At 37.6% G+C, this 72,089-nt stretch overlaps 1 long non-coding RNA gene across 2 annotated transcripts; it reads left to right on the top strand.

Moving 5' to 3' along the window:
* Window positions 1-29,324: 29,324 nt before the first annotated feature.
* LOC139437576 (uncharacterized) lies at window positions 29,325-68,551 on the top strand. Of its 2 annotated transcripts, XR_011647404.1 has the most exons (6): window positions 29,325-29,950; window positions 39,334-39,471; window positions 42,345-42,423; window positions 58,735-58,790; window positions 63,238-63,316; window positions 66,408-68,551. It is a non-coding gene; the product is annotated as an uncharacterized lncRNA (long non-coding RNA). The 2 variants fall into 2 exon arrangements; XR_011647405.1 differs by lacking the exons at window positions 39,334-39,471; window positions 42,345-42,423; window positions 58,735-58,790; window positions 63,238-63,316; window positions 66,408-68,551 and adding an exon at window positions 34,388-34,584.
* The last annotated feature ends 3,538 nt before the right edge of the window (window positions 68,552-72,089 follow it).

Raw genomic sequence — 72,089 nt, 5'->3', positions numbered from 1 at the left:
CTAAGAGATCTCATGTATTCCAGGTATACCCTTCCTTGCCTCCATTGTATAGTAGGAGCCCTATTTCCTCTTGATATTCAGGATCATTTACTCCAGTCAGAATAGTAACACAGAGTCATGAGGAGCTCAAAGTGGATGGGTAGCAGTCTTACATTCCAAATCAATGAAATGATTGTTGTGTCTTCTAGTGGAAGCACTCCTTAATTTGGAACTAAGACCTCTAGACCATAAGATTGTGGGAACAGGAAGCAAATATTTCTCTAGTGCATCACTAAGGGAAATTGTGAGTGCCACTCCTATTTCCATCCATTAACCCTGGAACCATGAGTCTTAGCCATGGGAAATGCAGCACTGTAGATTGCAGGCTGATTTAGAGCATATACAGCCTCTTGGAGAACATTTCTCCAGCTCTGCAAGGTATTGCCATCCAAGTTGACACCATAATTGAGTCTTCAAAAATTCATTCCAATGTTTATTGAATCTAGCTGCTTTAGGATGATGGAGGAAATGGTAAGACCAATGACTTCCATAAGCATGAGCTGCCATAGCTCATAGCTATCCATAGCTGCCTTTCATTTGCTGTGAAGTGGGTTCCTTGCTCAGAAGCAATGCTGTATGGAATACCATTACAATGGATAAGACATTCTATAAGTCCATGGATGGTAGTTTTAGAAGAAACACTGAACACAGGGAAGGCAAATCTATATACAAAGTAAGTGTCTATATCAGTAAGATGAAAATTTTGCCCCTTTCAGAATGGAAAGGATCCATTATAATCAATCTGCTAATTGATTCTCATGGGAAGTGATAACATATTAAGGACTGAGTTTTAGTCTCCAATGCCAGCAGATTGGACACTCAGCAGTGGCCGTAGCCAGGTTGACCTCGGTGAGGGGAAGTCCATGTTGCTGAGTCCATGCATAACCTCTATCCCTAACACTATGGCCACTTTGTTCATGAGCCCATTGGACAATGACAGGAGTCACTATGGAAAGAGGCTAACTGATATCCACAGAACAGAACATCCTCTCCCTAATTGTTAAAATCCTCCTCTGCTGAAGTAACTTTTCAGTTAGTATTCACGTGGGACCCAAACTATCTTCATGTTTTTCACCCATTTAGAAAGTTCTATCCACATAGCTTTATCTCCAATTTTCATACCTTTATCACTCCTTTATAACCAATTTTCTAATCATGTTCTTTCTAAGTCCCTGACCACCCAGCCAAACCACTGGCCACAGCTCATTGTTAGGTACACAAACACACCTCTGGGCATTTCTCCTTCTAAGCAAAATGAACAACCAGGTGCACTACCCAAAGTTTTGCCCACTGGGGGGGATTTCCCTTCAACACTGTCCTTCTGGGATGTACCAAAGAGGCTTTAATGCTGTGAGGCACTAAAACTTATAAGTTTTACTGAAGAATTAATATTTATGGAAAAGACACTTCTGGAAAAAAATGATAAAACAAAGAAAGGGGCATATTTTACCAGACATGAAAATATACTACAAAGCTATTGTGATTAAAAAAATATATATATATATATATATATGACTGCTAGAGAAAAATAGACCCAAAGAATATTCTTTGTTTTTAACATTATGCTAATTGTCTTTTTTTTTAATGTTGCATTCAAAAAATATGAGGTCCCCATATACTCCCCACCCTCCTCACCCTACTCCTTCCATAACAACAACCTCCTCCATCATCATGGGACATTCATTACACTTGGTGAGTACATCTCTGAGCACTGCTGCATCACATGATCAATGGTCCACATTATAGTTTACACTCTCCCCCAGTCCACCCAGCGGGCCATGGGAGGACATACAATGTCCAGTAACTGTTCCTGCAGTACCACCTAGGACAACTCCAAGTCTTGAAAATGCCCCCACATCACATCTCTTCTTCCCACTCCCTACCCTCAGCAGCTACCGTGGCCACTTTCTACACATCAATGTTACATTTACTTTCATTACTAATCATAATAGTTCCAGAATAGAATACCAGTAAGTCCACTCTAATCCATACTCTATTTCCCCATTCTGTAGACCCTGGGATGGTATGTCCATTCCACCTCTGCATCAAGGGGGTGCCTAGATTCCACTTGGATGATGGATGCCATTCTCCTGCTTGCAGTTATAGGCCCTCTTGGCTCCCTGGTGAGATGGTTGACCTTCTTCACCTCCCTGTTAGCTGGCTGGGGTAAGTCCAATAAACCAGAGAGTAGGAGTTGCAAGTCTATTGAGGCTCAGGGCCTGGCTATCACATGGACAGTGCAGAGATTCAGGTCCCCTGAGTATACACTAAACCCCAGCATCAACCACAGGTTCGGTAAAAGTAGCAGGAGAGGCTTGTGAACTCTTAAGAATACCTTTGTATCAAAACCTGGTTAGCATGACATCACAAAGCAAAGAGAACAGATGCATTGTTTAATAGATATTTCTAGGAAAATTGGCTCATTTTATGACAAATAAGAGAACAATATCACTCCCCTAAAACAAATACAAAGATATGTCTCAAAGGATTAAATTTTAAAGGAAAAGTATAAAGTTAATGGAAGGAAATGATTGCAAGCATCTTTATAACATAAGGATGAGATGGATTTCATAAATAAGACCCCCAAAATCATGAATCATAAAATTCTAACAGATGACTATATCAAGATTTGGGGAAGATATAGGAAATTCAACAGATAAATGAATAGAGAATATTAATAGGCAATTCAAATAACTGTCAACCTCTTTTGATAATTTTCTTGGTCACTATTTTTCTCACCACATTATTTATTTTTTGAATAGTTAGTCATTTTTTTCTTGCTATCCTTGTCCTTGTCGGGTAATGTTGGAAATACTTCTCTGTGAAATGTGTTCTTGCATTTCTACTTCCAGTTATGGTAGAGCAGTATTTTGCTGACCAATTCTCATACCAAGAACAAGAAAAGTTGGACAAAAAGGAAAATCTTCTAGAAGCCATCATAGAGCTCCCTAAGCAGAGCTGGGGCTCTGGAGAGTAGGGCAGCCGATTGAAGAAAACTACATTTTGTGGTGGTTTCCCTTTTGAGACATTTGCTAATGCATAATGGGGAGTCTAAGACACTGATCATAAGAAATGGGTGTGAGCCTGAAGTCACTGATGCTGAACTCTCAATGGGTCCCAAGGCTGTAGGTTAAATAAGGTCAGCCTTCTAAAGGAGCCAGGACCTCAGGATTCTGACAGAAGGGAGGCACAGTAAGGTCCTGTGCAGCTTTTCCCCTTGAAACATTTACCAGTGTGTAAGTGACTAAGGACTGAGAGGCCAAGAAAGAGCAGAGCATGGTGGTTAAGAGACTGGGAAACCAAGCAGAGATTTTGGCTGTGGATTTAAAATTGGAAGTTCAGGCCTCACTGAAGCAGAGGTACCCATGTAAACACGTCCGACATTCAGAAGAACTACACCAGGGATTGGGTTGAATCTGAAATTCACACAAAAGATGAAACCCAGCTTCATCCCAGCACAAAGCTGAACACATGTAAGGTGGCTTGACCTTATCCAATAACCTGCATGAAATGAAAAGTAAATGCTCGCTGGAAGGAGCTGGTATTATCCAGAAGCTCAAATTATCCCTTTGATTTGTCATATGCAATATCGAGTGTTTAGTCAAAACTCATCAGACAAATCAGGAGGGAGGACCAAAGTATTAAAAATGGAAAAAAAGAAAAAAAGAGTAAGAATAAGCAGACCCAACAGTGATACAGACATTATGATTATTAGACACATATTTAAAATAAAGATGATTAATTCATTCATGAAAAAGGTGATTAAATGGAGAATGTAATTATCCAGGTTTTTTTAAGGCAACAAATGGAAATTCTATAACTGAAAAGCAAATTTACTGACATTCGAATTTTATGTGGGATTAAGAAGAGATTAAATACAGCACAAAATAGGATCAGTAAGTCAGGTGGTACATAAACAGAAAAATATATAAATAAGACATAGCAGGAAAAAAAAAAGAAAAGTAATTTTAAAATTTAAATTAAAAAAGGAGATAACAGGAACAAAATCAGGCAATGAGCCTGAGGAGCCCCAGACCCCTAGAGGCCTTTCAGCTCTGAAAATATGGGTTGGATTATTTTCCGAGTTCTTTGTCATTTGATTTTTAGTACCTTGTAAAAAAATGTTCTATTTTGTTATGTTGCTTACCAGGCTTCCCACCAACAAGACCCAAACATTCATGCTAGAGAAATCACAGTATAGTAGAGCATCTCCTTTTGGTCTGGGTCACAGTCTAATTTTTGTTTAAAAAACTTTTTTAATTCTTCTGTTTCTTAATTTCCTGACTTTTAAGTGAAGGGTTAGAAAATCTTCCAGCTTTTAAATTCTTGGACATTATAGAGTATCGCAAATCCATTTACTACGTATACCATATATTTTCTTTCCTTCCCTGCACCCTGAAAGTACAAATCATGATGCTTATTTAGCATAATCCATGTGTTAAAATTAACCACTATGTTTGTTATAAATATTTTTTCCCTAAAAGGATATTTTGCCATTCCAGAAATAGCCTTTTAAAACCAATAATAAATTTCAAAATGAAAAATGTCTTTAAAGAATTTGATATATTAGGTATTAAATTTGTATGTCATTATATATAGTGTCATCATTATGTAGTCATTAATAACCACTTTTAAAATTTAATGTAATTATAAAATTCGATATTTTATAACAAAAATATCAATAGCTTAATGTTATTTGATTGTATATATCTGAAGAATATTATCATGATTTATTTATTTATTTATTTTTCAGTGAAAAATATTAATGGTAAACTGCATCTCCAGAGAAATTCAATTTCCCAAAATCTTCTATTACAAACATCTTGACAAAGGCCATTTACAATATTTTAAATAACACAAATTTATTTTTAATAGATTTAACTATTTTAATGACCATTTTCAAGAGTGGTCCAGCTTTGAGAATAATTATTTACCTACGCATAGAAGGCTTTGAACTTTAAAAAGGGAAATAGTCAAGTGATTTTGCATTTTTGCAAAGCTTATAGGAGAATGTAGACATTATTGGTGATTCAAATCCCCGGTTGATGATGCTATTCAAGATTTCAATTGACTAAGAACAAATGCGAAAATGTGCGGTGGGACTTCTGGGCCATTTCCCAAAACCGTTGAAAAGATACCACCTCAAGAGAAGAACTGGAGGAAAGGCCTTCGAGCACAGGACAGGAGCGGCGTCTTGCCAGGTGAGTGGCTATCGGGCTGTGGACAGGTGTGACAAGATGCTGACGTCTACACTTCTGGAACACACTAAATAGAGAGGAGGTCTGTGAGCCAGGCAAACGGCGGGAAGCGAGTATCAGTGAAGGGAAAGAAAAGGTGCAGCCTCTCCCGGATTCTGGGGCTAGTGTGTGGAGCTTTTCAAATAATTTCCCACAGGTTATATTGCCTTTGTGAGAACATGTTCTGAAAACGCCTTCTTGACTGAGAAAAGTCCATGCTTCGTACACAAAGGATCACCTCCTGACAGGTTCATAGACCTCTTCACTATCCTGAGGTCTAGGAATCTTCAGGAGGTATCCTGGGATTTTTGATAACTTAAAATATTTTATTTTAGCTGATACCATGTTTCACAAGACTACTAAAAACAGTATTCTTAATTATTATGTCGTATCCCTCACACAAGTTTTACTAGCTAGAAGGAAAGACAATCTAAGCAAGCAAACAACCCCTTTCTAAGTGTACAGTGAAAAAAGAAAAAATGGGCACAATAGGTAGGAAGGGATAGTTCCCCGAAGAGAGCCCCTGGAATTTTTGCAGAACAATTGACCACATAGTACTACTTTAAAAAAAATGAATTTTAATTTCATCAAGCAGGGTAATTCATAGCTCTTCAACTCCACTGCCAAGTACTTCAGAGAGGCTCTTCATTTGTCTACTGACTAAATATTATAGAGGGAAGAAGGAACATGCCAAACAAAGCACCAGTTTTTACTTGAAACTGAGTACGGACCTGGGTGCTTGACTGCTGTCTAATATAAGCACATGCAACCATAGAAGAATAAAGTCGAATGTCAGTACTCAACCTGCGACAGAGTTGAGCAAATGTCACGAGGTGTCGCTGTCTTTCAACGCAGTGCCTACATGGACATGTAGCAAAGCTTCCAGAAACAAGTAAAACTCAATCCGCTCTCCTGGGTGAAAGTGGCATCTGGTTTTAAAAATAATAATTCACATCACCTTAGTAAGCAAGCCCAGGAAAGTATTAGGCTTAAGTGATGGGTGGAAATACACCTGTTGCTCCTGGGAAAGACTCACTAGCAGAATATAAATGACCTGATTTGAAGAAATCTTCCCTCTCCTGAATTCAAGGCCCTGGTTTCTGGGTGACGTCTGAACCTTCTTTGACAACATCCTGGAGCAGGTGACCTCTGTTGATTAAATCCTTCCCTTTGGCCTGAAGCACCCTCAGACTCTCGGCTACAGGCTTATCCCTGAGCTCCTTCTCACGTGCTCCTGGAAGCAGCCTTTGCTCTGTGCATATCATCCCAGCCTGAGTCCTGCTGGGTTTAAGAACTTCCTCCTATGCTTTTTCTCCTTTGGAACCTGCCCAGGCCAGAGAAACCTGACGGACATTATTGTCAATAATAATGGACACTCTGATGGACATTATTGTCAATAATACCAAGGAATCATAAAAAAGCTGAAAGTGAAGAAACAACTGTGGGAAAATGCTAATTTCATTTACTCATTTGTTCGTGCCATAAACATTCCATGGGTATTTGGCATGTGTCAGCTGCTAGGAGCGGGATTTCAGTCTTACATTTGATACTGAATTTTGTAGGACTGTAGTCATATTGTTCTACCCTAAATGGAGTGATGGAGTACAACTGCACAATCTTTATTCCACTTTGCCTAGAATATGAAAAAAGTTTCCTTTTTTTTTTTTTTTAAGGAAAACCAAGCTACAGAGTCACACAATCCCTTTAGAAGCAGTCCAGTGCTCCTAGCCATTGCTGAGACAGTAACTGATAAAAACATTAACAGTTTTCTCCAGAAGAAGTTGTATTTTATCTGTGAATTGGTATGCGAGAGTATTTACTTGGCTTTACTGGAAGCTGGCTGTCGGGGTGTTTGTCCTAATACTGCCCCATGCTAACTGTGAGTCGGGCATGCTATGATCACAGCTGCGTCACTTCCTTCTGGCCAGTTCTCTCCCTGAATAGTTGGTGTCTCGGCCATCCTAGTTTTTAAATATAGGATGGCAGATTTTTCTACTAGGAAAGTTGTAGGCTTATGGAAAAATTATATATAAAATAGAGTTCCCCTATACCACCATACTACTGACACTTTGCATTAGTGTGGTACATTCGTTACAATTCATGAAAGAACATTCTTGCAATTGTACTATTACTATAGATCCTTCTTTACAATAGGTTCTTAAAAAAACAGTTTTCTTTAAGACTGTTCTTAAAAATCTGAACCATGAGGTAATATTCAAAATCAGAATTCTTTTAAAATGTTTAAATGCATTTGAATATATTTAATTGTTATAAAATTCAGAAGCCAAAAATAAAAGGTATAAATAAAAACTATTCAATCCGATCATTTTCTTTCTACCAAACAACCTAACTCCCTCACTGAAATTAACTCCTTTTCTTATAAACATTCCAGAAATATTCTGTGCCTATGTAACAAATAATATACAGAATGCATATATAGGCAAATATGTATATCTTACTGTATAAACTGAATGCTGTGTATTATATATTATATATATAATATGTGGTATACACTATATTATATATATTGATAAGTATATAACATGATATGTATTATGCATTGCATATTATACATTGCATATATTATTTATACAGTATTATATTATTGTTTTGCTTCATTTCAACTCTTGCAAAAATAGAAATACACTAATTCACAGTCAAAAACCTAGTTTTCTTTTCTTATTTAACAGTAGTATCTTGACAATCACTCCTTATTTGTACAGAACTGCTCATTATTTTAAAATGAAACATTCTAGGGGAGCGGATGTAGCTCAGTAGTTGAGCACCAGCTTCCCATGTATGAGGTCCCAGGCTCAATCCCCAGTACCTCCTAAAAAAAAAAAAATAGGAAAGAAACATTCTATTCAATTTTACGGATACAAGATTGTTCTTTTAAGTAATGACTTACTGAAGTATGCATAAGTTATTTCCATTCTCTTGTTCTTATAATACACCAATCTATATATTTTCTTTGAACATATGCGATTACTTCTATATAATTACTGTAAGATATTGAATAATTTATTTGAGAGTATGAATACTTTATATTTAGTGTATATTTCTCAATCACCTTCATAAAAACTAAGTTCACAATTTCACCAACCATGTGAGAGGGCATGTCTTGCCACTTTCTACTAACTACTATAATCATTCCAAATCTAAGAAGAAAAAAAATCATATTTATTTCAAACTTTGTAGTCCTTATTTTTAATGAAGTTATGCATCCTTTAAGGCATTTCTTTTCTTTTATTGGAGAAATATTTATGCATATCTTTGTCCATTTTTTCAGTTGAATCAGATATTTTATAGAATTGTAGAATCTCTCTAAACATTATAAAAATTAGTCTTTTATGATATTAATATATTTCCTGGTTTGTTCATTTTCTTTGAGCCATGCAACATTCAAATTATTAATCAGATTATAATTTTTAAATTTTTGCACTCTATTTTTAGTTATACTTAGGAGCATTCTCCATTCAGATAACGTAAGAAAATGATTCCATGTTTTCTTCCAGTACTTTTATAGTTTTGTATTTAACATTTAAATCTTCAGTCCAAATAGAATTTATTATGTTAAAAAAGTTATAAGGATGCAAATTAGATTTTTTGTTTTATTACAACATATGGAGCTTTTGTAATACTATGCTTGTCTTTGATAGAAATTCCAACCCTTGACTGTCAAGAACCATTGCTTGTATTTCGTCTATTGTTGATATTTTTTGTTATTCATGTTTTCACAGCCACCTCAATCTTACTAAAAAGTAAAGAAAAGGAAGTATGCTGAAAGTTAAAACATTTTATTTTGCTATTAATTCTTCCACATTATTTAGTTGGGTGGAATTGTTTAATAAATTTTAATTAACAAAAGTTTTTTTTTTAAAGTGTGTTGTCTCTAAATACAATTTCCCACTGAAATGATCATTAGTCCTTGGAAATACTGCTGATTCTATATTTAGGAAAACAAATGACAAGATGAACTTTGCACATCTTGTTATACCAGGAAATAGAGATCTATCCAGGACTGCTGCTCTTAATTTAGAAGTACTGAAGACATATACTAGAAATTCATACAGTACTATGACTTATGACCAAAAAAGGAAACTACACAAATTCCCATTAAGAGTAGAATGGTTAATATTGTTGTATAGTCTCACTATGGAATAATCTAAAGCAACAAGACTGAATAATCTATAACTACACATAATAATGTAGATGAATTTCACAAACATAATGCTGAGCAAAAGAAGCTAGGCATAAAGAATTGCATACCTTATGACAACATTGATATAAACAACAAAATTAGGCAGAACTAATCTATGCTGTTAACGGGCCGAAGTGATGACCAGAAGCGGGCAAAAGAAGGATTTCTGGAATGCCGATCAAGTTCTGCTTGTGCTTCTCATTGCTGGTACAACAGTATGTTCAGTTTATAAAAATTCAATGAACTGTAAACTTATGATATATGCACATATCTGCATGATTTTCACACATACTAGAATTTCTTAAAAAGTACTTAGGAAGCAACAGAATCTTAAGGGATAGATTATCCAATAGTAACATATGGAACTTGTTTGGATTCCATTTCAAATACACGAGCTATTTTTTAAAACATTTTAAATATACTAAGACTATTATAGAAATATGAAGACTGAAGGATATTTGATGATATTAAGAAATCATTGCTGATACATTTCAAGTTTGATAATGTATTGTTATATTTATAAATTATTGGTATGTGTTTTAGAGATACATGTGGAAATATTTAGAGATGTGTACAGAACTATACCTTAGAGAAATGTTAGAACATTTGAATAAGGAAACATATCCAATATTGACTGCAGCATTATGTAATTCAATGAAAAGCTGGAAAGAACCTAAATATCTAAATAGTAAGAAATAGAAAAATACTGATATGGTGATAAAAATAAGACCAGCTATTAAGGTAGGGGATTTGACTACAAAGGAACATGACGAACAAAATAATCTATATTGGAGGGGAAGAAGGGCACGAATAGAGGAAACCACAGAAACTATGTATTTATAAACACTAAAGAAGGGTAATGTAAATTGGAGTTGATTAAATTATATTCTCTAATGTACATATGTTACAAAAGTTGCATAATACAAAGTATCTAAAATTATAAAAATTAAACTTTTTTCAAACAAACTACTAAGAGCTTCAATGCTCATCTGAAATAAAATTTAAAAGTCCATTTCAACCAGAAAGAAATTTGACCTGGAGAAAAGTGGTAAGATCCCACAAAGAGTGGTGAGTACAGTAACTGGTAACAAAATAAGATATTGCTGATTTAATTCTATTTTTAGTGAAAAAATAATTTTATTTTTAAAAGACAGAATGGAACAATAAGCATTGCTCAACCCTATTTATATATTTATATAATATACCTAGCTGTGTATAAACGAACATAAATACATCTTGAATAAGTAACATTTATCTCTGGAATACAGAGATTATCCAAGAGCTGAAAAGTCTATCACTTAATACATTAATTATATTGAAAACTTCAAAAATAACAAAAATTTTAGTAGAGGCAAAAAAAACCACATTTGACAGAATTCAAATATCAATTATAATAAAATCCTTTATAAAACCAGGACTTCCCAAATTTGATTTAAGCTGAAAGTTCTACTCAAACCTTCTATCAACCCTTTGATAGTAAAAATTCACTGTCTTTACACCTTAAGTCAGGTATAACATTTTGCACTGTTCATTAAAATTGTAATGTGCCTATCCTATAATTTAGCAATTCTAAATCTAGGAATATACCTTAGAGAAATTCTAGCAAAATTGCTTAAGAAAATATTTACAGAATGTTCACTGCATCCTTATTTATTGCAGTGAAAAACTGGAGAATATCAAAATATGCAAATTATAAGAATTGGGCAAGTAAATTAATATGGTGATAGAAATAAAATTAGCTGTTGGGGCAGAGGATTTGACTACACAGGAGCAGGATGGACTCTCTGAGAAGAGAGTGATAATTTGGGTCTAGATTGGGGTGTTTACACAGCTGTACACATTTGTCAAAGCTCATCACCATACACTTAAAACTGCCACCCTTCACTGTGCGTGTATTTTAACTGAATATTGTACATTATAAAGTAGATTGCCAAAAATGTACTCAGTCTTCATACTCTTTGCAGTAGGGTTGGCTCATCAGAACACCCATATGAATTGTGGGACAAAATTAATGAGTAATGAGGATGGTTTATTTACAACTGGGATTTTTGGCATGGAGAAAGATGAGACACATGTAATAGTGGTGAGGTCACATATTACTCTTTAGAAATTATTTCTTTTAAAAACGTATTCTTTTCACAGGGCATTATCATACTTCTCAAAATCTTTTCAAACAGTGGTTTATTTGCCAGCATGTGATACAGCATGGCTTTATAAGGGATTCTAGTTGTGTTGGGGAGTCTCAAGTTGTGTCTCTCTCATCTTCCTAACAATAAATTATAAACCTCTCCCCTGAGCATCTCGGTGCAATTTGTGCAGGGAAAGACCCCTGAGTGGACTTTTATTGGCCGTCAAAAATGACACACGTGTCTTGTTGTTATGAACTTGTATCTCATAATTCACCCTGAGCTGGTCTGCCACAGTCTCCATATATCATATATTTATCATGAAATAACTGTAGACCTTCACAATAGTGAGGTTCCCTGTCCTCAGATGAACAGTGAAGCACGTTTTTCATTTGTTCACTGACAAATCCTAGGAACCAGAATACATCAATACTGCCATCGGGGTCTGGAATTTTCTTCATGATTGGGTTCTATTTAACCATTCATGTTTCAATCAATAAGGATTTTGTTTTCTTGTGTCAGTTTTGTAATGAAATATTTTTATTTCATCTAGGTGGTTGGTCATCATATTTCCTTATAATAGTAAAATCTAGAATCTCTAGAGATGCCTGCTTTTGCACAATGACTTTTGATAATTTAGGTTTCTTAAGCTACATACAGGCTTATCAATTTACTAATCCTTTCAAAGTACAAACTTTTGAAAAAAATGACTTTATCCACTGTATACCTATTTATATTTCATTTATTACTGTTCTTTATTATTTCCTTCCTTCTTCATTATTTTATTTGCTCCTCTCTCTACCTTCTTAATGAGGAAGCTTAGATCACTGATTTTATACCTTTGTTCTTGTCTAAAACTGGCATTTAAAGTTATAGTTTCCTCTAAGCACTTCTGCACTGGTCTTCTCTAGACTTTGGTATGTTTTCATTATCATTCAGTTTGAAATATTTTCATTTCTCTTTATGATTTCTTTTGTCCCATGAGTGATTTAGAAATATGTTACTAAATCATATCAGTAACCTATTTGGTGTATTATAGATAAATTATTTATATTGTTCTTTAATTAAATTCAAATATGACCAAACCATATGATTCCAATAGTTTGAAATTGGGACCGATGTTTTTAAAAATAACTCAGCATATCATCTATCCTATCAACGTTCCATCTGCACATTTATAAAACCCTCTTTATTCATTAGTTGTGGGAAATAGTTTCTATGGATGTCAATTAGGGCAAGTTGGTTGGTAGATCAAATTATATCTATACTGATTTTTTGTCTATGTGTTAGACTGTTACAATCTTCAGTTATGATTGTAGATTTGTCTATTTTTCCTTTAGTCCTAAGAATTTTTTTTTCTTCAAATATTTTGGAGCTCTGTTATTAGAATTGTACACATTTAAGACTTTTTGTTTGTCATGATGAGCACACAATTTTATCAACAAGGAGTTACTCCTTCTCTGATATACACTGTCTTAAATTCTGATTGTCTGATAGTCATATAGGCATACCAGCATTCTTATTCTTAGTGTTTTTATGGCATATCTTTTTCTGTCTTTTCACTTTCAATCTAAATATAACACTTTTAAACAGATATAACTAATTCTTATTTAGTCTGGCATCTACAGTTTATCAATGGAATATTTAATCTATTTACATCTAATTTACTTTATGGTTGATTTTAAGTCTACCATCTTTCTATTCATTTTCAATTTGTCCTCATTTTTGGTTGTTTTTCTTTCTCCTTTCATATTTTATTTTGGCTTAAAGGAGTAAATTCACCCCTCTCCATGACTCCCTCATCTGTGGGCTCATTTATTATTTTGCCCATTGTTTGAGCTCATTGTTTGCTTGTTGTCTGCACATTGTCTGTTTGTTTGTTTTTTTTAGGAGCCACCAGGAACTGAACTTCCCATGTGTGAGGCCAGTGCTCACCTGCTTGGGCCACATCCTCTCCCTGCTCATTTTTTGTTTTCTTTTGCTTTTGTTTGTTGTCTGCTCATCTGCTTGTTGTCTTGCGCATTGTATTGTTGTTATCTGCTTTTTGTTTTTGCTTGATGTCTCCTTGTTGTCTGCTCATTGTTTGTCTGTCTTCTTAAGGAGGCACCAGACACTGCCCTACCATGTTGGAGGCAGGCACTCAACTGATTGAGCCATATTCACTCCCAGGAGTAAATTTTTAGAATCCATTCTGTCCCCCTGGTAACTTTTGTTTTTATTATTTATTTAAGTGATTGCTGTTGGAATCATAATATTAATTCTTATCTTTTTACAGTCTACCCTGGTGTAATATTATACTACTTTATCTACAATCTAAGAATCATCAAATACTATAATTTCACTTATACTATCTACTTCCCATATGCTTTAGTCTTATATTGTAATTTTTATGTTATAACCATCACTATATTTTGTTGCTATTTCTTTAAAGTCAATTAACTTATTTAACAAAATAAAAGAAAATAATTGTTTTTATATATCCTATATAAATATTATTGCTAGTATTTCTAGTATTTCTTTACTTTCTGTGCCATCAAATAGTCATTTTTCTTTGGCCTGAAGAATTTCTTGAACATTACTTCAAGTATGGCAACAATTTCTTTCAGCCTTAGTTACCCTTCACTTCTAAAAGATATTTTTGCTAGATATAAAGTTCTAAGTTGACAGGTTTTTCTTCAGTGACATTTTCTTCGTGATTCCATTATTTTTGTGACATACCATCATCTGTCAATTTTATTGTGCTCTCTATATAATTTTTTTTTTCATCTGCTGCTTTTAAAATTTCAGCTTATCTTTGGTTTTCAGCAGTTTTACCGTGGCACACCTAAGATAGTGAAACTCTTGATAGTAACCTGCTTTGGGTTTGCTGTATTTTCTGGTTCTGAGTTGCTGTTTTGATAAATCTGGGTAATTTTATACTAATATATTGTACATTTTTTTTTGCCGCCCCATTTTCTTTATTATCTCCTTTATTGTATTTGTATTTGAGTATTTGATACTATTCTACAGGCCATCAATAAGTTCTTTTGTTTCCCTTTCACTTTACCTAAATTTGGATGATGTCTTTTGAAATGTCTTGAATGTTACTGATCTTTTCTTCTCTTGTGTTCAACCTGCTTCATTTCATCCAATTAAGCTTTGGTACCTCATACTTTAATTTTTACTTCTAGAAATTCAGTTTGGTTCTTCCATATGTCATCTGGAATTTCCCATCTTTTCACCCATTTTCTTGTTGCTTCTTTAATACATTTGTTGTGGTTATTTTAAATTTCTTGTCTGATAGTTCCGAAATATCATCTGTGGATCTGTACACATTTAATGTTTTCTTATTTTTCTATTTTATAAAAGTCATAGTAACATGCTTCTCCCTATGTCCTTTAATTTTATTATATGCCACATTCTTTGAATGAAAGGTATAAACATACTTATATAAAAATATGTGCCATAAAACTCATCAATAGGGAATGTCCTTTTCTTTGTTAAGTAGTTGGGGGAAGGGCTAAATATTATAATTCAATCAGTTGAAGTAATTTGTGTGGATATAATTGTGATTTTAATCTCTCTAATAGGGACTTGATATTTAAGTACCAGAATTCTAAGGATATTACTCTGCTTTTTAGCCCAGCCTTCAAGTTTCTGTGCTGATATAGGACTGCCTGATAATTTGTGTTTGTGTATGTGTGTTTAATTATCTTTTTTTTTAAGATACATAAACCACACAAAATATTACATTAAAAAAATATGGGTTCCCATATACACCACTCCCCTCATCCCCCACTCCTCTCACATCAACAACTTCTTTCATTAGTGTTGTACATTCATTGCAATTGATAAATACATTTTGGAGCACTGCTACATAGCACGTCTTATAGTTTACATTATAATTTACACTCTCTTCCAGTCCATTCAGTAGGTTATGGCAGGATATATAATGTTATGTATCTGTCCCTGCAATATCATTGAGGACAGTTCCAAGTCCTAAAAATGCCCCCATATCACACCTCTTATTCCCTCTCCCTGCCTTCAGCAACTTCCATGGCCACTGTCTCCACATCAATGATAAAATTTTTTCCATTGCTAGAGTCGCAATAATTCTACAGTAGAATAACTGTAAGTCCACTCTAATCCATATTTTATTCCTCCATCCTGAGGACCCTGGGATGGCGATGTCCACTCCACCTCTAAATCAAGAGAGGGCTTAGATCCCACACGGCTGATGGATGGGATTCTCTGGCTTGCAATTGTAGGCTCTCTCAGTTCCTTGGTGTGGTGGTTGACCATCCTCACCTCCCTGTTAGCTGACCTGGGTAAGTCCAAAGAACCAGAGAGCAGGTGTTGCAACTCTGCTGAGGCTCAGGGCCCAGCTGGTATAGGATAGTCCAGAGATTCAAGTCTCCTGGGCATACACTAACCCCAGCACCAGCCACAGGTTCAGTAAAAGTGACAGAAGAGGCATGTGTAGAGAAGTGACTTCTGAGTCCAACTCCTTCACACTCAGGATGCCTGATATTTTTTATCACACAAGAAACAAAATTGATTAGAGGTTTACTTACAGATTTAGTTAGTATATTAGTCTTTTATTTCTTATGTAAAAAAATTACCAAAACCTTAGTGACTTTAAATGATACAAAATGGTTATCTTACAGTTCTGGAAGTCAGAAGTCTGACATGGGTCTCAGGCACAGGGCTCAGAGCAAGGTTATGGAAAAGCATTCCTTTCTGGCAACTCTCAGGGAAAACTGATTTTCTTGCCTTTTCCAGTTTCTAGAAGTCACCTGCATTCCTTGGTATGGGGCTTTCTTCCTCCATCTTCAAAGCCAGCAACAGGGAGCCAGATCCTTTTCACTTTTCTTTCTGACCCTCTTCTTCTGCCTCCCTCTTCCACATTTAAGGGTTCATGTCAGGATAATCTCCCCGTGTCAAGTCAGCTGATTAGCAACCTTAATTGCATCAACAACCTTAATTCTCTTTTTGCCTTGTTCTAGGGATTTAGATTTGGCTATCTTTGAGGGCCATTATTCTGCTTACCAAAATTGGACTCAATTCTCTTCTGTTTTAAAATTCAGAAACAAAATATGAATATAAATTTCGACCACAATCTCCAAGAAAACCCAGAGACCAAACCCCACCCTCTTGGTTTCAAGACTGTAATACTAACAGACCACAAACCTGACGTCTTTAAAATTGGGAAACTACATCCTGGCAGACAAAGGACCCTATAAGTGCAAGTCTGAGGTTGCAAGATTACCAGACTGTGAGAATGCAGAAATGTGAGACTGCGATGTTTCCATATCCCAAGATTTCAAAAGAGCTTGACTGTGGGATCACAAGATCATTTTCTTCTTTTAAGTCAAACCCTAAACTTTCTTCAGTCAGACAAATCCCCTTGTAAAAGAATTACTTGGGGAAAATGATTACCAATAAGTTTAGGGCTCCTTCAAACTCAATTCTGGAACTTCTCAAATGGTCAACTGTTTTTTTCCTCATCAGAGCAAAGACTGGCTTACTCTGGCTTTCTCTGACCACATCTTATCCCTCACCCTAACAACGGTGCCAAATATAAGACAATCTACTGACCGTCATTCATCCAGCAGAGTTAGCTCTTTTAGACATTCTGGTGTCCACAGCTTTTTGATGGCATTAAAGAACAGTACAATATTTAAATTTGTCCATCTATTTCTGGTTGTTTTGGTGAGCATGAAGGTCTTTCATTTCCTTTTTAAATTTCTTCCATACCAGTAGTGGAACTCTAAGATTTTTTTTTGACAGCTCCTTTTCCATGTATTTTATCTCACCAAGACTGCACAATGAAAGTTTCAGTGTTGCATGTTTTCTTGAAGTTACTCCACTCGCTGTGATGAATTGTACCAATGGTATACAATGATAAGTTTCTTTTTGTTGTTGTTGTTTAGTGTTTTTTATGTGAATTGTTAAAATAATTTTATTTAAATTTGATTTGATGTATTTTTAATTCCAAAATCAAATCTACAAAACAAGATACATTGAAAAAATAGTAACTTCTATTTTATAGATAACCATTATTAATGACAAGCTTTATTTTTCCTTTTTAAAAAGAGGCATACAGTAATAAGTATATATATTTATATCCCATTTCTGTTTTTAGGAAAAGGTATCATGGCAACATATGCTTTACTCCATCTTTCATGTAACAAAAATATCCTGCAAATTACTGTATAGTAGTACTAAAGATCTTCCTCACTCCGTTTTTCAGCTGCTACTATTCATATGTGACTATACCAGCATTTATTCAACCAATCCCCTGTTGATTAACATTTGATTGTTCCCAGTTTTTCATTAATAATTTTTTTAAAAACTTTTTATCTTGTTTCTTTCTGACATCTACTTATTCTTGTTCTATTTCCTCCTGGTTTTGTTTCATGCATTCTTGATTTTATTTATGGAGGTTAAGCTTCCCATTATCACATTAAGTAATTTACAAATACTTATTTAAAACCATATTTAGATTTCCCAGTTGTTTGCATTTTATCAGGAAGAATGTTGGTTCTTTTTCTGTTTCATTTTCTTTCTTAAAATCTGTGTATTTCAAGCGATTTTGAATTTTGATATTGACGCTGTTCTTTAGTGGTAGCTATATTTTATCTTTTAATCTCCATAGGTTTACCCTTACCTGTCTAGCAGTTGTGGTTACTTGCACCAAGTTATCTGAATTCACTTCTAAAACAAATTTTACATTAGGATATTTTGACCTCCAATGTCATGTGATTCTTTTTTTTCTAAAGATTTATTTATTTATTTATTTATTTATCTCCCCTCCTCCCCCCCCACTCCGGTTGTCTGTCCTGTGTCTATTTGCTGTGTCTTCTTTGTCCACTTCTGCTGCTGTCAGTGGCACAGGAATCTGTGTTTCTTTTAGTTGCGTCATCTTGTTGTGTCAGCTCTCCGTGTGGGCGGCACCATTTCTGGGCAGGCTGCACTTTCTTTAGCACTGGGCAGCTCTCCTTGTACGTGCACGCCTTGTGTGTGGGTCTCCCCTACGCGAGGGACCCCCCTGCGTGCATCAGCACTGTGCATGGGCCAGCTCCACACAGGTCAGGGAAGCCTGGGGTTTGAGCCACAGACCTCCCATGTGGTAGACGACCACCCTAACCACTGGGCCAAGTCCGCCGCCTGTCATGTGATTCTGAAGATATAACAGATCTTTTCAGATATGGCTCCAGTCCTCATTGCCAGGTTGTTGGCTTATGGACACTCCCACCCAATGAGTAAGAAGACCCTTTTACATTCCCTTTTCACATGAAGGAAAACCCAACTGCAGCCTTGATGTACTATAAGAAAATTATTAAAAATTGTGTAGTCATAAGCTTTCTAATCAATAGTGTCCGCTGATTTAGCCTAGAATTGTGAATGATTAACTTGTCCATTGTCCTTTGGAATGTTGTAATACTGCTATGCAGGCACCCCCTCACCTGGTAACCAAAAACCAAATGTTTACCAGACATGGCATTTGCATGTCCTGTTTGTATCCCCTGTAAAACTAAAACCTAAAATCCTTTATGTTCTTGTTCAGTCTACCATGTATAGAATAGAGCACTTGGGGGTACGATCTCCCTCCTTGGGGGAACTGGCCATTGCCCTGGAGACAGGCATTGTTGTTCCAGGGGGAGCTGACAAATCACAAGTTGCATAACCACCCTGAGATCATAGATTTGGTCTCTTATAAAAGTGGGACCCCTTTTGACTGCCAGTTGGTCTCACCCAGGAGGGGATGCTCTGCCTGGAAACGTTTTTCCAATTGGGACTATGATGGGCTGTCAAAGGGATTTCCCGGCATCATGAAAGATAAGATTTTGTGTTTTCCCGCAATTTGGTGAGTGTTTGTACATACTTTCATTCTTTCCTATATCTCTAATCAATTATTTTCTACTGTAATTACTCAGTTATTACAATCATTTGTTATAACCTTAAATACATTTAATTGAATAAACCTGCTCTTATACAGCATTTAGAGTTTCTGCCTTTTTCTTAAGAAAACATTTTGGCATAGTCAGCAGGATTCATTAGAGATTAAGCTTCCATTATTGCTAACCCTTATTTAGCAGAACATTTTGGCATAGTTGGCAAGATGCCTGTGTTTAACCATGCCTGTTCAGCTAAGGTTGAATAAACTTATAGAGTCCATCCCTGGATGGGAGGACCTCTCTTTTTCTAATTTGGCTGTGGAATAGGCAAAACACTCAGGATTGTGTGAGAGACTGGGATATGTGGGCAGGATTCAGGTACAGCTACATTATCAGAATGCCTCGGATGTGTCTATGGGCTCATGAGTTCTCATGCTCCCTGATAATGGAGAGAACAGCAATGATGTTGTTGTGGGCTGATAGAATTAAACTCCCAGAGGAGTTGAAAAACTTAACAACTGTAGCAGTTTGATATAATTGATGAATTCCAAAAAGAAATATTGGATTATGCTAGTAATCTGATCTGTACCTGGGCATGATTGAGTTATGATTAGGGTGTTGCATCCCCATCAATTGGTGATAAAAGGCATGGCAAAGAACAGAGTTGGGGATTTCTGATGTTAGAGTTTGATGCTGAAGACATAGGAAGTCAGCACCCAGAGGAAAGAGAAGCCAGCCCCAGGAAGGAAGGAACCTTGAACCCAGAGAAAAGCAAGCCCCAGGAACATAGTGTAAGAAATGAAGATTAGTTTAGTTTTCACATAAAGGAAGAAAATATTGATTAATATAACCTGGCAGCCTACTGCCTCAATCTCCCACTCCCGGGTTAAACAGCAACAAAGGAAACCAGTTTAAGCCAGTCCTATAGGCAGTAAGAAAGATGCCCAAGAAAGAGCTAAGTCAATACCAATTCAGCACTAAACTCCATTCTTTATTTGACAAAGGGGAGCAGGTAAAAACTAAAATGATTGGAATGTGATGGGGAAAGCGGTTAATCACAAACTTTTGCATGGGAAATTTAGATCTTCTCGGATAGACTCGGATAGACTGTAACTTCTGAAGTGTCCATTCTATGGAGAAACAGAGGGAGGGCTTGTGTGCTAGGCTTAGGGGTATAAATTGTGTCATTTTTCTTTGTTCAGGGCACCAGCCACGTTTTTTGTGCCCCTTTGTGTGCCCCTTCTTGCAAGATTGAGAATAAATTCTTTTCTTCTCCACAATTGGGTGAGCCTTATTTTCTTCCAGAAGAAGATTTCTTTCTAACAGCTTTGGGGGCTCACCCGGGATCCTGAAGCTTCAGAGAGCAGACCCTGGAGTGGACAACAGGGAGGCACACCCCGCTCTTTAAGGGGTCTTGGACTCCACCGGTGGGGGCCTCACCTCTGACAACCAGGAGGCCTGAGAACAAATGCTTAGATCTGCTGATTGTGGACAAGAAAAAGGGAAGGGAAAATCTGCCTATGGTTGACCAGGTGACTCCATGCATGGACCAAGGTAAGAACAAAGGCTATTAAGTATTACCTTGGTGGTCAGGAATTCTGATGAGTCTGAGGCTCACTGTGTGTGCATGAGACACATGACATATGGCGTGAATTGAGTGCGGAGTCCCAATTCATATTTCCCTTCTCCCGTGAGGGAAAGGGCCGGATACAGACAAAGCAAAAGATTCAAAAGGAAGAGACCCAGACAAGATTCAGAATGGGAAATAGAGGCAGACAGTCAACTGGGAAAAAGGGGAAGGCGGTATCTGTAGGATCCCCTGGAGACATTCCTCCAGATAGTCCCCTAGGGGGCATGTTAAGGCATTGGACTGATAGAGATGGGACCAAGGGAAAAGACAAGCAGAAAATGATTAAATACTGCTGTTGTATCTGGACCAAGGGAAGTATTTTACTGCCTGATGTATTCTGGCCAAAATATGGGGCAAATGAGGATTGGCTTTGTGCTGACCTTGTACTGTACGGTAATGGAAAAACACCCTTCTCCAAAGAAGAGTCTGCCTATGCCACATGCTGGCTAAAGGGAAAGGAGGCCACTTTCTATCCTATGAAAGCTGGAAACCCAGGCCCCAAGACTAAGCTTGCAGAAACTAAGGCTGCAGAAACAAAAGCTGTAGAAACTAAACCCTGGCACCTCCTATCTAATCTCCGTCCCCCCTATGTTCCCCCTCCCCTCCCAGGAGAAGGGCTATTAAACTTGGAGGGCCCAATAGAACCCATTGTAAACCCTGGGGAACTGGAGAATCAAGCGGGGCCAACAGCCCCACCGGTTACAACCCACCAACAGCCGAGGAAAGAATTGGAACAGTGTAAGAAAGATATACAAAACTTTCCATTCCCCAGAGCATCTGAGGAAAAGAAAGTGAAAGAACAAAACTGCATTGAGCATTTGTATCGGCTGAGAGACGTACAAATGGGGCCAGGGGAGATTGGCTATGTAAATGCCCCACTGACCAGTACTGAGGTAAGGAACTTCAAAAAGGAGATGAAATCTCTAATGGAAGATCCAATGGGGCTGGCTGAACAAGTAGATCAATTCCTAGGTCCTAATTTATATACTTGGCCTGAACTTCTGTCCATACTGAATGTCCTCTTTACAGGAAAAGAAAGAGGAATGGTGCGGAGGGCAGCTATGAAGGAGTGGGAAAGCAGCATCCACCCGGACAAGGGGTAATGGCAGCAGAACAGAAGTTCCCAAACACAGACCCTAATTGGGAAAATAATGACCTGGGGGACAGAGCACAAATGAAAGATCTTAGAGACCTCATTATACAGGGGATCAAATTGGCTGTACCCAAATCTCGAAACTTGAGTAAAGCCTTTGAAGTAGCCTAGGAGAAGGATGAAACTCCCTCTGCTAACCTGCAATGATTGAGGGGCCAAGAGAGGAAATATTCAGGGATGAACCCTGATGATCCTGCAGCTCAGGGAATGTTAAAAGTCAGCTATGTGAAAGGGTCTTGGCCTGACATTCAGAAGAAGATTCAGAAAATAGAAGGATGGATGGATAAGCCATTGGAAGAGTTATTGAGAGAGTCCCAGAAAGTGTTTGTAAGGAGAGAGGAGGAAAAGCAGAAACAGAAAGCAAAGGTTATGATTAGCACAGTTGATCAAATGGTTAGGAGAAGACTGGAGATGAGTCAGGATGGGAACAGGCAGAGGCAAGATAAAGATGCAAAATGGGCTTATTTAGATAAGGGGACAAGGAGAATGCAAGGCTCTGCAGGGTGCTATCACTGTGGGACGCCTGGTCATTTCAAAAGGGAATGCCCAAGTTTAAAGAGAGTCAGGTAATTCCCCTCATGAATTTTGAGGATTATGGGGTCTGAGGCTCCTCACTTCTAAAGCCCACTGGGAGGCTTTAGTAAATCTAAGGGTGGGCCCATACCAGGAAGAAATTACATTTCTAGTGGACACTGGTGCAGCCAATCCTCTGTGACTCATCTCCCCAGAGGAACCAAATTCTCTGGAAGTTCCCTTACAGTCTCAGGGGTAAAAGGAGGAGGTTTTGTGGTCCCCTTTCTTTCTCCCACTAATATTTATTGGGTAGACAATCAAATTGTAAGCCCTTTGTTGTACATCCCAGAAGCCGGGAGTAATTTGTTGGGAAGGGACTTAATAGTATTCATGGGTTTGGATTTGGAAGTAAGGGATGGGCAGAAAGAATTAGTCTTAGCCATGCTCACTGAAGAAGATGAAAAAGATATCAGAGAGGAAGTGTGGGTAAGAGAAGGGAATAGAGGGGGTTTGCAGGTACCCCCTATTAAAATCAAATTGAAAAAGGAAAGGGAAATTATTTGTCAAAGACAATATCCCATTCCCCTTAAGGGGAGGCAGGGTCTTAACCCATCATTGAAGGCCTCCTTCAGGATGGGCTCTTGGAGCCCTGCATGTCTCTCTTCAATTCTCCTATCTTGCCTGTTCAGAAATCAGATGGTGGTTGGAGGTTGGTACAGGATCTAAGGGCCATTAATCAAATCATTCAGGTTGGACACCCAGTAGTCCCAAATCCATACACTCTCCTTAGTAAGATCCCCTGCCTTCATAAATGGTTTAGTGTAATAGATCTAAAGGATGCCTTTTGGGCCTCTGCCCTTAACCCAGAGAGTAGAGACTTGTTTGCCTTTGAGTGGGAGGATTCCTCTACAGGAAGAAAACAGCTGTATAGGTGGACAGTTTTACCCCAAGGCGTCACAGAATCCCCCAACCTCTTTGGGCAGGAACTCCTCAAGTATTGGAGAAATTTGCAGTCCCACCTGAAATTTCCCTTTCACAATATGTAGATGATATGCTATTATCAGGTGAAGAAAGGCAGATAGTGGTCCAAACTACAGAGCTTATTGAATTTCCTGGGGGATCAAGGGCTAAGAGTGTCAAAAAGTAAGCTACAATTTGTAGAAAAGGAAGTCAAATACCTGGGTCATCTCATTAGTGAGGGAAGGCCATTACTGAATTACCTCTTCCCCAGACAAAAAGAGAACTAAGAAGATTTGGGGGATTGGTGGGATATTGCAGATTATGGATAGATTTTTATGCATCCCAAACCAAAGGGTTATACCAAAAACTGTTGGAGGAGGAGCCTGACAAATTAGAATGGAAGGAGGAGGAAGTAAAGGCCCTAGAGGGGCTCAAACAGGCACTGGTGCAAGCCCCCGTTCTAGCCCTCCCCTCCCTCGAGAAGCCTTTCCATCTGTTTGTGACAGTGGATAAGGGGACAGCCTCGGGAGTCCTAACCCAGATCTGGGGAGGCCAAAGGAAGCCTGTGGCCTTCCTTTCCAGAATCCTGGACCCTGTCTCCAGGGGATGGCCAGGCTGTGTACAGGCCATGGCAGCAACTGCTCTCTTAGTAGAAGAAAGCAGGAAACTGACCTTTGGAGGGGCCTTAGTTGTTAGCACCCCTCATCAAGTCAGGACTATTTTGTCTCAAAAAGCAGGAAGATGGTTAACAGATTCCTGAATTCTGAAATATGAGGCGATTCTAATGGAAAAAAATGATTTAATACTGACAATTGATCGTAGTCTGAACCCAGCTTCTTTCCTTTGGAAAGGTCCCAACCAAGTAGAAAATCCTGAACATGATTGTTTAGACCTAATTGAAAACCAAACCTTGAATCCGGCCTGACCTAGGGGATCTTCCCTTACATTTGGAGAAAAAGATTTTTTATAGATGGGTCTTCTAGGGTCCTAGAAGGAAAAAAGGCACAATGGCTATGCTGTTGTTGATGGACTAACTTGTAAGGTGAAAGAAGCTGGCCGACTGCCCAATGATTGGTCAGCTCAAACTTGTGAGCTGTATGCATTAAATCAAGCCCTTAAATTGTTAGAGGAAAAAGATGGTACAGTCAACAAAGATTCTAAATATGCCTTTGGCATGGTCCACATCTTTGAAAAAATTTGGGAAGAAAGGGATTGATCAGTAGCAGAGGGAAGGAATTCGTCCATGTGGAACTGGTAAAACAAGTGGTAGCCAGTCTGCTCTTACCAAGGGAAATATTTGTGGTACATATAAATGGGCATCAGAAGTATCACACTTTTGAAGCAAAAGGCAACAGATTGGCAGATGAAAAGGCCAAGAGGCTTCCCTCTGTTCCCCTCTGGAACTAATGGTCCTGATACCCTCCATCCCACAGGTCAAAAATGGAAATATCAAGGCCATATCTGCCTCCCATCTGGGCCCAGGGAATCACTCTTCTTGTCTCTCTAGACAGGGGAAAGGATTCCAGGATCTTGGAACTATGGACTCGTGTACACAAGTGTGGAATGTAAGCAGTGATCATACTGACAATTTCTCCAGTTTGGTCAGCCCTCAAGCAGACCTGTGGTGGTACTGTGGAAAGGATGTTCTCCAGCCAACACTGCCTGAGAGGTGGAACCTGTGCTCTGGTCCAATTGGCTATCCCATTCACCTTGGCATTTGAAAAAGAAGCAAGAATATCATCCCAGGGAGGGAGAGAGAAAAGAAGTTTACTTGGTTCTTTTGATGAGCGGATCTAGTTAGACAATATAGGAGTTCCCCAAGGAGTCCCAGATGAGTTTAAGGCTAGAAATCAGGTAGCAGCTGGGTTTGAGTCATTCTTGTTCTGGTGGGTCACCATTAAGAAACATGTAGACTGGATTAATTATATCTATTATAATCAACAGAGATTTATTAATTACACCAGGAATGCAGTTAAGGGAATTGCAGAGCGATTAGATGCTACTAGCAGAATGGCATGGGAAAATAGAATGGCCTTAGATATGATGCTAGCTGAGAAAGGGGGAGTCTGTGTTATGATTGGAGGTAGTTGCTGTACATTCATCCCCAATAACACTGCCCCTGACGGAACTCTCACTAAAGCTTTACAAGGTCTAACAGCCCCATCTGCGGAATTAGCAGAGAATTCTGGCATTAGTAATTCACTCACAGGATGGCTTGAAAATTGGTTTGGAAAATGGAAAGGGGTTGCACTGTCCATCTTAACTTCCCTCATTATCTCAGCTGGGGTGCTTACCACAGTCAGATGCTGTATCATTCCATGTGCCCGAGGGCTAGTTCAAAGACTCATTGAAACTGCCCTAACCAAACAAATGCCCATACAGTGTAGGCAAAACAATCTGTACCCCCTTAAAGAAGGAGATTCTTATGAAGAAGAGTGTGAGATAGCACTTAGAAAATTTAAAGAATGGAAATGTGAAAACTAAAAAGAATTTAAAAGAAAGAGGGGCAATTGTAAGAAACAAAGATTAGTTTTCACACAAGAAGAAACTATTGATTACTGTAACCTGGCAGCCTACTGCCTCAGTCTCCCACTCCCGAGTTAAACAGCAACAAAGGAAACCAGTTTAAGCCAGTCCTATAGGCAGTAAGAAAGATGCCCAAGAAAGAGTTAAGTCAATACCAGTTCAGCACTAAATTCCATTCCTTATTGGCAAAGGGGAGCAGGTAAAAACTAAAATGGTTGGAATGTGATGGGGGAAGCCGTTAATCACGAACTTTTGCGCGGGAAAGTTAGATCTTCTCGGATAGGCTGTAACCCCTGAAGTATCCAGTCTATGGAGAAACAGAGGAAGGGCTTGCCTGCTAGGCTTAGGGGTGTAAATTGTGTCATTTTTCTTTATTCCGGGTGCCAGCCATGTTTTCTGGTTGTGTGCCCCTTGCTGCAAGATTGAGAATAAATTCTTTTCTTCTCCACAATTGGGTGAGCCTTATTTTCTTCCAGAAGAAGATTTCTTTCTAACAATACTGCTCAAATATTCCTAACTGTAGCTGATTACTAATAAAAGTGTTTCCAAGAACAAGCTTTCTTGTTATAGGCAACATAGATTCCAGAAGAGATCTTAAAAGCAGTAAAATCAGAGATGTGAAATGATGGAGGGCTTGGAAACAGCCATACCAAAGGAGAAAGAGTTATGAGTCAAATTATGAGCTTTATGCTTCTGTTAGTGTGTCTCAACTCTTTTTATGTTTGTCTGTTTATTTAGTGTCAGTGTATAATTTGATACCTCTGGATGGTAATATTAAATTGATAAATACAAATTCTTAAAAGATCTCTATTCACATGACCAGGAAAAAATTTTTTATCTAAATTTAAACAAATAGTTTATTTTTCTTCACAGAATGGGATGAGGAAGGTGAAAGTTAAATGGATATTATTTCTGGACATTTAATAATATTTTGGCAAAATAGTAGATAAAAGTATAATGCTGTTAATTATGGTTTTAATTTTTTTTTAATGTTTTACAGAAACAACCTCTTCACCTAGACATCAAAAGGCAGATGCTTTGGCTTATACTCATCTGATTTGCCTCACCTCTGCTAAAGAAGCAGCTCTATGGCTGCAGAAAGAGAGTGGCCATTGAGGGTTGCTAGGGGTGGAGCATAATAGTAAATTATCATAGATTAAAGTAACACCACTGCTGTATGCAGCAGTCCCAGGTATCGCTAGTTTGTTGCAAGAAGTTAATATCCAATTTTGTCACTACCACTTTGTTTTAGAACTTGCTAAGGCTTTCTTTAGCATCTGCTTCAGCAAGTCAAACCAGCCTGCATTCACCTTCATGTGAGAAGGCAATGGTGGATTTTGTAGTGCTTCCCCAAGGCTGTGTGCATAACCCAACCATCTGTCCTGGCCTGGTGGCAAAAGAATCTAGCAGCATGGAAGAAATCTGTAACTGTAACCCTACTGATGATATTATGTTCGAGAGTAATTCTTTTTCTGAATTAAAAGAAGCATCAAAAACAATGGTATCTTGTCTTAAGAGCCTAGGATGGGCAAACAATTGGGACAAGATACAAAGTCCTAGCTATCTATCAACTTCTTAAATATTGTTTAGTTGAGTGAAACAAGGACTACACACTCCTCTGCAATTGGTAAAGTACAATGTTTTTTGTAATATTGTTGGGGTACTGAAAACCCTTCATCCCTCATTCAGCTGAAATATTAAAATCATTTTATGTGTTAACCACCCCCCCCCCCAAAAGTGCATGGAACTAAGAAAACCCCCAAGTAGGCTGCTTTTAAAACAATGGCACAAGTTTAAGCAGTAAGGGAGGGTGGACCCTGACTTACCCTGTAAATTGGATGTGGCCAGCACCAATATTGGCTTTGGGTGGGGTTTTTAGCAGAGGCAACATTCTCAAAAATACCCCTTGGGTTCTGGTTACAATTGTGGGAAGGAGTCAAAGTACAATATAGCCCCTTAGGAAAGCACCTACATCCCACCCCTATCCAGGGGTGGACTGTAGATACTAAAAGCAAGACTGGAACAATGAACTGTTGTGGGTTGCCCTCTGTGAGGGAAAGATCTGTGGAAGAACATTTGGGATGCCTGCCAGTGGTGACAGGTAACTGTCCTGTCCCTGCCTGCTTCTCTAACATCTCTCTCAGGACTATTGAGGCAGATGCCCTCGTGAAGATCCAGAGCCTTACCACTGAAATCCTAGAAGCAACAGAGTGGCCCCACAGGAAAAAGGACATCATGACCACTTTCAGTTGTCTATTAATTGCCAACAGCTCATGAACATCATCCACGAGTGTCCCTTGTGCTCACTCCAACATCTGTGACATTGGTTTCCTCTTGCTCTCAGCAGGGGGCAAAGTATGCTTTCAGTGCTGCAGATACTGCAACTGGATTCTTGTAACCAGATCCTTACAACAATGGACTAAGTTTAAATTCAGTGCTCAGGGCTTGTGGCTGCAGCTCCAGTTAAGATACTAACAGCAGGACCAAAGCAAGCATGGAGTTTATGAGCTAAAGTGCTAGCCACCCCGCATCCCAAAGGGGAAGGAATAATAATTTGTTGTTGCCTATGCCTCAAACTATACAAAATGGGGGGAAATGAGGTCATTTTGATCATGGTACTGGTCCTTGCAGTCTTACTGGTTGAGAATCTTAAGTCCATGAAAATAAAAGCATCCAAAACTGTCAAAATGTCACCCAAGCGCTGCAGCATAGGGCATCTCAGATTACAGCTATTGGAACTTTAGCCCATGACCCTGTTAATAACTGGTTTTCCACTTTAAGCTGAACCTGGAAGAAGGCATTAATAGGTATTGCTATTGCATTTTGCTGTATTATACTAAGCTGTTCGTTGATCACTTGGTGTTAATCATCCTGCTTACAATCTATTACTAATATTACTGATGTTAGAGTAGGATTTGTCCAAAATGGATATGTAGAATAAATAAACTCGTATGCCCCTGTTGTGAGTATGGTGCCTTCTGACAACCATCTTAAATGTGAGGGGTACCTGTTGTGAGTGCGGTACCTTACAAGTTAGGGTTGTTTACCTTTTCTTCTTTCCTTTTCCTGGGAAAAGTATCCGTTGTTTGTCTTTTGTATCTATAAATTCCCAGTTCTTGGGACCGAATGATATACTATAAGAAAATTATTAAGAATTGTGAATTCATAAGCTTTCTAATCAATAGTGTCTGCTGTTTTAGCCTAGAATTGTGAATGATTAACTTGTCCATTGTCCATTGTCCTTTGGAATGTTGTAATGCTGCTGTGCAGGCACCCTACCCACCTGGTAATAATCAAAAATCAAATGTTTACGAGAGGTGGCATTTGCATGTCCTGTTCATATCCCCTGTAAAACTAAAAGCTAAAAACTTTCAGGTTCCTGTGCAATGTACCATGTATAGAACAGAGCACTTTGGGGCACGATGTCCCTCCTCAGGGGAACTGGCCATTCCCCTAGAGATGGGCATTGTTGTTTCAGGGGGAGCTGACAAATCACAAGTTGCATGACCACCCTGAGATCATAGATTTGGTCTCTTATAAAAGTGGGACCCCTTTTGGCTGCGGGTTGAAGTCTCACCCTGGAAGGGACACTGCCTGGGACTGTTTTTTCCATTTGGGACTCTGATCAGCTGCCAAAGGGACTTTCCGGTGTTGTAAAAGATCAGATGCTTTTTCCCCCAATTTGGTGAGTGTTTATATATATTTTCATTCTTTCCTTTATCTCTAATCAATTATTTTATACTGTGGTTACCCAATTATTACAATCATTTAATATAACCTGAAACATTTAATTGAATAAAGCTGCTTTTATATAGCATTTAGAGATTTTGCCTTTTTCTTAAGAAAACATTTTGGCATGGTCAGCAGGATTCATTAACTATTAAGCTTCCATTATTGTTAACCCTTATTTAGCAAAACAAGCCTTAGTATCAAGTCTACCTTTTCTTGTTCCCTACAACTGGAGTGCTTTTAGTTTCCATTTTCCCCAGGTGAAGAACTGCAGTAGTTTCTAATTCAAGACCATAAGTCCAGCAGGTCACATTTTCACCACATTATTGCAGTAATTTCTATTTTATGTCTTGCCTTCTCAGAGACATTCTATTGTTCATGTTATGTGGTGTCAATAGTACCATCTTGAATTGAAGGTTCTTGATCTCTTCCCCCAAAAAAAACAGTTTGAGGAAAAATGATTTTTCCATGTTATAGAAAAGCAATAAATATATTTCTCTACCTTAGTCAGATAGAAATACTGTCTTTAAAATAATGAAAAAAAATAAAAATTAAAAATTAAAACAAATTTAAAAATTTAAAAAAATCTAATCAAATCAATGTTTTTTAAAAATTCCATCCTTCATAGTTCCAGTCACTTTAAATGAGAGAAAAATAAACCCTAGAGATTTTAAGTGCTTTGGTAAAGAATACACACCTAGCTGGGCTCCAGAGTTCTCAACTGAATCCAAGTCTTCTGAACATCAGGGCATTGCCAGGTCATTTTTATCTCTTTAAGTTTTCCAATTACATGTTTAAAAGGCAGTGATTTATTGAGTCTCTATTACATACTAAATTACGTGGTCCCTGATTTTAAGTTTGTAAATTTTCTAAGGAAAACAAATATTTAAATGAGAACAGAAAGATTCAATAGAAGTTGGAAGGAGGGAGGCAGGCACAGGATGATGCCAATGTCTTTATCTGAACATGAGGGATAAGGAGAAAATAACTAGAGATGGCAGTATCTTTAGGAAGAATAAAAGACCCAGATAAATAGGTTTAATAAGTATATGACATATAGGTTTGCTCATTGCAGTTTTTTAATACTTTCTTGAATATGCCAACTGACTACTTGGATGTTTCTGGTTGAAACTAATACTAAGGAGCAGTTTATCAGATCCTCAAACCTCTCGGTTGAAAAGATGATGTCTCATTGTGAAATGATTTTAATCCATACCCATTTTCAGAAAGACTACACAGGGGCTGAGTACAGTATTGCTGGGAAAAAAGTTACTCTCCTTTTGGGAGAACAAGGGCACCAAATCAAAGCCACAACCTTAACCACAAGCTGTAAAACAGATCAGGAGCAAGGGGGTGGTAATTAGTCTCCCTTATTTAAATACAAGCTTCATTATTGATTCCTGAACACTCAGTTAATGTGTCAGACACACAAAGAAGCAGTTCATTTCAGAGCCAGCTACAGCTGCCAACTGCCTAAACAAAACCAGCCCAACTACTCACTCTACTACAATCCCTGCAGGAACACTTTTATATTTAAAGTCGGCAACAAAGAGAAACTCTTTAATAGTCCAAGCAGTTTCATTTTTCAACCTTGGTATTCTCTAGAAGAATCTTATATTTTAGTCAGATTTAGTTTACCTCTTTCTATAAAAATTAATAGTTGCTATAGCTTTGCTTCAGCATGTGGTAAAATTCATATGCTGAAAAAACTTGTGAAAATTGTACACCCTTGTCTTCTAAAATAGCAGCACTTATCATTGTAGAACTCAGAAAAAAAGTTGGAATATTATAATTTTTTAAGGATTTATTTATTTATATTTTTAATTTCTCTCCCCTTCCGCCCCCCCCCCCCCCCCACCTCCAGTTGTCTGCTCTCTGTGTCCATTTGCTGTGTGTTCTGTGCCCGCTTGTATTCTTGTAAGTGGCACTGGGAATCTGAGTCTCTTTTTGTTGCATCATCTTGCTGTGTCAGCTCTCCTCATGTGTGGCCCCACTCCTTTCTTCGCATGGGGTGGCTCTCCTTACGGGGCACAGTCCTTGCGTGTGGGGCTCCCTCACGCGGGGGACACCCCTGCATGGCATGGCACTTGCACACATCAGCACTGCATGTGAGCCAGCTCACCACATGGGTCAAGAGGCCCCGGGTTTGAACCCTGGACCTTCCATGTGGTAGGCAGGCGCTCTATCAGCTGAGCCAAATCCGCTTCCCAGTTATAATTTATAGTCAGAGTTTATCTCCAATTTCCAACCTTCTGGGTTCTTAGGATACAGCTGTGAACAAAATAAACAAAACTGCTTGGTCTCATGAAGTTAGTAATCTAGCAGAAGAGAACTAAAGAAACAATATAAGTAAGCAAAATACATAGTGTGCTTTATAGTAATAAATGTTCTGGAGGAAAATATAAAGAAGAGGAAAGATAGGAAGTGACTAGAGGGAAGTTGCAATATTAAACTTTAGATTTTAAATAAGGAACTTTTGAGTAAAGAAATTACGATAGTTAATGGATTGGACTTAACTGATATCTGAAGAAAGAACATTCAGACTAACTGATGAGGCAGTGCAGAGACTGTCAGGCAGGAATATGGTTGTTGGAGAAGAAGGAGGCCAATATGCCTGGAGCACAGAAGTCAGGTCATGAAAAATCTTCCAGGAAATGTTTAGGATTTTGGCTTTATTCAGAATGAAATGAGAAGGTATAAGAGTTTTCAGCCAAAGAGTCACATGATCTGACTTCCATTTAACAAGATTACTCTGATTATACTGTTGAATATAAATTTTAGGGAGGTAGAGGGATAGCAGGGGAAAATATATGAATTGTTACATATACCAATTTACTGGAGCCATATCTGAAAGATATAAACTGAGGCTGTAGCCAGATGAGGTATTGAAGTGAAGAGGAGATTATTTGTTTTGTTTTGCTTGTAAAGATGAGAAAGATAACAGAATGTTTATATGCTAATAGAAAAGATGAATTAGGAAAGGGAATTTGATAATTGTTATACTAACCAAGTTAAGACATATTGATGGCGTGAAGAGTCAGTTTTTGGTTATGTAGTAGCAGAATCAATAGGATATGCAGATGGATTTGATGTAAAAAAATGAAAGAGTAAAGTCATAGATATCTTTACATTTTTTGGCCTCAAAAACTAGAAGGGTGATATGATTACTAACTGTAGTAGAGAAGAGATTTGGGGATTAAAAAGCAAAAGATACGATATAGAAAGATTAATTTTGAAATGAATGTAAAACATCAGGGTGATATGTCAGGAATGAGGGTGAATTTGCAAATCTGAGTATAAGGGGAGAAGACTGACCTGATGATAGAAATTCAGGAGTCATAACTACATGTCCCTATGGTTTTTAAAGCTGTGAGACTAAATAAAACCATAAAAGAAACAAGTATAGGAAAAAAGTGATGAGATCCAAGTACAGAGCACTGGGGCACTCCAGTGTTTAGAGGTCAGAAAGATGGAGGATGGTGGGGAATCTCTCAAAGTAGGCTGAGAAAGAGAAGCCAGGGCAATAGCAGTATAAAGACCAGATTGTGGTGTCCTTGAAGGACAAAGGCTAATGGTAAGGAAAGTAAACTTACCATTGAGTTCAGGATCTTGGAGGTCATTGATGACTTTCAGAAAAGCAGTTACAGTTGACCTTTTGACTATCTGATTGGAATGGGATTTAAGAAAGACTGGGAAAATTGGAGATGTAGAGTTTACTCAACTTTTTTTTTTTTAGAAGGTATTGAGATTGAATCCGGAACCTCTTATATGTGTAGCAGGTGCTCAACTACTGAGCTACACCAGCTCCCTGACTCAACTATTTGGGAACGTTTTTGTAAAAGGAAAGGTATAACCTAAGGCTATAGCCAGATGAAGTGTTGAAGTGAAGAGGAAGTTATTTGTTTTGTTTTGCTTTTAAAGATGAGAGATATAACAGAATGCTTATATGCTGATAGAAATGATAAAATAAGAAAGGGAAACTGATAATGCAGGAGCAGTAAGGAAGATCTGAACATAAATGAGAGGAGGGGAGTTCTAGTGAAATGGTAGAAGTGTTGGTCTTATAAAGGAGCAAAAATAATTTGTCTGTATTTACAAGAGAGAAGGCAGAGCACAAGGGCACAGTTTCATCTATTTGGGTAGTTGCAAGTGTAAGGAGGTTGTATGTAAATGCTGTTTTCATTGTATCAATTTTCTTAGTGAAGCAGGAAGCAGGATCATCTAAAAAGTAGCACTGGGAGAAGGTAAAGAGGTTTAAAGAAACTATATGGAAGAGTATAAGCATTAGGGAAATATGGTATAATTCAGGAGAGAATCAGGGTCCAGTTGAGGTTATTGAGCATGAATTTAATGAAGACCACTCAGTATTTTTTGTTTTCTTTCCTCCACACAGATTCATGGATACAAGCATGGAACAAGAGCAAACTGGGATTGAGTCAGTGTTTTTGTTTGGCAAAAAAATGAATATCTAAACATGATCACAAAATTATTTGACATCTACAGTTGGGATCTATGTCATCTCCCTTTAAATTTGGGTTGATCTTCTTGTCTTGCTTTCACAAAAATAATAAAGCAGATATCACCATGTGACTTCTAAGGCTGGGCCATGAAAGACATGACTACCTTGCCTTGTGCACTAGAACACTTGTGCTTATAGCCCACAGACACATTGAAAAAGTGTAATTTTAAGGTCTCCATGCTGTGAAGACTGGACATATTAGACGTCTTCCTAACTCAAACAACATACACATGAGAGAATGAGCTTGCCAATGTCCCCAAACGCAGCCACTGATTCTTCCCAGCTGAGGCTCCCGATATGGTGGAGCAGCGATACCATCTCCACTATGCCCTGTTTGAAGTTCTGACCCACAAAATCCATGAGCATGGTTAAATGACTGTTTTATCCTCTAAATTTTAAGACTCGGTGATGCAGAGATTGTACTGTTACCCCCTGAGGAAGAGCTCTTACAAGGTGGCATTTAAGATGAACTCTTGTAAGAGGAGATAGGAATGCAAACGGGTGCCCTATATAGGAGAGGAGAGGCTTGTTTTGGAGAGGGAAAGCACGCTCGTTTTAGGAAATCAAACACGACTGCTTCACCTGCGGCCCAGAAGCAAGAGAGAGAGAGAGCGTATGACATGAGATTGGCCTAGGCAGTAACCAGACCATGTAATACCTTACAGGCCACTGTAAGACATCGAATTTTCTCTAAGTAAATGGCAAACCATAAAAGCTGAATTTTGTTCAGAAGGAAGGGTTGGAGGTTAGTGAAATGATATAATAAACTAATACATGTTTTAAGAAGTGTAATTTTCCTGTAATATTGAAATCAATCAAAAGGGAGAAAAGTAAATGCAGGGAAGTTATTTCAGGGCTGCCACAGTAGCCCACAAGGCCAGGCTAGGATAAAATCTGCACAGCTGGAGATAATAATTTGATGGTAATATTAACCAAAATTATGAATGGATTATATTTGAGAATTGAGGAGGAAAGGACAAATCAGGAATTATTCCTAATCTTACTGCTTAACCACTTGGTGGAAGCTAGGGTTACTATTCTTTATTTTTCTCTCTTATATTTTTATATAGATTATTTTAAATAACTTTATTCTTCACTTATCAGCTTCTCTTATACACTACATTTCTAACATAGCACAATAGTAGGACCTTAGAACAATTTGATCCTATTTATTCCTCTCCTAACCTTTTGCTTGAATATTCTCTTTAGTATTTCTCCTTGGGAAAGTCCACTGGTAATAAAATTTCTCAGAATATTTGTCTGAAAAGTCTTTATTTTTCTTTTTTAAGATTTATTTATTTATTTATTTCTCTCCCCTCCCCCCCCATTGTCTGTTCTCTGTGTCTATTTGCTGTGTCTTCTTTGTCTGCTTTTGTTGTTGTCAGAGGCATAGCAATCTGTGTTTCTTTTTGTTGTTGTTGTTGTTGCATCATCTTGTTATTTCAGCTCTCCATGTGTGCGGCACCGTTCCTGGGCAGGCTGTACTTTCTTTCACGCTGGGGGGCTCTCCTTACGGGGCGCACTCCTTGCACATGGGGCTCCCCTAGGCGGGGGACACCCCTGCGTGGCAGGGCACTCTTTGCGTGCATCAGCACTGCGCATGGGCCAGCTCCACATGGGTCAAGGAGGCCCGGGGTTTGAACCGCGGACCTCCCATGTGGTAAACGGACGCCCCAACCACTGGGCCAAGTCCACCGCTTCTATTTTTCCTTTTGAGGTATTTCCTTCTTCATAAAGAGTGTTAGGTAGGCAGTGATTTTATTTCAGCACTTTGGTGATGTCATTCTGTTGTCTTCTGGTATCCACTTTACAATTATTGTCTTTTTGTAGCCCCTTTGATGTTCATGTGTCATTTATGTCTGGTTGTGTTTATGATTTTCCTTGTCTTTGGCTTTTAGACATTTGACCCTGGTGTAACTAAGTGTGGTCGTCACTGTGTTTAAACACTGGGGTTTACTGAGCTTTCAGAATCTATACCTTGCCTTTTATTTTTTTTCAGTTTTGCCATCGTATTTTCAAATATTGCCTCTACATTATTCTCTCTTGCCTTTCCTTCTTCAATTCTTATTTGATTGACACTTTACCAAGTTTACTATATCTCTTACATTAATCCATCTCATCATCTATTTCTTAAAAATAGTTATTTAAGAGACCAACTGGTAACTCTAATACCTAGGCCAGATATCCAAAAAGAATGTGGGAATATCACCTTAATTCAATCAGACACTGAGTTAATTTGAGTGCGATTTGCAATATGTGTAAGGCTCTGTCTAAATGTAATTTATCCCCATTCTTAGAATGTAGACTACCAGGGTTCCAACTAAGAGCATAACAGGACTACTAGAACATTTTACTATTCACAAATTCAGAATTCCAATGTTCACCTTCTCAGCCTTGTTGGGAAGTTATTATGATTTATAGCAGCTCTTTGTTTGGCTTCTTAGTTACTTGTTTTTCAGAATTTACAAATTTTGAAAATGCCTCTAGAGAGAACAAGAGTATCATCCTCATGTTCTTGAACTTCATTTATAGGCTCTTGAACTGTAAATCCTGCTTAATTTGGCAGCTTTCCTATACATATAGATTTTTTTCTATTTTATCCAAATTTTGCTAGTTATCTTAAGAGAAGTATTGAAATTCCTAAGGACATTCCATCATAACTGGATATAGACTTTCCTGCATTTATATACAGAAGTTTTTAGACAAAGTGAAATTTAAGTGGGGTAAAAGTGATTATGAATTGTTCCATTTTGATACATCTAGAAGGTATCCAAGTGGATATGTCATTAAAACAGTTGACTATGGGCCTCAAACTGTGAAGAGGTCCCTATTGGAGACATATATTTAGGAGTTAACATATTTAGGTGATTTTAAAATGAGAGATACAGATCAGATCACTAGGGTAGAGAAAAGAATGTTGAGGGACACCATCATTTGTGGGTCATGGAGAAGAGGAACTTGAAAAACAAACTGCATATAAACAGATAGCGAATTAGAAAGAAATTAGAAAAGTTCGTCCAGAGAGCAAAGTGTTTTAAAAAGTAAAGAATGGCTATTTGTATTGAATTTTGACACTAAGTATTTAAACATCAGTTAAGGTAAGGACAGAGGCAAATCCCTTGTACACTTAGACCTGAGGCCATTCCAGCAGGTCCCTTCTCACCTGTCTTTGGTCCATTCTAAAATTTCTAAATAATGCCAGGAGAAAAGGCTTCCTCCCCTACAGAGCTTGAAAGAATGATCTTGGAACGTGATCTTCAACTTCCTTCTCCTAAGGATCCTCTAGGAACTTCTGAGCAGGTGCGGCCAAGTTAGATAGTTGATTTTACCCCAGGTACTTTTGGGGTATTAAATATCATTCCCCTAAACTATTGCTAGGTAAATACTACTTTTCTATGCCTAGCTTTATGAAGTCTTCAAAATCAAATATCTGGAAGCTTCTTTAAATTGCTGTGCCGTGTGTACTCTGTGTAAAGTGAACTGAAGGGTACTATGGAGGAAGTTTTGCCACTTTCATATGTGTGAACATAGTTCACAAGTTCTGCCAAGTGAATGCCAAAGAGAACTCTGGGACCTTGTTTCTGGTAATTGAATTGAGATAATTTACTTTGGTCACTTACTAAACTGCCCCCAGAATGTTCTGGAAGTAATTTGTGTAATTGTCATTCGAATACAGTTGTGTAGTTTTTTGTTTTTTTCTCTCTCTCAGTAATTTTTAAAAAATGTGTTCAATAGCTAAAAGCTGTGGACATGCTCTCCAATTAAAAAGTAGGCATTCAGTGGCCCCAGAATCACTTGAATAGTAATGGCAAAACAATCTTCTTAGTTATTCATCATGAAGAGCAATTACAAATTGAATGCTCTGATGTGGAAATTGGAACATATTTAAAAACTGTGTGTTGCTGAAAGCATTCTTCATCAGGAAATAAAAATCCTTTGCACCCTTTGCATAAAATGAAGCCAGGCAGTCTCTGATATTGTAGACATACTTTGAATCTTTCCTTACTAGAATATATCTTAAGCATTTTTTTCTTCATATTTCAGTTTGATCCTTTTTTCTCTTGTAATATAAAATAATCTCTGAATTTTCATTCAAATTATGTGTTCTATTTATAGGATCCCATAACCATTTCTAATTTTAAAAATTAACCAGTTAATTGTATGATATGGATAAGTAAGTTCTCAAACGCCAAGTGGGGAAGAATTAAATATTCATAATTCATGCATATATTTTGTTGACATACGTAAAATAAATATTTGGCTTTTTATGTTTAAATGTTACTTGTGACTACTTTGAATTGCAAAGCTTTTATTTATCACATATTATTAAATTAAATTATTATAACCGATAAACCTCATTCTTAATTTTACAAAGGCAGTCATTTCAGGCTTCCCTTCATTTTGGCTGTTTTTGATATATATCACAGCTCAGTTATGACTTTGTCAAAGAGTTAGATTAAAGAGAGAAGTAACTCCAATTTTCTATTTCATGTATTGATTGCAAAGTTGAATGAGGTAATGTTTAAACTTACATAGATCAAAGAGAAGTCTTTATGCACAAAACTGGGGTTGTCTTTATTCTATCATTCTTAATTTCCCCAGGGCTAAGTGGTCTAAAGTTTGGACTCCAAACTATAATATATATATATGTTAACTTACCCATTTCAATTAGAATATAGCTTTTAATCATATTTCTGTCTATTGTCTCAATTCTTGGATAGAAGTTAATTACTGTTTCTATCTTGAATATAGAGGGTGTCATAGATTTTAAGGATTTAGAACTAGGAGTGAACTTAGATAATTTACTTTCTCATTTTCAGGCAAGGAAGCTGAAATTTTATTGACGTTTTGACTTGCCTGTGGCAGAGAAAGTCCAGAACTCAGACCTCTCCTCATGCAGACTAGCAGGCTTTCTCTTGAACGTGAACACACAGAACCAAAATGCGATCAGACTACAGGTTTGTTTATGCCCTATTTTTGTGAATTAGTTGTTACATTAAACTAGAAAGTCCCTTTTACTGATGGCCAGGTGACCATATCCTCGGCATTTGGTTTTCAGTTACTAGAACAATTGTCAGGTTTCAGAGGAACTCCTTAGACGCTCTAATCCCAAAGGAGCTACCATCACCCTCTATCATTTTTCTCTATAACTTTCTGCATTATACTTACTATTATCTAATTTGTTGGATTTTTAATGCTTTTTTTCTTTGTTTTTATTGAGCTATTTCTCTCATCCAGGCTGAAGCTACATCAGAATGAGGACCTTGCCAGTGTTTTCTCTGTTGTAGCCAAGGCACTTAGTATAGTGTCTGGTATATAGCAGGTATTCTATAAATGTTCATTGAATGAATCAGTGAATGGCATGCATCAGTCCTTAAATACAGGAAGAATAGGAAAGGACATTTTGAGCCTCATGTCCATCCCTAATATCTGTATATTGCTTATGGCTCACAAAAAAAAATCATATTTATCTTGGGTGTGACCAGGAGCCACTCAATCAATTAAGTGTTGATACGTCCTACAGCTGAGCTGAGGAAATGGAGGCACAAGGAACTGAAGTTGCAGAGCTGGGGTGTGCTTTCAGTTCTGTAGATGTCAAAGTTCTTGTTCTTTCCTCAGTACCACAGCTGCTTCCTTTGCTGAAATTCTCAGTAAGTTTAAACTGTTTCAAACTACTGCCTCAAGGCACCTCACTTTTTAAAGTTGACTTCATAATTTTGAATAAAACTATCATTACAAAAAAGAAAACTCTAGTGGCCTTACTATCTTCTTTGTAGCAACTCTACTTAACAGAAAACAAATCTTGTAATAAAGGAGGCTAAGACTTGTTTGTAGCTGACCTCTGACCTTTACTGGAGAATGTGGAGGAGTTTTTAAACTATTAAGAATATCTAGAATTCTGGGATGCAGTCTGTGCTGTGTAGCTCTAGGTTGTCACAGAGGGCACATATGTGAGGCATTACCTCAGTGTCCAGCACAGTAGGTGGACAAGGTTGTCCCAATTGTTTAGACTCGACCGGTGTACCTTAAAAGGTTTCAAAAGCCCACTCTCACTTTTATCTCCAAAAATAAAATTTTCCCCAATAATCTAATCAAGGTTAATCACTTCAGATGTCTTTTAAAACATGTCCATTTGTACCATGCTTATTCACTTCATCTTGACTGCTGTGTTTAGCATCCCAAGTGAAGTTCTCAGGACATTTTTTTCCAGATAAAATACCAAATATCAAGGGGACATGTTAATTAAATAGTGCAAAAACTGGTTACTATTAGCTCATTGAATACTTATACAACTAGTGGCTCTTACTTGGTTCTTCTTCACAAAGTCGTCAAAAAATTCAGTAGCATGCTTAAAACAAGTGTGAGAATTTTTCTTTGCCTCCAAAAGAAAACTGGTAAGGCTGTGAACCCAAATAAAACATGAAAGCGCATAGACAGAATTTTGCAAAATGTCCTGTCATAATTACGGCATTACAAAAAGGGAAATCAGAGCTCTTTCGCCGGGACCAAGAAAGAGGACTCATCTTTAATAAGTGTGTTGCAATTGCCAGCTTCTGTACTAAGCATTTCAGGTATGTTAGTTCATCAAATCCTCCAACTATCTGTAGCAGGAAGTACTGTACTCATTATACAATGGGGGCTATTGAGGCTTAACATGCTACTTTTTAAAGTCAATAAATCGTGAGTGTTGAACCTAAAGTCAGATCTGTATGAATGCAAAGCTTACATTCTTTTTACAATTTTAGGCTACAACTTGTGGGAAAGATAATAAAACACTCTCCCACATATTGTCCTGCAAAGTGCTATTTACTATATGCACTATAGTACTTAAAACACTTAAAACCCAATGCTCTAGGAAAAAAAAAAAAAAAGACCCCTGTTTGTTTCAAATTCATGCCAATTTGAATATTTGGCTAAGAATTTATCCCTAGCTAATAAATGCCCTACATATTTTCTTTCATTATAGAAAAGTTTGGCCTGCAGCTAGTTTTCAATTGACAGAACCGTGACAAAGGTTCTTCCTCTAATCACCACATCAAAGTTAAGTAAAGTCTATGGGAGTATCATATCTCACAGGGAATTGGTACAGGGAGAAAGAGAGAGGTTCCAGAAAGGGGTAAACTCCAGAGAAGACGCTACATGGGATTCATGTAGGAAACTCTGCGGCAGACATCAGAATGCCAACATTTTTGGCCTCAGTACCAAGTTGGCTCTGATTGTTTGGGCTTACTGCTTTCGATTGCCTGCCCTTTTTTGAAAAATGTGAGTACATCACCAGGTCACAACATTTATGTACACATTGCAGAATATTTCCTTGGTATGAAAAGGGCATCTAAAAACAAGTTGATGTGGCCAGGAGCACAGAGGACAAATCTCTACCGTACGTTTCCTCAACGTGCCTTCCGCAAATGCCCTCAAATTTTAGTCTTTCATCCTGTTTTCCCAAGCAAGACTTGGGCTTCTCTAGCGATCAATTAAATCAGAAAGCAGCACTCTGCTCAGAGTGACAGATGCCTTTTTCTGTCACAAGTCTTCTAATACGTCGATGCTGGAAATTTCTTTCTAAATTAAAGGGACTTTTAAACATTGACTTATTCAGCCCCTTGTTTAATTAAGAATTCCATTCAGTATTTTTGTGGTTTTGGTCGTGCATCACTTTCTTGGGATTTCTCTGGCTTTCCAAATTCCCTGTTTACCATCAGTGTTATTTTCAATTTAACGTTTACCATTTTTTAAGTTAACATTTTTATTACTAAAATAAAATATATTAGTATATTATATATAAATTAGTATAATAAAATAAAAAATATTGTCTTTATTTTGACCATAGAACATAAATTCTAGGTCATCTGAGTCTCGCCTGCCTGGTTCATCACGTAGCACAAAAACTGGAACATGGAAGTTGCTCAGTAAGTCTTTGTTGAATCAATTAATTTGTTAATTAATTAGTAGTTGTTTGAAAGTCAGAACTTAATTTCCTAGAGAGACAATGTCATAATTTTATCCAATTATTTCACAAAAGGCTACTGAATCCGTAATGTAGCTAGTACAAAATTAATATGTATGATGTGATTTGGAACAATGTTTTCCTTTAATCAGACTGAAAACCTAAATAAATTTTCATCAAGCAGCCTGTCTCACAACAGAATTGAAAGCAGGGGCTTAAAGAGATATTTGCCCACAGTTGTTCACAGCGGCATTATTCACAATTGGCAGAAGATGGAAGCAACTGATTCTTCATCAATTGAAGAATGGATAAATCAAATGTGGTATATACATACAATAGAATATTATTTAGCTTTAAAAAGGCATGAAGTTCTGATACAAGGAGCAACATGGATGAATCTTGAAGGTATGTTGGGGGAAATAAGTCAGACAAATATCGTATGATATCACTGAATTGAACCATTAGAGTAAGCAAACTCACAGAGGAAGAATCTAAAATATAGGTTACCAGGGGACAGGGTGGAATAGAATGTGCGAGGTTAAGACTTAAAATGTATATGGTTCCTAACTGGAATGATGGAAATGTTTCGGTAATCGATGATGGTGATGGCAATACCACATTGTGAACCTAATTAAGTGCACTGAAATATATATCCGAATGTGATTAAAAGGGGAAATGTTAGACTGTATATATGGGCAACAGAATACAAATTTTAAGAAAATCCATGGAACTCACCACACAAACAGTGAACTCTAAATTAAACTATGGACTATAGTTAATAGCACAATTATAAAAACTATCATTGATTGTAACAAATGTTCAACACCAATGAAAGGTGTTAATAATAGGGTGATTTAAAGGAATCCTGTATTTTATGCATGATTGTTCTATAAACCCACAACCTCTCTAATAAAGGAAAAAAAATATTTAAAAAGAACTGAACGCATTAATTGATAAATCATACCTTTCAGCCACTGACCCAGGTTCTGGGACTAGGTATTCATACCTAAGTTATCCCTCCATTAAAAATGCAACAAAAATCTTAATTTCTCCTATTTCTTTATCCTAGGATATAGTTCCTGGAATTCTGTAGCTAGTTTTGCCAGCTCTTAAGTTAGATATAAAGGATAGAATGTCAAACTGTAACAATGGAAACAGTATCTACCAAAGAAAATTAAGTTCCTTGAATAAATCAAAACGTAGAAATACTCCAACTATCTCTAGATATGTAAAGAAATTGATATTCATTAAAAATTTACAAATGGCTTATAGAGTCTACAATATTGATAAAGAAAATTATCTATTTGAATTTTAATAATAAGAGATGGAATTTTTTATCCTCTACACTGAGCTACCATTTTTAACATTTAAATCCCATAAAAGCATAGTCTGGTAAGAATAAAATAAGCAGATATAGGATATTATTTCACACAATTTTCCTCCTCCAAAGCTCATCAATGCCAATACCTTCATATGAAATAATATTTTTTGTAAATCATGTTCTATCTTTTAAAAATCTGTAGAGTCCACACATAGTGTGTTAACCTCTTCAATTATATTCTAGCCAATTTATATATTCAATTATTTGACTCAAAATCATTTCCCATGATTTTTTATTCCTACGATCCTCTATAGAAAGAGGATTCTTTCTTAATTCACATAAATGTTCATATCTATGGTTTATGATTTCAAAGCATTCAATATTTTCTATGTGCTATCATAAGAGGTTTCTAATCTAAGATTTGCCACTGAAATGTTATTGAACATATTTAGAAATAGTGTTTGGAAGATTTGACTTCATTTTTCCTCTAATTTGCAAGTTTACTTGTATTCAGAAGTATGTACAGACTTAAGGCCACGGAGTTGATTTCAAATTGACTGCCTGAATTGAGAGAGTAGTGTCAATTAGGAATATTGCAAGCCGGAACTTACAGAAAACTTAACTGAGAGAGGCTTTAGCAAATAAGTAGGAATTTATTTATCTCTCAAAACAAGAATTCGTAGGTAGGTTTGAAATCAGCAGCTTAACAATGCAGTGCATATATCTGGGCAAATTTCTCGTCCTTTCTCTCATAGATGGCTGCCATGTCTTTAGACTTTCAGAATTCAAAGTGGGACAAAAAGGGAGAAAGAAGCATATGTTTTATCAGAAAGGCAGAAGCTTTCTCTGAAGTCCAATCCCCAGCAGATATTCCTTCACTTCAAATTACCAGAATATGAACACTGTCACCTAAATAGGAAGCAGGAAAATCAGGGAACAGAATTGTCCCTGGAGTATCAGAACAACATGGGGTGAAGCCTTTTAGCAAAGTAGCCAAAAACAGGGACTCTGTTAACAGAAAGGAGAAATGGTGCTTGAGCAAGCAACCAACAGTGTCAGGCACAATGAGCACAGAACTTAGGACCTGCATAAAATTTTTATTCATGCTTATTTCCATAAGTCTAAGAACTGCACTATCATGTAGACATTTGGTCTATCATATAGACCAAAATGTATTTGGTCATTTTCAATAGCCTAAGTAATATTAATATACATGTTAGCCATGAATCAAAGTGCTTTCATATCTGCCAGGAATCTAGGTAAATATTCAAAGTAAATGTTCCAAAATGAAGGATGATAGAGCAAATCCAATGGAGGCAGTGAGTATTACAGAGTTCTACGTGAAGAAATACCCAGTTCAAGAGTTTGGGATAGCATGGTTCTCAGAGTCAGCTGGGAATGCAGTTATCAGTTTAGGATGCTACCGTAAGTTAAGAGGAGGGGTTTTCGGAAAAGGTGTTCATGTCGGAAAAGGGGGACTTGCCAGTTGTTAGGTAGAAAAGCCACAATCTTCAGGCAACTACTGGGGTTAAAGGCTTAGCTGTAGTTCTCTGCGATGAAAAGAAAAGCTATTTATAGAAGAGGAACTAGCATCCAGGTACAAGGAATTATTAAGCAGACCATCGCTGGTGGCAGCATTTGGCACAAGGACTCTGGACTAGATATTTTTAGAGCAGAGGTAAGATATTTCCAGACCCATTTTTCTAAAAGAGATCAAGAAGATAGCCACCTCTTCAGTCCATCTCCTCCTCCCTCCTCTCTTCTTTTGTTCTAACATACTACCTTTTGTTCTGATCTTCTTCCAGAGACAATTCTGTTTCTCTCTTTTCCTTTCCATTAGGCTTTATGAAAGTTTTTATTTCACACTAGTATTAAAAATTGCATCTTTTGTTAAATTTGCAGTTGATTAAACTCCATTAAGTCTTCAATTTTAATCCTCGCATCCCTCTGAAGCTGTTCTGTCAAACATATTAAATGCCCTCCTAATTGTATATTACATTTGGCTGTTTCCAGGATTAAGTGTATGAAATGTCCTTGTAGGATTTGATATAGTCCTTCATTCCCTACTGCTAGTTACTTTTCCTTTTTAAATTGTGTAATAGCAAAATCACCTGGTTTTCCTCTTACTTCTCTGTCCACACCTTTACCGTATTTCCCTAATGCTTTACCTTCATTAATATGAAAGATATATTGAGATACATGTGTGATATCACAAAGTGACAGTGATTGATTCCAGTTTATTATATCAATATGCCTTAAGGAGAAGTAATACATTAGCAATAAAAGTTGTCTGTTCTTAATGAGAGCCAAACCACAAACACAACTGACAATTAATTATACATTTTATGTATAAATAAATAATCAGAACTTCATGGAATTTACAAGTGTATTTAAGTAGATTTCTCTTTCCATTAACCGTAAAGTTAGATGATTCAGATCATCCCCCCTTGTTGAGAATGCAACAATGTAATATAAGTAAGGGGAAAAGGATAAAAAGAGTTAAATTCCTAGAAAGGTCCCAGAAAATTCATCATGGCTAGAGACTATTCTGAATACTATTAACAAACTTTGACTAAAGGAACATATATAGAGCAATGTATGCAGCCACTAAAATGTGAGCATTCTTGGAAGACTCACAAGAAACACTGACCAAAATTGGCTATGCAATGGTCCATAAAGCAATCTCAACAAAATGTCTATTGATAGCAATAGCTATCACATAGAGCCTGTTCTTTAATTACAGTTCAATTAATCTAGAAAGCAATCATAAAAATTCAACTAAAACATTTCTTTGCATTTGGAAATTAATTAGTAAACTTCTGAATAATCCATGGCTCAAAGAAGAAATAATCATTGAAACTATAAAGTGTTTTAGACTGAGTAAAATTGAAAAAAAAAAAAAACCAAAAGGTGGCAAATCACCACATAGAGTAGACTTAGAGTTTTAAATCCATGTATTAAGAATCAGAACATTTGAAAATCAACAAGATATGCATTCACTTTAAGAAAAACAGAAAAACAAATGCAGTTTGAAGTTAAAGAGAAATAAGAAATAATAAAGCATCAGTAAGTAGTGAAATATAAAACAAAGATTCAATAGAGAAGGTTTTTGAAGCCAATATTTGATTCTGTGAAAAGATTAATAAAATTGATGCACCCAAAGCAAGAAGAAAAGAAACACAAATGTACAATATCACAAAAATAAAAGAGAGCATCCCTCAGATTCTTCATCCATTAAAAAGTTCTTAAGACTATATGACAAACAATTATGTTCCAATAAAGTTGAAAATTCATATGAAATGGACAAAAAAGCAGTAAGGACAAAAAGGAAAATATAAAAATGCAGTTATTTCCAAATTATATAATTGGATATAAAAAGCGAGAAAAATGATTTAACTATTAGAGTTTGTAATTAAATTTTTAACAAAACTCTGGACAAAAGTTTAATTTTAAAACTCAACTTCACTGAACAAGTGTGTGTGTGTATATCTATCTGAATGTATATGCTTATATGTATATGTATAATTTACATTGGCATTTATAAAAACAAGAACAAAATTCCTAGAAATAAATCTAACAAAAATTTTGCATGAACTCTATGCACAAAACTGTAGAATACTTTTGGGGAAAATTAAAGCAGACCTAAAGAGCAAAACAATGTTTGTGTATTAGAAAACTCAGTATTGTAAAAATATCATTTTGTGGCAAAATAACCTATATAATCAATGTTAATTCCAACTTAAATTATTGAAGACTTTTTCTTCTGTGTAAATTGGCAAGGTGAATCGAAAATACATGCATGTGGAAATATTGAAACCTAAGAATAACCAAGACAAGTTGAAAAGAAAAAGGGGCAAGGGCTTTTTCTCCCACATTTCAAGACCTATAATGTGGCATTTTGTCCAGCCTTTCAACAGTGTAATGTGCATTGATGCAAAGACATTAAATAGACTCATAGAATAAGATTGAGAACTGAGAAAAACACATTTATATGTACACTTGATTTATGACTAAGTGGACATGAAAGAGAAGTTTTTTCTTCCTACAATAGTGTTGGATCAACTGGATATCAATATGAAGTAATAACTGAAACTTGATTTCTACTTTGCTCCATACACAACAATAAATTCCAGTGAATTTAGATCTTTGTATGAAGGTCAAAATAAGAAAAATTCTAAAAATCAGAGATTATATACATTTTTATGTTAGGGAGATATTTTCTAAAGAAACATAAGGAACAATAACTATAAAGAATAGGTTGACAAATCAGGTATTAGTATTAATAATATCTGTCATTGCAGAGACATCATAAGATAATGAAATGGAAAGCCACAGTATACATGAGCATCTTTGTAACATGTAATGGTGAGTGAGCTTAGAGCCTTGTAACAATAACTCTTGTAAATCAACATGGAAAATGCAAACTACTTGATAAGATAAACAATATAGAGATTCCAGCAGGTATATTACAAAAAAAGGATATCCAATTGGTCAATAACCACATAAAATATGCCCAACCTCATTTGTAATCCATCTTCCTGTAATCAAAAAAAATGCAAATTAAACCACAATGAGATACAATTGCACGTCCAACAGAATGAGAAAACAAAACAATATTGGCATTATTTAGCAAAATTAAAGATACTAATTTATGACCTAGCAATATAAATAACAGGACTATGTGCATGTGAATCATAGCAGCCAAAAACTGGGGGAAAGTCCCAAATGTACATCAGTGTCGAAATGGATTAACGTATCAGGTTGTAGTCATTCAATGAAATAGTCCACAGCAAGGGATGCTTTCTGTAAAGGATCAGATAGTAAATATTTTAGGCTTTATATTCCTTATGTTTGTACCATAGTTATTCATCTCTGCTGTTGTAGCATAATAGCAACCATCGACAAGAAGTAACAGATGTTTGTGATTATGTTCAATGGCAGCTGTGTCTGGTCTACAACAATGGAAATTAATGGATTACAGCCACATACAACAACATAAATAAATTCCATAAACATAATCTTGAGTGAAAATAGGTAGATTCGAAGGAGTGCATATCATAGGATCCCATTTATATGAAGTTCAAACAAGGGAAAAACCATAATATTTAAGGATATGTATTTAGATGGTAAAGGAAAAACAAAGTAAGGAAAAGATTACTATAAAGATGAGTTTTGTTTTCTCTTTTTTGGAGAACAATTGAGTGGTCATTGAGAGAGATGTAAGGGAGTGTGATGGATTATTTTCAATGCACTGTTTCTTTTTTTTTTTAAGCTTTATTTATTTATTTTTCTCCCCATCCCCCCACTCCGGCTGTCTGTTCTCTGTGTCTATTTACTGTGTCTTCTTTGTCCACTTCTGTTGTTGTCAGTGGCACGGGAATCTGTGTTTGTTTTTGTTGCGTCATCTTGCTGTGTCAGCTCTCCCTGTGTGCGGCACCATTCCTGGGCAGGCTGCACTTTCTTTCACACTGGGTGGCTCTCCTTACTGGGCACACTCCTTGCGCGTGGGGCTTCCCTACACGGAGGACACCCCTGCGTAACACTGCACTCCTTGCACACATCAGCACTGTGCATGGGCCAGCTCCACACGGGTCAAGGAGGCCCAGGGTGTGAACCATGGACCTCCCATGTGGTAGGCGAACGCCCTAACCACTGGGCCAAGTCTGCCGGCAATACACTGTTTCTTTTTATTTTCATTTTTGGCTTTATTTATTTTTTTAATATTACATTAAAAATATATGAGGTCCCCATATACCCCTCACCTCCCTCCCCCACTTCTCCCCCCATAACAACAATCTTCTCCATCATCATGAGACATTCACTGCATTTGGTGAATACATTTCTGAGCACTGCTGCACCTCATGGTCAATGGGCCACATCATAGCCCACACTCTCCCATGTTCCACCCAGTGGGCCCTGGGAGGACATACAATGTCCGGTAACTGTCCCTGCAGCACCACCCAGGACAACTCCAAGTCCTGAAAATGCCCCCACATCTCATCTTATCCTCCCATTCCCAACCTCCAGCAGCCACCATGGTCACTTTCTCCACACCAATGCCACATTTTCTTCAATTACTAATCACAATAGTTCATGAATAGATTATCAATAAATCCACTCTAATCCATACTCTATTCCTCCATCCTGTGGACCTTCGAATGGTTGTATCCACTCCACATCTATATCAAGAGGGGGCTTAGATTCCACATTGATGCTGGATACAAACCTCCTGCTTTCAGTTGTAGGCATACTTGGCTCCCTGGTGTGGTGGTTGACGTTCTTCAACTCCATGTTAGCTGAGTGGGGTAAGTCCAGTAAACCAGAGTGTAGGAGCTGAAGTCTGTTGAGGCTCAGGGCCTGGCTATCACATGGTCAGTCCAGAGATTCAGGTCCCCTGGGTATATATTAAACCCAGCATGAACTACAGTTCCGGTAAAAGTGACAGGAGACGTTTATGAACAAAGATCACGTATGATCAGCTCCATCACACAGAAACACAAACTCCAAAGTAGGGCCAACTGACATGGCACTGAACTCCATCTGCCATGACCATAGAACCTGTGGGTCTCTATAGCCCTCAGAAGAACCAACACCCAGGGTTGTATCTACTTTATCTGACTCTGGGACTCTGCTCAGGTGTGCATAAAAGTAACCCCTCTGATAACCTCCCAGCTCTTTTTGGAGACTCATAGCCATATAAACTCATTTGTTCTTACCATTTCCCCCTTGATTCAGGTCAAAAAGCATTTTTAACTCCTGGTATTATATGTAGATTGAGATATTCTGCTGGTCCAAGTTGACCCTTTTATTCAAGATCATTTTCTAGTTACATCATCAGCTGTTACTTGGTAGTAATCCCTTGGTGCCAGGGAGGCTCATCCCCAGGAGTCATGTCCCACGCTGGGGGGAAGGCAACGCATTTACATGCTGAGTTTGGCTTCGAGACTGGCCACATTTGAGCAACATGGAGGCTCTCAGGAGGTAACTCTTAGGCCTTGCAGCTCTAGGCCTTGTTCTTACTTCAGGTGCATAGGCTCACAAACATAGTCATTAGTATCAGGGGCTCATTATTGGAACTTCCTTCTTTTTTGTTCTTTGCCATTGCACTTGGGGGATTGTTGTTGTTCCTTTAGGGACTATGATAGAGCTCCCCTGGCTAGGAACTCTGCACTCCCTCACTTGTTGTTTTTAATTGTATCAACTATGAAAATAGCCAAACATTTTTATGTACCCTGGATATATGCCCTAGAGAACTCCCTGCCAACCATGTGTCCCCTGTCAATAATATCCCACACCAGTATTCCTCCACTGCCATTGTTGAACCTCTCTGTGATCCAAAACTTCCTGAAAAGTGAAGCCCAATATATTGCCAGGTTCCATTAATAGTAAAATGGAATATAGTGATGAATTTAAAGGTTAGATATAGAATACATATTAATTTGGAAAAATTAAGATAAAAATAAATTGGGGTATCAAAAAATTTAAAAATACAAAAGCTTTGTTTTTGATATTTTGCCTTTCATCACTGCAATAAGTATTGCCCTGTATGCAAATTGGCAAGGCAACTACTTATGTCTTTTCCTCAGTGTCTATATCCTATCTTTTTATTTTCTTTTTTCTAATTACTAAGCTTATCTTCACAAGAGTTTTAGATCACAGTAATTCATATATACAATATACAGTACTCCCACATATCCAACATAAAGCCTTTTCCCTTCCACAGCAATAATCTTTTTACTTAGTCATACTGTATTTACTGAAACTGATGTACAGATATTGAGACAATAGCTTTCAAACAAGGTAACATTTGTGTTTACATTGTGGTTTATATTTTAGACTATACAATTTTCTAAATTTTTAGTTATCTTATGTTTTACATTATGATTTACATTTTAGCCTATCAGCCCCTATATATTTTTGTTGTAATTTTACATGTCTTATCCATCCTTGCATACTCTTGTGGAACACTTCTATTGCCCACACCGTTACATTGGTTCCATCTATTCAAAACCTCTTTCCCCCTCCCCTTAGGGCCCACAGTGATGGTCAATCTTCACTGCTTGAAGGACCATGTTCAGAGATACTTGCAACAGTGTTGAGGGCTTGACATGCTCTACTGCCCTAATGCACTGGGAGCCATCATTTCTCTTGAGAGATACAATTGCCTCTATTTGAGAACATCAGTCCTCCCCAGGATGTGGGTATACCTTCACTCTCATTATATGGGTCTCTAGCCTATGATATAACCCACTTTGGCAAAATGAGCATCCACATATTCCCTAGGAGCCTGTCCTGCATCAGATTATCCTCTTTAAGCATCTTAAACGGGTAACCTTCCTTATTGTATTTTTGAAAAAGTTTTCTCAGCATTATACTCTCAACCAAATACCTGACAATCTCTTATGTTATACGTTGCCCCACCTTTCCCCCAATTTCTTGGGCAATATTTCCCATCCTCCCATCCCTAGCCCCCCTCAAGCCTGCAAAGTCCCACCCAAAGTTAACCCTATGCCCCCATTTTATCCCTTCCTTGTACAAATACTTACCTCCAGCTTATCATAGATTTCACCCATGTAGGTGTCAGCTTACATCCTTCCTCTACCCCCCGATTTCCTGTAAGCCTATCATCCAGTCTCTAGCTCTCTGAGGCAGCTTGGTTTACTTATTTCATATCACTGAGGTCATGTAGAATTTGTCCTTCAATTCCTGGGTTGCTTCACTCAACATAAGGTTCTCAAGATTCATCCATGTTATCACGTGTTTGTAGTGTATTCATTCTTAAAGCTGAGTAGTATTCCATTGTATGTATATAACACATTTTATTTATCCATTCATCTGTTGATGGGCATTTGGGTTGATTCCAACTTTTGGCAATAGTAAGCAATGCTGCTATTAACATTGGTGTGCATAAATTAGTTTGTGTCCTTGTTTTCAGTGGAGTTTCCAATTTCAGTGGAATTGCTGCATCATATGGCAAATGTATGGCAAGTTTTTTCAGAAACTGCCAAACTGTCCTCCAGAATGGTTGGATCCTTCTGCATTTCCACCTGCAGTAGATGAGTGTTCCCATTCCTCCACATCCTCTCCAGCATTTGTAGTCTTCTGTTTTTTACATAGCTGCCAATCTTAGGGGAGTAAGATGGTATCTCATTGTAGTTTTGATTTGCATTTCCCTGATAGCTAGAGATTTAGAGCATTTTTTCATGTGCTTTTTAGCCATTTGTATTTCTTCTTTGGAGAAGTGTCTGTTTAAATCTTTTTCCCATTTTTTAAATGGGTTGCTTATCTTTTTATTTTCAAGATATAGGATTTCTTTATACATGCAGGTTATAAGTCTCCTATCCGATATACAGTTACCAAATATTTTCTCCCATTGTGTAGGCTCCCTTTTCACTTTCTTGACAAACTCCTTTGAGGTGCAGAAGGCTTTCATTTTGAGGAGGTCCCATTTATCTATTTGTTCTTTTGCTGCTCATACTTTTGGTATGAAGTTCATGAAGCCATTTCCTATTACAAGGTCTTGTATATGCTTCCCTGCACTGCTTTCCAAAGTCTTTATGCTCTTGGCTCTTATATTTCGGTCTTTGATCCATCTTGAGTTGATTTTTGTATAAGGTGTGAGATGGTAGTCCTCTTTCATTCTTTTACATATGGATATCCAGTTCTCCAGGCACCAATTGCTGAGTAGGCCATTCTTTCCCAGTTGAGAGGGTTTGGTGGTTTTATTGAATATTATATGAGTATATATATGAGGATCTATATCAGAACTCTAAATTCATTTCCATTGGTCTGTGTGTCTCTCCTTGTGCCAATACCATGCTGTTTTCACTACTGTAGCTTTGTAGTATGTTTTGAAGTCAGGTAGTGTGATTCCTCCAATTTCATTTTTCTTTTTCAATATGTCTTTGTCTATTTGGGGCCTCTTTCCTTTCCAAATAAATTTCATAGCTAGTTTTTCTAGTTCCTTAAAGAACACTGTGTTGATTTTTTATTGGGATTGCATTGAATGTGTGGATCAGTTTTGGTAAGATAGACATCTTAATAATATTTAGTCTTCCTATTCATGAACAGGGACTATTCTTCCATTTGTTTAGGTCTTCTTTGATTTCCTTGAACAGTGTTGTGTAGTTCTCTGTGTATAAGTTTTTTACACCCTTATTTAAATGTATTCTTGGGTATTTGATTTTTTTATTTATGATTGTAAACGGTATTTGATTCTTGATTTCCTCCTGAGCTTGCTTATTATTGGTGTACAGAAATGCTACTGATTTTTGTGCATTAATCTTATAACCTGTGACTTTACTAAACACATTTATGAGTTCTAGAAGCTTTGTTGTAGACCTCTCAGGGTTTTCTATGTATAGGAGCATGTCATCCACAAATAATGAAATTTTGACGTATTCCTTTCCAATTTGAATGCCTTTTATATCTAGTTCTTGCCTCAGTGCTCGAGCAAGTACTTCTAAGACAATGTTAAATAGAAGAGGTGATGGGCATCCTTGTCTTTTTCCTTGCATACCCACTTGGTCATGGAGTATAATTCGCTTAATGTGTTGTTGAATACAGTTAGCAAATATTTTGTTGAGGATTTTTGCATCTAGGTTATTAGAGAAATTGGTCTGTAATTTTTCTTTCTTGTGGTGTCTTTGTTTGGCTTTGGTACTAGGGTAATGTTGGCATCATAGAATGAGTTAGGTAATGTTCCTTCTGTTTCAATTTTTTTGGAAGAGTTTCAGCAGGATTGGTGTTAGTTCTTTCTGGAATGTTTTGTAGAATTCATCTGTGAAGCTGTCTGGCCCTGGTCTCTTCTTAGTTGGGAGTTTTTTAATGACTGATTCTGTCTCTTCACTTGTGATTGGTTTGTGAGATCATCAATTTCTTCTTTCATCAATATAGGCTGCTTATGTGTTTCTAGGAAATTGTCCATTTCCTCTGAATTGTCATTTTTGTTGGAATATAGTTTTTCAAAGTATCCTCTTATGATAGTCTTTATTTCTGTGTGGTCGGTGGTGATATCTCCTTTCTCATTTCTTATTTTGTGTATTTGCATCTTCTCTCTTTTTTTCTTTGTTAGTCTCACTAAGGGTTTGTCAATTTTATTGATCTTCTCAAAGAATCAGCTCTTGGTTTTGTTTATCTTTTCAAGTGCTTTCTTATTTTCTATTTCATTTAGTTCTGCTCTTATTTTTGTTATTTCTTTCTTCTTCCTGTGGGTTTACTTTGTTGTTTTTTTATTAATTCCTCCAAATGTGCATTTAGTTCTTCAATTTTTGCTCTTTCTTCTTTTTGATGTATGGATTTCTGGCTATAAATTTCCCTCTCAGTACTGCTTTTGCTGCATCCCATAAGTTTTGGTATGTTGTGTTATCATTTTCATTAGTTTCAAGGTAGTCATTAATTTCTTTTGAGATTTCCTCTTTGACCCACTCTTTTTGTAAGAGTGTGCTGTTTAATTTCCATATCTTGTTGTGAAATCTGGGCCTCTCACCCTTGCAGATTTCCAGCTTCACTCCACTGTGATCAGAGATATTATTTTGTATGATTTCAATCTTTCTGAATTCATTGAGCCTTTCTTTGTGGTCTAGCTTATGGTTTATCTTGGAGAATGATCCATGTGCACTTGAGAAAAATGTATATCCTGCTGTATTCGGGTGTAATGAACTGTATATGTCTATTAGATCCATCTCCTCTAATATACTGTTCAAAGTTTTTGTTTCTTTATTGATTCTCTTTTGAGATGCTCTGTCCAAAGTTGATAGTGGTGTATTAAAATCCCCCACTATAATTGTACAGGCATCTATTCTTTCACTTAGTTTTTCTGGTGTTTGCCTCATGTATTTGGAGGCGCCCTTGTTAGGAGCATAAATATTTATGATTGTTCATTCTTTTTGAATGATTAGCCCTTTCACTGATTTGTATTATCCTTCTTTGTCTCTCACAATTGTTTTGCATTTAAAGTCTATTTTGTCTGATATTAATATAGCTACTCCTGCCTTTTTTTTGGTTATTGTTTGCTTGTAAGATTGTTTTCCAGCCATTCATTTTCAACCTCCATGAATCCCTGGGTCTAAGATGTGTTTCCTGTAGACAGCATATAGATGGGTCATATTTCTTTATCCAATCTCCCAGTCTGAATCTTTTGTCAGGTGAGTTTAATATGTTGACATTCAGTGTTATTACTTTCAAGGCATTATTTATGTTAGCCATATTTTGTTTGGACTTGTGCTTGTCATATTTTGGTTTTTTTTTTTCTTCTCTTTTTGTCTTTTTTGTTGCTCTTACACTCTCCTCCAACTCTGCCTCTCCTGTTTATTTCTTCCTTCCTGCAGAAGTCCCTTTAGTATTTCTTGAAGGGCAGGGTTCTTGTTGGCATACTCTTTCAATTCCTGTTTATCTGTGAATATTTTGAACTCTCCATCATTTTTGAATGCTAGTTTAGCTGGGTAGCATATTCTTGGTTGGAAATTTTTTTCTTTTAGTCCCTTGACTATATCATACCACTGCCTTCTTGCCTCCATGGTTTCAGATGAGAAATTAGCACTTAATCTTATGGAGCCTCCCTTGTATGTTATGGTTCTCTTCTCTTGCTGCTTTTAGAATTTTCTCTTTGTCTTGAGCATTGGATAATTTGACAAGTATATGTCTTTGGGTGGGCCTGTTGGGATTTATGGTACTGGGCGTGTGTTTTGCTTCCTGGACATGTACATCCATCTCTCTCAGTCGATTTGGGAAGTTTTCAGCCATTATTTCCTCCAACACCCCTTCTGTCCCCTTTCCCTTCTCTTCTCCTTCTGGGATGCCTATAATATGTATGTTTGTGCATTTTGCATTGTCCTTCAGGTCCCTAAGTCCTAGCTGGATTTTTTCTATCTTTTTATCGATCAGTTCTACTATCTGTTTGATTTCAGATGTACTGTCTTCCATGTCGCTAATTCTCTCCTCTGCCTCTTCTAATCTGCTGCTATTTGCTGAGAGTGTATTTTTGGTTTCTTGAACTGTGGTGTTCATCATCATCATATCTGTTATCTTTTTGCATATGTCTGCAATTTCCTCTCCATGTGCTTTCTTCATATTGTTAATCTCTTCCTTTATTTCATTAAGTTGGTCTCTAATATATGTTTTGAGATCTTTTATTACTTGTCCGATGTTCTGCTCCCCTTCCTGGTTTTTAGTTTGTTCACTGGATTCAGCCATGTTTTCCTGATTATTAGTTTGGTTTGTAGTTTTTTCTTGCTGCCTGGTCATCATTTTATCTTAATGGGTTTAATCAGTTCCTTAGCTTCTTTGTCTAGTCTTAGGGATTAATTAGTTGTTGTTCATGTGTAAGTGTTATGTCTTCTCTTTGTCACTTTGTTCTTCTTCTCTATTTTCTTGCTGCTGGCTAAGTTCACTTTGAAGGAAAATATTAGGGCCAGAAAAAGCAAAATGAATAAGAAAAGAAAATGTATAAAGTAATATTGGTAATAAATGTTAGCAGAGCAAGAATGTGAGATCTGGGAGAATGGATATTAGACTCACGTAAGTTGTGTAGAGTTATAGCAGTAAGTAGAGTACCTATAAAGAGACAGTCAACTCAATATGGGAAGGAATATAGTATGAATTTAAAAGCCAGTGTTTTCATGAGAGAGGGAAAGAGAAAAGAAAGACAGTAATATTAAGAGTGGATAAAAGACAGAAAACAGAACAAAGGTATTAGAAATAAAAAGTCAGACAATTTGGGGGCCAAAGAAAGTGAGGTGGAATGTACAAGAAACAGTAGATGAAGGAGGATAGAAAGATGTGGAGAAAGGGGATAGTGTAGATGGCCAAAATCAATACACACAGAAAAGAGGAAATGGAGAATGAGGAAACACAGCAAGTGTGAAGCGCTTCCTGCAGCACCTAATTTATAAAGAAAATAAAATAAGAAGAAAAAGAGAGAAAAGAAAAAAAGAGAAGAGAAAAAGGGGGTTGGCAAAGAAAAGGGGGGGGGGATCAAGCAAGAAAAAAAAAAAGGAGGGAAAAAAACTAAATAAATGAAAAAGGACCTTAGGGAATAAAACGGGAGAAAAGACCAGGAGACAATGCAGTATTAGCAATCAAGACAAAAAGAAAAAAGAAAAAGAAAAAACCCCACAAATGCCGAGGGCTAGGGTAATCAAGGACCTCAGATGGACCTTAGGGTGCAGTGGATTTCAGGGATTGGAAGTCTGTGACTTTGCAGACTCAAGGTGTGTGAGTCTCTGGAATGTGGGCCACCAGGGTGTAGGTGACACAGACCTGGGAACCATGCATCCAGTTAACAGGGGGCCTGGGAGCACTGCAGCACAACACAACCTTCAGGGATCCCCGCAGCTGGGCAGCAGCCCTAGGGGGAGGGGTCCCACCCGCAACCTCTGACCTCCGTGTCAGAAGCCCAAAATTCCACCTCTCGCAAGAATCTCTTCTGTTACTGTCTCACCAAATCAACATTCAGACACTTCCTGTCCTGCAAGCCACTGAAACAGCCCACTCAGGGTTTGGGAACACTACACACAACAAAGATCCCAGGGATCGCCGCAGTCCGGCCAGCAGCCCCAGGGGGAAGAGTCCCACTCACAACCCCAACCTCCGTGAAAGAGACCCAAAATTCTACCTCTTGCAAGAATCTCCTCTGTCACCGTCCCACTAAATTGATGTCCAGACACCTCCTGCCCTGCAAGCACATGAAACAGCCCGGTCCAGCAGGACTCCAACCCTACTCAGCTGCTTCTTTGCAGGAGAGATTATGAGGTGCTCTCCAACACATTGTTTCTTGACCCAAGTGTTTCTTTCGTGGTGAACTTTTCAGCAGTGCATTTTTTTAAAAATTTCTTTTTGTGTGTTTACAATTTACAATAAGTACAGATCAAATATTCTCATATTTATATATTTCTTCAATAATGAATTTATGGTGGTTCATCCCCTGAAGTATATTGCATTTTCATTTTACAGCTAAGAACACTGGGCCTTGTCAGAGCTGTCAAATGGAAAAGTGGCACTGGGATTAAGTATGTCTCATTTCATATCTCATTCTCTTTGCACTATGCTACCCTGCTAATGCCAAAAAAAGTGGGCTGGTTAGAGGAATGAGAACGTTTTCCATTCATGGTATTTTGGTACAATAAACCAAGTTAGAACAGATAGCTATTGGACTCTTCAGGCTTGATGCAGATCTGGGAAGCATTTTCAAACAGCTTGAGAGCATGAATTGAATTGATCACAGATAGGGTTTTACTATTCCTGACCCATGGGGCCCATTCCCAGCTCCTCAATAGCTTCTTTCCTTAACTTATCTCTTCTCAATTTTTTCTCTTCCCTCTCCTCCCAGGACAGCTGTTTCCTGTCATCATATACATTTGATTTACTACCACTCTTATATTAATACAGAGGATTACTTTTTATTTTTCTCTTTGGCAACAGAACTAATTTTTTTTCATTGGATGTCCTCAAGTCTACTGTGTATTGGGATTCCTTTACTTATTCATTTATTTTTTAAAAATAAATTTATTTAATCAATTCATTTAAACTATTTTTGGTGAAAAGCAATTATTGAATGATTCCAATGATACATAATTATAGAATAAATTAATAAATGAATAGAATATAGCAAAAAAAGATGGTTAAAATCTCTGCCTTCATGAAGTAAACAAGGAAATGAGCCAGATGTTACTGAGAAAGGGCCCACTGCCCTATACACACTGAGGCCAATATGATGACACTAGGATTTTGAGAAAAGAGAGTTTTATTTAGAAGTCCACTGACAAGGAGACAAGAGGCAAGGCTCAAATCTTACTCCATAGAGTTCAGGGTGATTTCATGGGAATGGCAGGTGAGAGATAGGGACAGAAATAGGGAGGTTTGACTTGGCAAAGTCCAATTGGTTAGTTATAGAGTTGTCTACATGCAGTAGAGTGGAATTTAAGCTGGATCTTCCTTACTGAAGGACCTTTCACCTCTGATTTGCTTCTGGGGTCTCCTTGTCCTCCTATTCTTGTTTCTGAGGGAGATGACCATTATTTGTAGTATCTCAAAGGTCATCTAAAGGACAAGAGTCTGTGTTTCTGTGCATACTCAGCTTATATGCCCTGCAGTTATGCTTGGCAGTCTGCAAAATAAGCTCAGAAGAAAAGGTTACAGGAAAGAGGTTGTTGGAGAAAAACAGCATTCACTGGGACACGAAGACTGATTGACCACAGGCAGAAAATGTATTTATTGAGAAGCTCTCCCAGTGGAGGGGGTCTGAAGAACCCCCTCCGCCAGCAGGGTGGGGGTCGGAAGAGAGACTGCAGCTCACTCCTGGAGGGGAGGGGACTTGAATTTATACAGAACTTTCTTAGGCAGGGAAATGATAGTTGGTGGGAGGGGGTTGAGGGTCCAAGTGAGGTAGTGGGAGGGGGTTGAGGGAGTTTATGGCTTCTTGGAAGGCTGCAGGAGCAGATATTTATTTTCATCTGTAGGGATTAAAGGATATGTACATAGTGAAGGTTTCCCTCTCTGTTTCCCTCTGATATGCAGGTAGAGGTAGTAAAGATCTCCATCTCCATCTCCCTTTATTCCTGTCTCTAAGACATTTCTTTGTTTAACCTGGGAAAGTGCTGTGCCCTCAGACATAGGGGAGGGGGTTTGCCTTTTCCCAGTGTATATCAGGGGAAACTGAGCTACAGCTTGTTAATTATTGCAAACCTCTAACATTAGAGGGCATCTCCACAAAGTCCTTTTGACCTGCCTTGGTTTCCCAGGCACTAACCAGCTAAGAATAAATAAATTTATTACGGAATGGGAGAAGAGCTATAAAATACATAAACAGTCTGAGGTATTCTTCTTAGAACGTTTGAAGAAGGTAACAAAGTGGGAGCACAGTGGGTTAATAATAAGCAGTCATCAAAAGACTTGGGAGGTAGGAAAAGGAAACAGAAAAGCTCCAAGGGTGGAGAGACATTTCTTTGTCCCAGAAAATTTATGAACACCTAGGGCAATATGAGGTTGAAGAAATAAAATCTGGACAGATCATGCACATTCTTAATGATGTGGGCTATGGGTGGGAGGCTCTTTGTCTCTTCAGAGATAACCTTAACCTAAACTGTCTGTCCTGACTTGTGGGTGTGGAACGGTAAGAGGCTGCAGTCTTGCTCTTGGTGACCATGGCAACGACTCCAGTCCCAGGAGGCAATTTAGCAATGCAAACTCTATACATACCAGTCAGTCCAGGGAAACTTGATGGTGGTGATGCCGAAACTTAAGGGAACTTGGACTTGGCCTCGAATGGGAAATATAATATAGCCTGTGCATAAATTCAAAATCATCTAATTCTGTATCCAAGTGTGCCTAGTCCCTGGAAATCCAGTTAAGTGATACGGGCTTTGAATGTTCAGAAAGGATGTAAGACTGAATGTGTACTCAAGGTTACATCCAGAGGGAATATGGGCAAGATGCTAATTCAAGCTCACCTGAGGTGTGGGCGATATGTTAATTCAAAACCTACCTGGTACTCAGACAAAGACTTAACTAACAAAGAAAGTAGTTTTCTTTGGTAAAAGCACCATTTGACTCCCCACCCTGTATAAAAGGAACTTGAAAATCTTGTTCGGGGCTCGGGTTTGAAACAGAAAGCTCCCGAGTCCCTAGTCAGCCGGCCGTCAATAATCCATTTTTCCTTCTCAAAATCATTCCTGAGTCCTGGTCTTTCTATACACAAATAATTGAACCTCTCTCAACTGCTACAACATTAAAAGTTATGATAAAAAAGTTTAGATTTCAGGAAAAAGAAGACTCTTTTAAAAGTTTTAAATCCAGGAGTGACATGAACCGAGCACATTTACTTTTCAAAATGATTTCTCGGGCTTCAGTGTTGAATAAGTTCAGAAGATGGCTAGGGTGGAAAAAGAATGTCCAGTTAGAAGACCACAGTAATGGCCTGGTAAGAAGTAATGGTAGTGGAGATACAAAAAAATAAAGAGAAAGGAGATTTATTTTGGAGTGTAGAGATCTTCTATTTTCTTAATATGGGGAGAGTTAAAACTCCCAGTATTTGGAGATAAGATGGTATACGTGAGTGATGAAGAAAGAAAGAATGAAAAAGAGGGGGAGAGAGATATGAAAGAAAGAGAGCGGGAAAGAGAGTGAGAAAAGGAGGAGGAATGGAGAGAGAGAGAGAGGGAAAGAGAAAGAGGTTTAAACCTGATTATTATGTTTCTATCTTTTGGAATGATGCCATTAACCAAAATAGGGGACTATGTTCACTTTGGGTCATATAAAATTTAAACTATCCCTGAGGTATCATTTTATAAATGTTCATTTCAATGTATGAGTCTCACATTTGTAGGAAAACATTCAACTAGGTTTATAGTCATAGAACTAATTTTAAATCCATGTGAATAGATGACATCATCGAGACAGTGTAATGGGAGAAGAGTATCCAAAACAGAAGAGGCCAGATATAGAAACTGGAGTTAAAAAAAAGGAGTGTGAGGTGTGAGAATGATTTGCCAGGGAGGTAATAAGAAAACAACAGGAGGAACTCTTCTCATGGAAGAAACAGTGAACTGAGAAATAAAGTGTGATAAAATACCTAATCTTATTGCTGACTAATTACTCCCTAGGCCTTAGCTGATTTTTTTTTTTTCACATACACATGTCATTTCTGGTCTTTTCCTTTTTATCATTTCCTTTCAATAAAGTCAGTGTCAAATAATGTAATTATAATCAAGAGAGAGATGTGAAGATTACTTCAGCCTATTTGTTAATGTGACATTATCAATTGAGACTGGCCTATACATTTGTAATATCTCTTTTTTTCCTACTCAAAGGCATTTGTAGATGATAAAAGGAATTGTCATTTAATGTTTTGACAGGAGGGATTTGAACTTATCTTTGGTCTCATGTAGCTGGGTCACTAGACTTCATGAAGGAAGCAAGGAAGCAAAGTGAGAGTATAGCAACAATGTAAAGCACAAATAATCATTCATAAAGAATTCTGACTGCTTCTCATTTCTGGGTCTGATGTTAGTGGCTTATTTGTATCCTAAAATGCCAGTAGCAGTACTTAAAATACAGAGGCATTTGCTGGGGAAGTCAAGGACACACCCGGCCCTCTTACAGCCCTTGCCTGCATCTTCCTCCTTTTCCATTATATGCAGATGTTTCCATTTGTTTCCATTTCACAGTTGTGGAGAGATACTGGGTCTAAAGAAGAGCCCAGACAATAACCTCCAAACCAGGAACAAATAGCTGCTTGTCTGGGTAGGAACTCTCAGGGGCAGAGACCCTAACTGCTTGGACAAGCTCAAGTCACCAAAAAATGTAGGGAATAGGAGTGGTCACTAAGAGCAGGAATTTACATAAATTAGAAAGACCTCTCTGATAGGCTGTAATCTCTGAAGTACCCAATCAGTGGGGAACAGGGGAGGGACCTGCATGTTAAGTTCAGGATATAAATGTTGTTATGTGTTGTTGCAGCACGCCCCAGCCATTTTACACTAGTCATGCGCCCATTCTTGCAAGATCGTGAAGAAATTATTTTCTTCTCCAAAATCAGGTGAGTGTTCATTCTCTTTTAGGTACAGTTTCTTTCTAACATTGGGAAGCAGCTTACATGGCCGCTTGAAACAAAGGGAAGGTATGGGGGGAATGAGGAGGGATGAAGGGGTCATGAGTTATGGCTACTACAGGGGCTCAGGGGCTGTTTGGGCAGGGTGTCCTTGATGTCCAGTAGATTAATCAGCAAACAGGATGTTGGTGTAAGATTGCTGGTGTCAGCCCGAACTCTTCGTTACAGTTCTTCCTCCCCAACTAGGGCAGGGGTTTTTATCAGTACTGCAAAGGATTATTGGTATGTCAGCCTGCTTCAGTTAACCTTCATTTCTTCTTTTTAATTTCCTGGATAAAATGGAAACTCAAGCAAATCAAGACGGTTAGTAAAATCATTGATCATTCTAAATTCGGTTTTCAGAAAGAGATTAAGATGGTTTCTGGAGTTTGACACTGCTTCACACAGAAAAGCTCCCCAAATTGTCACATGGATATCTTTCTCTCTCCCTGAAATTTGTGTGCAGCTGCCACAAATCTCCGCAGCTCATTTTCCGAATCCATCAGAAGCACACAGGTCCCATCGTGACCCGTCCTTGCCCCAGCCTCCCATCCCGCTACACCTGACATTGGAGGATCCGAGGTCTCTGTCTATCCCAGCTGGACCCCAGTTATGCCCATCAGGGGAGACCCCTGAGGAGAACCGAAATTGATAGTGTTTCGGGCTTTCTCACACTCCAATGGCTAGTGTTCTGGTTAATTCTCCTTGTGACTGAAATTTCTACCTTTTTATATTCACTTTGTTATAATAACCAAGAAAAAGTGCTCCACAATAAGAAATAATTTTGACAGGGAAACGGACTTTGGCCCAGTGGTTACGGCATCCGTCTACCACATGGGAGGTCCGCGGTTCAAGCCCCGGGCCTCCTTGACCCGTGTGGAGCTGGCCCACGCGCAGTGCTGATGCGCGCAAGGAGTGCCGTGCCGCACAGGGGTGTCCCCTGCTTAGGGGAGCCCCACGCGCAAGGAGTGCACCCATAGGGAGAGCCGCCCAGCGCGAAGGAGGGAGCAGCCTGCCGAGGAATGGCGCCGCCCACACTTCCCGTGCCGCTGACGACAACAGAAGCGGACAAAGAAACAAGACGCAGCAAAAAGACACAGAAAACAGACAACTGGGGGAGGGGAGGGGAATTAAATAAAAAAAATAAAAAATAAATCTTAAAAAAATAATAATAATAATTTTGACAAATGCTGCCTTTCATGCCTTCTTCAAGATACCATGGTGAATATTAACATACAAATGGCTCTGGAAAGATGTGAAGTAACAAATAGATTTTTGTATTTCAGAATGAATACCCTGATTTCCCAAACCTTATTTGACTAGTGGAACCCCTCTTTTTTTTTTTCCAAATAATGTCTTAGAAAACTAGTGTTTGATAAAATATATTTTGAAAACCTTTCCAAGCTAATTATTAAATATCATTAATATTAAAGAGTATTTTTAACTATCTCTATGACCTTCAGCACATGACTTAAGCCTGATGTGCTTCAGTTTCTTAATCTTTAAAATGGGCTAACGTGTTTATTAATCCATAAGATTGTTGAATATATATATACACACACACACACACACATGAATTTCCCTGTATGGTGGCTGACATCACATGATTTCCACAAATAGTAAAGAGTGGTTTTAGTTATTGTATTTGTGATTTCTGTGAGCTCTGTTTGGTTGAGTATAAGTTGGGGAGTTTCTAATTCTTTACACTTTTTAAAAGACATATGATGCCAACTTTTGCTCCTCTCTTGTTCCTTGTCCACTGAAGAAATTTTTTAGGAGTAATTTTTTCCATAATTTGTTGAGTTGCCCTGTTCTGTTCTTTTATTTTTATGAATTTGAAATGAACTTGTTAATAAAAAAAAACTTATTTAATGAATGAAGGTTAGAAGAAAGGTAAAGAGAGTGGGAACTAGGATGAGAGGGAGAAATGGGGAAGAGGGAAGAGGAGCTGTTTGCCAGGGGAGAAGAAAATGGTAGGCATAATTACTATGTGCCACCAACTGCATAGAGGTTCTTTGCTGGAAATAGCCTAAGTCATCATCTTGATGACCACATTCCTCAGACCGTGTGCAATAACTGCACAATTCAAGATTATTTCTTGAGCAACTGTCTCCTTAGCAACATTCCTGCACTAGTAAGTTCCTTGCTGGGTCAAAAATGATTTTTTTTCCCTTTCTTCCTTCTCTATATTGTTAAGAAAAACATCATATTTTCATCTCTGAGACTCAGGGCTTATGGTGGGTTGAATTGTGTACCACAATTTGGACTTTTTTTTGGTGTTGGTCCATATTCTGGTGAGTGTGGACCTACTGTTACTAAGATCTCTTCAAGATGTTACATTGGATAAGGTGTGAATCAGATTGTGTAAAATATAAAAGAGGTTGAGTTTTAATCCAAATTACTGGAGTTATTTATAAGGAAAGGGAAAGTCAGACAGAATAAGAAGCCACTGGAGATGCCAGAAGCTGGAGATCAATGGAACATGGAAGAAAAAGATAAGACACCACCATGTATATTGCCATGTGACAGAAAACCCAAGGAACCCCAAAATTCCATACTAACCAGATACTGACCCCAGAGGGAAGCTAGCCTTCTAGCCTTGTAAACTGTAAGCCAATAAATTCGTACTGTTAAGCCAGCTCATTGCATGGTATTTGTTTTAGCAGCTAGGGAACTAAAATGAAGCTTAAATATAACTCGCTAATAAGAATCCACTTTTATCAGTTCTTGTTTCCCATTGGAATCTTAGTATAAGGGGTGGTTCCAATTATGCCTCTTCAGGACTAAGAAATCTCTTGATTCCTCTCAGTCTCCTTTACACCTTTCAGCCTCTCTATAGTATAAATACAGTGGAGTTTCACCCTGCATTATTATTGTAATCCAAAGTGAAAAAGATAATAAAATGAATTAAGAATGAATCCATGTATTTCCCTTCCATTGAAAGAATAGGAAAATTCATTTTTCTACCAAAAAAAAAAGTTGTATTTCCACCTTGGTTTGCATTTTTTGAAGTTTTTAAACAATGATTATTTCATTTAAGGTTACTTTGCTCCAAGAAATGCTTCAAACAACTTAGCCCTTTAAAGCCTGGTTTCTGCAGACAATGCTCTATAAAGGACCAGTCACCTTTCATCAATCAAGCTTTTATAAGAATCTGTTGTCTTGAAAGACCTCTGTGGCTCAGAAGAAATATTATAAAGCATCACTCAAAAAGGAAAAAAACAAACAGATATTTTGAATAGAGTTAAAATGGTTTTATCACAATGAAAATCGCCAGGGCTAAAAATCTGTTTTGAAATGATTTTGACAGACCTTCAGTTTTTCAAAACATAGTCCTTCCCCTCATTGCCCAGGGTGCTATGTATTCTTGAGTAAGTCTTCTAAATACCTCTGTCTTATATCTCTGATTTTGTGTTGATTTTAAATACAATTCCGTTTTCATAATCCCCAACCCATCTTTCTTATTTAAAGCCATTGTTGTCTTTGAGGGGTCCCCTATATCACCCTCTCAAGGGGTTGTGCTGACTCTAGTCTCCGCGGTTCCCGCCCCTCTTCTATATTGTGGTGAAGTGGCCTTTCTAAGGTGGTTATGATTATTTTACAAATACTGCTCAACAAATGTGGTGGGTCCCTGCTGTCTACCAGATGGCACTAGAACTTCTTAGTTTAGCTTTCCAGGTCTTCTGCCATCTTTAGATTTTGCTTATCACCCAGGCATTCTGAACCCCACCACTTTCTCATGCTGATGCATGCCTTGACATTTCAGCCCTATGCCTTATAGTCTCTTTCTTCCTTACAATATTCTTATTGTCCAAATGGCATCTCTTGCTCCATCTTGTCTACACAGTGCAGCTAAAACACTCTTCATGAAGCCTTTGTGACCCCCTCCACTCATCTTCCTTATGAGGGATTTCATACTTCATGTACTAATCTGTTTAGGTTTCAGCACATTGAATGTCTATATATTTCTTTATTTCTTACCTCTTATCTACATGAGACTGTAAGAGCTCTGAAAACTTCACGGATTTATTTACCTATCATCAACCACAGTGCGTGGATTAGAGACAGTTAACACATGTTTTCCAAATGACTAAATTCTAATTGTTGACAGTTTTTATATATGGCTGTATCTTATCTCTGAATCTTCTTAAAATTCTTTCGCTTGACCTTAAGTAAATTGATGGATATGTTCCCAAAAGTAAAAAGGGAGTAAAATCAAATTAGAATATAACAAAAATGACATTAACATTTCAGTGGAAGCTCAGCAAAAACCATTAGTAGAATCATTTCCTCATTCACACATAAATTCATTTTGTAAATTGATAGCTAGTGTTTTTAGAATAAATAAGAGCTACTATCTGACTTCCATTCTTTAATTTTATTTCTTTAACCCTTCAGAATGGCAAATTTTTTTGACCTGTATCACTGGACTCTCCCTAAAGTCACAGACATGGCAAGTCACTGAAAATAAAAATCTCTTCAATAATCAATTTTAACAATAAACAACTATATTAGTCTGGTATTTTTTCACTTGGTAGAGCATAGAAAGTTCAATACGCTATTGTTGAATTCTACTTAGAATGATGTGATGGTTAATTTCATGGGTCAACATGAGTTGATTATGTGTCCAGTTGTTTGGTCAAGTAAGCCCTGGTCAGATTGTTACTGTGAAAGTGTTTAACTGATGGAACAGCATCTATAGTCAGTTGATTACATCTACAGCTGATTCCATCTACCAAAGCCAAAGGAAGATTGCCTTCAGCAATGAGGGGAGTCTACTCATCCAATTAGAATTGTCAAAACAAAACAGGATTTCAGCAGTCAGAAAGAAGAATGCATTCCCCTTTTCAGTCTGCGCACATCTCCGATACAACTGCATTGTCATCTTGGTTTTCAGCTTGCAACTTGTCTTACTGGGTTTGGAAGTGCCAGATTTCCAAAACACCTTTTTTGAAGTTTCCAGTCCACAGACTGCTCTACAGAATTAGTAATTGCCAATCCCCGTGGTCACATGAGCCAATCCCTCTAATAGATCTCTCTGTGTCTAAGATGATGAATAGATTTGATAGATAGAGGGATAGAGAGATAGATATAGATAGATACCTGTTAAATTTCACATTCTTAAAGTGAATAGTGCTTTTTGGTTCATTTTTAAAAGATTCTTGCTCTGCATTTAGAAGAAGAGATTGGCTATGTGTTTTCACATTATAGTTCTTGTTTTCCTTTTCTTTAATCATGTTTTTAATGTAAATGTGGTTATAATTTAATTTTAAGATATAAAAATAAATGCAAATTTAGATGGACAATTCCAATTGATGAGGCTGTTCATCTCTTCGTAGATAACCTAAGCAGTCTGTCCTGACTTGTGGGTGTGGGACAGTAAGAGGCTGCAGTCCTGCCCTTGGTGACCATGGCAACGACTCCAGTCCCGGGAGGCAATTTAACAATGCAAACTCTATAAACTTTAAACATTCAGGAAAAATGCAAACCAAATGTGCTAAAAGCTTACCTAGAATGTCTGAAGTACATGCCAAAAGCTTACCTAGGATGTGAAAGATATACGCTAATTCAAACCTATCGAACACTGAAACAAAAAACCATTTGAGTCTTCCTCTGTATAAAAAGAATTTAAAAATCTTGTTTGGGGCTCAGGTTTGAAACAGTAAGCTCCCGAGTCTGGCAGGCTGTCAATAAATCATTTTTTCCTTCTCAAAATCATTCCTAAGTCCTGGCCTTTCTATACACAAATAATTGAACCTCTCTCTACTTCTACAATAGAATAAGACTTGGATTTGTCATGATTATATTTTGCATTGACTAATTTATAGCACTCGTTCCTGGTTCTTTTTTATAGTAAATAGATAAAAAGAAAACCTACTAAAAATGTCTAGTGTGGATTCTTAATACTTATGTTCAGAGGGCACAACTCTTCCCTTTGTATTTTCTGTATGCACACTTAAGAACATCATTGGAAGTCTTTCAAGTCTACCAAATGGGACACTCACATGGCTAACAATTTGTAAGCAAGAATTCAAACTTACTGTGAGAATAAGCCATGTGGTTTAAAGAAGAGAGAGTTCTGAGTCCTAGGAATCAGTTCCATGAAGGAGGTGCTGGAGGAATCATATGGAAACATATTTTCTTCACTTTACTTCAATGTCTAGTATCTAAGGTCAGCGTCTCTGAACTGTTTCTAACTTCTCTGTTTAGAACCCAGCGTTTTTCTGAAACATCTGTGTTTAGCTCTCTTAGACATCTCGTTGTTACCCTTATCTAATTTACTAAATTGCAAGATATTTTGTTACAGAAATTGTCTTCCATACTTGTATTTGCTATGGTTCATTACAAATGCCTTAGATGTGAAAGAGGCTCATTGATATTTCTTGACTATTTTAGTATATAAACTAAGAATTTCTTAATTAAATGGATAAAATAATCTCAATACTAAACTATGTTACTGAGAAAAAAATCTCCTGAAAAGAAAATTTTTAAAAACCAAGACTTGTAATGTTCGAAAAAATGCCATACCTCCTGCTACACTACTTTCACCCTAAATATAAACAGCTCCTTTGTCTACTTACTTATTGTCCAATTGCCTTTTGATGTTTAGGTACAATGTAGCCTATATATAGAAAAAATTAAAATAGAAGTAAAAAGCTAAAACAATGCCACACATGCCTTCCTGCATCCTGATCAGAAATGCTTCTGCTTTTTCTGATCTTAGTTTGAGGATGCGATGAAGACCACATCAAAAGGATATTGGGTCCAGATTTCTTCTTTTGCTCAGTTTCCTGAATTCTCCATGCTGGCCTCAGTTCTGATCCCGTGAACCAGGTTCATTCCACTTTAGATTCCTTCTTTTTGGACCTACCCCCTCTTCCAGTGAAGGTAGCTCAGCCTAGCATAGTTAGGGACTGGACGACCAAATTTGATGTTTTATATATTGCTCTCCCTTCCTTTTTAAGAATATTTAAAAGCAATTAAGTACACTGTCATTTAAACACTTTTTAATATATGAGTACTTAAAATATGTCAGAATCAGCTGTTTGAAATCTGTATTTATCACCGTGAAGACACTTTCTTTCAAGAACTCAGTTGACTTAAGGGGAGCTACAGGAGGCAGGCTGCAGGGGACCCCACGGGCTCTCTGGGACAGGACAGAAATGAAGTCCATGCCAAGACCAATCACACAAGGGAAAACGTTTATTAAACCGGCAGAGGCCAGGAGACAAAGTCTCAAATCTGCCTCCCCGGACATAGGAGGCAAGTGTTTTTATTAGAAATAAACAAAGAGAGGCAGGGACGGGATTGGCTGAGTCCACCTGCAAACTGGGCTCTGCCGATTGGGCATCAGAAGAGCTGAAGAGGCGAGCTTCGCCCTTCTTTGCCCACTTCAATTGCGCTCCTTAAAGGGTCCTTGGCCTCAGGCTTCGCTGTCTGTGTATGTTTTATCAGGCTTTGGATAAAGGGGAAAAAGAAATAGGAGAGCTTGTTAGGGAATGGGCAACAGGAACTCGCAAGGGAGTGGAAAACACGCACTTACTTTGTGACTAAAAACAGTTTTCATTAGTAAGTGATGATTCACAGCTACGTCCTACAAATTACAGGGGTGAGATTACACAGAACTCAACTATCATTCATTAGCTTAATCAAAAACTTAAAGTTGTGGTGTAACATACACCCGATTCCTGCTTTTGGTCTCTTTCAGTACTACATTAACCATGGAAATGATCAGAAGGACAGCAAACTAAATGTAGAAAGGAAAGATAAAGCCAACAAATTAGAGATCTCAAGAATGAGCGGTAGTAGAACATGGCAGATGCTAAAAGGCTCGTCAGTTGGGACTGCTAGAATCACTCTGGGATTCAGGGTGAAGAATCAAAAGAAGAGTGTTATTCTCAAAATAACCAGAAGCAGTGATGTGGTTCACCCTCAAAATGGGGGCACCCATTTTGCCCCCACGGCTGAGAGAACCATCCTCAGTTTCTCAAACCCATCATGTTGTCTGCATTTCCCATAACGAAAAATATTTTTTAGAAAAAAATCAGAATAAAATCTGTAACTTGTTTAAGTCCTCTTCTGGCATTTACACTTTAAATGTGTCTCTAAGAATAACATCAAAGGCTTTGTGTTTTGCTAAAGGAACTGCAGAGGAAATGGAGCAGGAGGGAAAGCTTTGGACAGTCTGCCATGGCTTCCTCAATTTCTAACAAGCACACCCAGTGACGCCACTTACTCCGCCAACACGTAACCCATTCTCAGAAATGACAGGGAAAAGCAAACTTCATAGGAACACAGATCATGTTAATATGTACTGCAGTTTTACTTCCAGTATTTCAAATAAGGCTTTGATTTACCTATGGTGCTATGGAATCCCAAAGTTCCCATGTAAGTTCTGAAGACAGGATTGATAAATATTCATGAGAAGATTTTTCTATATTATTTGATATTTCCAATTTATAATAAAAACTCAGTGTTTTTCCTTCTTATTTATTCATTCATACATTCATTCACTCATAATGGGGTGGGGTGAGAGCAGTTGTGGGGACGTTTATAGATCCTCAGCAGCAGGAATTTCCATGGCAACCCTGCTCCTTTACCCCCAAACCACTCATGTCAAGTTTCCTTAAATTCTCTAAAAGCTCACTGCTACTCTTTCATTTTCTAACTTCAGTGTTTATCTTTGACCCAGTGTAACATTAAGGAAAGGCATAAAAGTTAG

This window comes from Dasypus novemcinctus, chromosome 25 (assembly GCF_030445035.2).
Source record: "Dasypus novemcinctus isolate mDasNov1 chromosome 25, mDasNov1.1.hap2, whole genome shotgun sequence".
NCBI lineage: Eukaryota > Metazoa > Chordata > Mammalia > Cingulata > Dasypodidae > Dasypus > Dasypus novemcinctus.
The sequence above is the reverse complement of the archived record's forward strand: the minus strand, read 5'-3'. Positions and strand labels throughout refer to the sequence as shown.